This window comes from Camellia sinensis, chromosome 9 (genome assembly GCF_055761805.1).
Source record: "Camellia sinensis isolate YWXY chromosome 9, ASM5576180v1, whole genome shotgun sequence".
NCBI classification, from domain to species: domain Eukaryota; kingdom Viridiplantae; phylum Streptophyta; class Magnoliopsida; order Ericales; family Theaceae; genus Camellia; species Camellia sinensis.
The window spans coordinates 176,495,630-176,567,718 of record NC_138969.1 but is presented as its reverse complement, the minus strand read 5'-3'; the positions used below and the strand labels follow the sequence as shown (position 1 = coordinate 176,567,718).

At 36.2% G+C, this 72,089-nt stretch overlaps 2 protein-coding genes and 1 pseudogene across 2 annotated transcripts; 1 reads left to right on the top strand and 2 right to left on the bottom strand.

Annotated features, from left to right (window-relative positions):
* The first annotated feature begins 13,026 nt into the window (after positions 1-13,026).
* Positions 13,027-23,804, top strand: LOC114306361 (cysteine-rich receptor-like protein kinase 10; annotated as a pseudogene).
* A 3,610-nt stretch (positions 23,805-27,414) lies between these two features.
* Positions 27,415-28,048, bottom strand: LOC145799942 (uncharacterized). The gene is made up of 2 exons (XM_082889585.1): positions 27,649-28,048; positions 27,415-27,437 (listed from the first exon to the last, which is right to left on the bottom strand). Exons 1-2 carry the CDS (start codon positions 28,046-28,048, stop codon positions 27,415-27,417), a joined length of 423 nt encoding a protein of 140 aa, XP_082745711.1.
* A 35,173-nt stretch (positions 28,049-63,221) lies between these two features.
* LOC114306362 (uncharacterized) lies at positions 63,222-63,869 on the bottom strand. Its single transcript, XM_028251573.2, has one exon. The coding sequence runs from the start codon at positions 63,867-63,869 to the stop codon at positions 63,222-63,224; it is 648 nt and encodes a 215-aa protein (XP_028107374.2).
* Between the last annotated feature and the right edge of the window lie 8,220 nt (positions 63,870-72,089).

The window sequence follows — 72,089 nt, the reverse complement described above, 5'->3', positions numbered from 1 at the left end:
AAATGATTTGATCACGTAATTATCGATATCCGATCAACGTGATTTTTTACAGATATATAGGACTTGATGAGTTCTACATATTGAACGGTTTAGATTATTGAAATAGGACCCGTGGTGAACCTCTCACGGATCCAACAATACCCTCCAGTCCAAGAGGGAAGCCAGACCCTGCCTCTTAATATCTACAACATATCTGCGAGGATTCCCATTACACTTATGACGGGCCGAAATTGAGGCTCCTTTCATGTTTTGAATGCTAAAAATTATGTTTAACCTTAACAATAGACTATAAAGACTTGAACTTAAATTTTGAGTGAGAAATTTAAAACTCTAACCACTAAATCAATCCCAGATGATATCATAGATAATAATTCACAGAACATGTGGATAACACAACTTGCTAAATTTGATCGTTAATGTCTCATTTACTCCAGTGCCCTTCAGAAGGCGCCATATTGTTTATTTTCAACCAACCACATTTCCTCTTAATAACTGCTACAAACCAAGAAATCTATGTTGCTTCCTTGACTCGTCTCAATCTTAATAATAAGTCAGTCGGAGCTTTTTGCAACAACTTCCATCTTAACTACTCATTTTCTGGATGAAAAGTTCTATTTTTTTCCACGAAAAATTAATAAATAGACCTCAAATAATATATAGTATTATTTACCTTATACTTCTGATACTAGAAAAGAAAAATTAGAATATATTAGGTGAGTTTCCACTATCTCTTGTCTCCCAACTTTTTAATAAAGTTAGGTTACTATTGTTCTCGCTACGTAACACCTAATGCACTGTGGGTGTTTAGATTGGATTTTTTTATCATTTATTTATTTATTTATTTATTTTTAGTAGAAAGTTTTTAAAATTCTTTAAAAAAATTTACATTTTTAGATTTTACTCAATTAGAGGGACTGAAAAATTAAAAAAAAAAAAAATTAAAACAAACTCAAGAAAGGACCAAAAAAAAAGTAAATAGTAGTTCAGGTTTCTTTTTGGGTTTTAAATTTTTTTTTTTAAAAATTCTATAGATGCATTTATACAAGACCAACTTGAAAAGTTAAAAAAAGAAAAAGAAAAGAAAACAACATAATTTAAAACAAAAAATACTAATGGCAAAATACCAAACACTCCACAAGATGATTGAGGACTATTTAATAATTACTCTTTCTTCACACACCTAAAAAGTTATCTCGTCAAATGTGAAAACGAAAGGCTTTGGTTAAAATAGTGGTAATCCATTTAGGGATTTTGTTTGCTAAATCTGTTTTATTTTTCTATGTCAAAATATTCATAACGATTAAAGAATGTCATGAGATTTACGCATTTCAAAATTCTCATATAATTAAAAAATTGTGAATGTTTTACAATAGTAAAAGGAAGAAAAGAGATCCTTAACACATTTAAAAAGTAGGATCATCTTATTTTAATTAATAAGAGATGAGTGTTTAGCTTACTACGAACAAAATGGCCTTTCCTCACTATATCTGAAGTAATTATTTTGTCTTTTCAAAATTTCACGTCAATGGTGTATCAAACTAAAATTTCACGTTAACGGTATATTTAACCAATAACAGAGTGCTTAATAATTATTTGAAACAAAAATTTAAAAAATAATGAATAAATGACATGATACTATTTAATAGGCGCACTACCAAATAATCTTTCTAACTAATGGAATAATTTATGCTTGGGAGTTCTAATTGAACATTCCTAATTAATCTCAAATGATATGGAATGGATCTCATTCCTTACTTCTCATCATTCCTGTCTCTATCTCTCTCTATCCTTTCTCTCTTCCACCTAGAGATCAAAATCGGGGTGATATATTAGGGATTGTGGGGGCGTAATTATTGGACGACAGCACGTGGCCGAGGTGTCATTGGAGTGCTAGTCGGGGTGCCATGTGTCTTGGTCATGATGCCGAGGTGATCTCGGCTAGGCCGAGGTTATCTGTGAGAGTACCGGAATTCAGGATAAGCGGATAAGGGACAAGAGTCCTAGAATGAGAGAAGACTTCATTTTGGATAAAGATAAGACTCTTAGAGAGTTTATCCCAATCTTACTGGGAATCCAAGATTAGCAGTAATCCTAAGTCCATAGAAATTAGGCTTCCATTAGGATTGGGTTTGTGTTGGCTATAAAAGGGAGGCACCCCCATGAGTCTAAGGTACGCTTTTTATATTTTGAATAGTGAGTTAAGCACTTTTGTTATCTTTGAGAGATAACTGACTTGATCGTCGGAGTGCCCCCAGGTGGACGAACCACCACTAGAATCTCTTCTTTCTGTTGTAGGTCGTTCGGGCTTAATCTATTCTGTCGGTGTTCTCCAGTTGAGTACTTAGTTGGCAGTGTGGTCGGAAATTAACACACACAATTTGGCGTCATCTGTGGAAAAGAAAGAAGAATAGATGGCCAATAACGGACAAAAAGAGAAGGTTGGGAACGATATCTCTACGGGGAGTGAGAAACGCATTGACCTTGATATCGAAGGAGACAACTGCAATAAAGAAACTTGTGATAAGAATCACGGAAAAAAGAATGATGGCCAGGAGGGCGACACGTCAAAAAAATCTGACCGGAGCGGGTATTGCAACGAGGATGACCTCCAGGTGTAGAAGGATAGATGCCTGCGGAGGGACGACGAAGTAAAAGGAATGACAAACAAATTGGCGGACCTGCAAACGGTCGTCAATTTCATAATGTAGAGCAACGTCAGGTAGCCACCGTTCCCGCTACAAGACACGCTAAATCCAGTGGCCAAACAAGATGCCCAAAAAGGGGGGCAGAAAATGATTCTTGCAGTCCCCCAGCATGACAGGCTAAGGGACATTCTCACCGGCCTTCAAAGAAGGTCGGACATGGAGAATCAACGAGAAGAGAATCCCAGAAGACGCGCCGAACCAGAGAAGCCAGTACCAAAGAACATCGGGATGTTCAAGGGGAAGAACTCTTCTTGGACACGACCAATAGAGGGAAGCCCAAAAGGACTTACAATGACATTGGGAGCAGTGCACCAAAAGGCTGAAATCTGGAGATACCCGAGCTCCGGGACGGACAAAGGAAGATCTGAGGGATTACCTCCAAAGGAAGCGGAAAGATGCCGAGGTTAATTCTCCAGTTAAGCCAAGAACACCGTTCTCGGTCGAATTGGACAAGTTCGAGGCACCAAAGAGGTTCAGCATGTTGAGATTCTAGATATACGACGGTAAGTCGGACCCTAACTTTCACATCGGCTTGTACTTGAACTCGTTGGCATTGTATACTGGGAATGAGTCGTTGCTCTACAAGGTGTTCCCTTCGTCCTTTGGGGAGATTGCATTAGACTAGTTTCAAACCTGGGAGGGCCTGGCCGAGATGTTCATGGCCAGATTTATAACGAAAAAATTACAGCCGTTGAGGGTAGACTCCCTGATGGCTCTAAGAATCAATGAGGATAAAGGCCTTAGAGCCTACACTAAAAGGTATTATGAGGTGTTTAACCGAATACCCAAGTACAACCAAGAGGTGGCAGTCGTATCTTTCAAAAACGGCCTAAAAGATGATTGTCCACTACGAAAGTCATTGGCAAAGACATTGCCAAAAAGCATGGAGGAGCTCATGGCCAGAATTGATAAATATGCTAGAGCCGAGGAAAACAAGCCAGGGACAAAAGCGACAAAGCAAGAGAAAGGAAACGGCTTGCCGAAGCGAGGCCGAGGTAACAACGGATCTAACAAGCAAGAGATAGGACTGAGGGCTGCACAGGCAATCACAACTGTATTCTGAATCCTAGTTCACAAAGTCCTAGATAAAATCTGAAATCAGCCCTATTTCAGAGCACCAGCAAAGGTTCCGGGAGAGTTTATGGGAAGAAGCCTTGGTAAGCATGGTGCTTACCACAATGAAGATGGGCATCTGACTCAGGGTTGCAGAGCCCTAAAGGCACACCTAGAAGACCTGGTAAGGAAAGGCCATTTAAGGGACCTTGTAGATGAGGCCAGGACAAGGGAAGAGTAGGCAAGACTGCCTTAGGTACTAGCAGCTCCACCTCCCCCAGCCCAGTAACCGCAGGTAGGCAGACCTCAGGTAATTAATGTAATTCACTCGAAGGTCAACTAAAACGAAGTACGGGGGAAGACCCAGAAGGTAAAGCACTTGTAACATGTGTACCGGGTTCGGTAGAAAAGACCTCGGGCTGAGGAGTGCTAGGGACCAGTAGTGTCCTTTACTGAAACTGACCTTGAGATGGTGCAACATCCACACAACGGAGCCTTGGTAGTATCCCTCCAGATTGGGAAGTGTCAAGTGAAGCGAATCTTAATTGACTAGGGCAGCTCTTGTGACATCATGTATGTCAGGTGTTACAAGGAGCTTGGCCTTCATCAGGAGGACCTAGAGCAGTCCAATTTCCCAATGGTTGGGTTCAATGGAACACCAACATGGCCCTTGGGGGTAGCAAGTTTGGAGGTGCAAGCTGGCACCAAAAAGGTGAAAACAGAGTTCACCATAATCGACACCCCCTCCCCTTGCAATGTTATTCTGGGGAGGCCATAGCTGCATGTAATGGGGGCTGTTCCTTCAACATTACACCAGCTGTTGTGATTCCCAACAGAACATGGAATTGAAGAAGTCCGAGGGGATCAGGTGCAAGAAAAAAATTACTCCATGGTAGCAATGAAAACCACTTGCAACATACGAGAACCAGAAATAGCAGAGGTTGAGGAAGAGGACATGGAAGTCCTGGAGGACGCACTACAAGAAAAAACATTCTCCGCAACGAACATGTTTGGTCGCGAAAAGTACCATATTTGGTTGCTAAAACCTTTTCGCGACCAAAATATGTTGGTCGCGAGTTGGTCGTTAAAGCCTCGTGACAGATAGTTTTCTGCGACCAAAAAAGCCTTTGGTCGCTAAAAATGACCATTCACGATCAACTTTTTTGGTTGCGGAAAGTCCAATTCATATTAGCTAAAAGGGAACTTTTAGCGACCAAAAAAAGTGACCATTGGCGACCAACTTTTTTGGTCACGAGTCAATAGGGAACTTTTAGCGACCAAAGATAAGTTGGTCGCCAAAAGTCAACGCCTTGACCCAAAAAAATTAATTCTTTTGCACTGCTTGGGATTTGAACTCCAGACCAAGGAATCACAATGCACCCAATCCACTCTGCCAATAACATGCTTCTTGTTCATATTTGGCAGAAAAAATATATAACCCATAAAAATTGTGTTATATATTTTTTTATAAAACGTTTTTATGCCTAAACAGAAAAATAGCATGTAATTACAATAGTATCCGTTTTTTTAAAAAATTTATCCCGCCATAACTTTCCGCGACCAACTTTTTTTTTTGGTCGCCAAAGGGTAATCTTCCGCGACCTAAAAAGCGTTTGGTCACCAATAGTATACTTTCCGCGACCAACTTTTTTCTTTGGTCGCCAAAGGGTAATCTTCCGCGACCAAAAAAGCCTTTAGTCGCCAATAGGTACACTTTCCACGACCAACTTTTTTTTTTGTCGCCAAAGGATATACTTTCTGCGACCAACATTTTTTTGGTCACCAAAAGGTATACTTTCTGCGACCAACATTTTTCTGGTCGCCAAAAGGTGATCTTCCATGACCAAAAAAGCCTTTGGTCGCCAATAGGTATACTTTCTGCGACTAACTTTTTTTTTGGTCGCCAAAAGGTGATTTTCCATGACCAAAAAATTGTGGTCGCCAAAAGTTAGATTTTAGTCGCAGAAAGTGGACTATTTGCGACCAAAAAAAATAGGTGGTCGCCAAAAGTGTTTTTTCTTGTAGTGACGTCGTCAAAGAGCCAGCCGAGAAGAGTGAGGAGGCCCTGAAGAAAATCCTTGTCCAGTAGGGGGATGAGGAGCGCTTCTTTCTTCTCTGCTCAGGCTTGGCCGATAAGGAAGAGAAAAAGCTGGAGGTGTTCTTGAGAGCAAACCTTGAGGTGTTTGCCTGGACGCCATACGAGATGCCTGGCATTGATCCCGAGGTCACTTGCCACAGACTGAACGTGGACATGTTGGCTAAACCTGTCGTCTAGTGAGCAAGGAGGCCGACGTTAATGCACATCGAGGCAGTAGAGGAAGAAGTCGGCAAACTTCTAGAAGCAAGAGCCATTCGGGAAGTAAACTACCCAACCTGGTTATCAAACACGGTAGTTGTGAAGAAAAAGAATGGGAAGTGGAGGGTCTATGTGGACTTCATCAGCTTAAACAAGGCTTGTCCCAAAGACAGCTTCTCATTACCCAAGATAGACCAATTGGTAGATGCCACTTCAGGGCATGGAAGGATGAGCTTTCATGATACATACAGGGGGTACCACCAGATAGCCATGTACCCCTCCAGATGAAGAGAAGACCGCATTCATCACCCTAAAAGGGCTGTATTGCTATAGAGTAATGCCTTTTGGGTTAAAAAATGCAGGAGCAACTTACCAGAGATTAGTAACCAAAATGTTCAGGCATCTAATTGGCAAAATAGTAGAGGTGTACATAGATGACATGGTCGTGAAGACCAAGGAGCTTGAGGATCATCTAGACGACTTGAGAGCAGTTTTTGACATCCTTAGAACATATCAACTCTGACTCAATGTATCGAAGTGTGCATTCGGAGTTGGGTTTGGTAAGTTCTTAGGATATTTGGTCACCAGAAGGGGCATTGAGGCTAGCCTAGATCAGATTAAGGCCATCTTAGAGTTAAAAAGCCCAACATCGGCAAAGCAAGTGCAGATGTTGACTGGAAGGGTTGCAGCCCTGAATAGGTTCATAAGTCGAAGCTTTGACAAATGTAAACCCTTCTTTAGCTTAGTGAAGAAGGTCATAGATTTCTTATGGACTGAAGAGTGCGAAGTTGCCTTGGCTGACTTGAAGAAGTATTTGACCATGGCTCCAGTTCTCTCAAATCCAGAACCTGGAGAGGAGCTGTTCCTGTACTTAGCAGTTTCAGAACATTCAGTAAGTGCAGTGGTAATCCGAGAAGAAAAAGGGAAACAAAGGGCTGTTTACTATGTAAGCAAAACCCTGGCTGATGTAGAGACCAGGTATTTACCCTTGGAGAAGTTAACTCAGGCTTTAGTAATGGCTTCAAAGAAACTGAACCATTACTTTCAAGCCCACAAAATTGTGGTGCTAACTGAGCATCCTTTGAAGTCGCTGTTGCAGTAGGGAGATCTGACAAGCAGAATAGCCAAATGGGTAGTGGCCTTAGGCCAGTATGACCTGGAATTTAGACCCAGAATAGCACTCAAAGGCTAAGTTTTGGTCGATTTCGTGGCCGAGTTCACACCAGGAGCCATTGTACATCGGGCTCTATTAAGCTGAGGTGAACAATGTCTAAGTGAGCAAAGAGGAGCCCAGAAGAGGGCAACAGAACAAAGGAAGGAAGAAAAACTCAGGCCCTGCAGCATTTACATCAGCGACTCCTTTCGACTGTTTGTTGATGAGAGTTCAAATCGATAAGGAGCAAGGGAAGAAGTCGTACTGGTATCTCTAGATGGGCAGATACTGGAACAATCCATTCGTTTGGGGTTCAAAGCCTCAAACAATGAAGTAGAGTATGAAGCACTGATTGTAGGACTGAAACTGGCAGTAGCAGTAGAAGCAGATGTGGTGATAGTCTTCTGTGACTCTCAGCTTATAATCAACCAGGCAATAGGCGAATTCGCAGCCTGAGACGAAAGGATGTCGGCTTATGTAAAGGAGGTCGGCAGATTGGTGGCCTTGTTTTAGAATTGCCGACTACAACAGGTTAGCCGGGATGATAACAGTCATGCTGATGTCCTGGCCAACTTGGCTAGTGCAATAAAACCTGGAGAGGCAAGGATGATAATGGTTGACTATTTGTCGGGCCCGAACATCGAACCACCGAGCACAGAGCGTGAAGCAATGTGTGCGGACATGGGACCAAGCTGGATGGATGCGATAATAGCATTCCTGAAAGAAGGAAAACTGCCAGATGATCACAAGGAGGCACACAAGATCAGACTAAAGTCGACAAGATTCAGTTTGACAGCAGAGGGACATCTTTATAGAAGATCCTTCACTGGACCTCTTTTGAGGTGTGTACATCCTTCACAAGTTGAAGATCTTTTGTATGAAATACATGAAGGAGTATGTGGAAGCTACACTGGGGGGGAGATCAGTTGCTCATAAGGCCATTACTTAGGGGTATTGGTGGCCCTACATGCAGAAAGATGTAAAAGCCTATGTCAAGAAGTGTGAAAAGTGTCAGAGGTTTGCACCCTTGATACATCAACTAGCAGTCGACTTGAACCCAGTATCCAATCCTTGGCCATTTGCCCAGTGAGGCATGGATCTTGTCGGGCAACTGCCTCAAGCAACTGGACAAAGGAAGTATCTACTGGTAGCAACTGATTATTTCACCAAATGGGTAGAAGCTGAACCCCTTACAAAAATTCGAGACATTGATGTAAAGAACTTCATCTGGAAGAACATCATCACTAGGTTTGGGATCCCAAGAGCAATAGTAGCTGATATTGGTACACAGTTTGATAGTAAGCTAATCAAGAGCTTCTGTGCAAAATACAAAATCAAGAATTATTACTCTACCCCAAGCTTTCCCCAGAGTAATGGTCAGGCCGAAGCCTCCAATAAGGTTATATTAGATGGAATCAAGAAAAGGCTGGAAGCAGTAAAGGAAAAGTGGGTGGAAGAATTGCCCAATGTTCTTTGGACATATCGGACTACGCCGAGAAGATAAACTAGAGAGTCCCCATTCGCCATGGCATGTGACACAGAAGCAGTCATTCCACTGGAGGTCGGCATCCCAGGGATTAGAACCCAGGGAGTGGAAAATGGGACTAATGAGGCATTCTTAGCCTGAGATCTGGATCTTTAGGAAGAAAGAAGGGACAAAGCAGCAATTCAGCTGGGGGCATACCAGCAACAGATTGCTAGAGCTTACAATAAAAAGGTCAACCCAAGAGAGTTCCAAGTTGGGGACCTCGTCCTGAGAAAGGTCATTGGCAACAAGAAGGATCCCAGAGAAGGCAAGCTTGGCCCAAATTAGGAGGGACCATACAGAATTATCTCGGTATTGGGCAATGGGGCATATCAGCTTGAAGACAGTGAAAGCAAAGAGTTGCTAAGACCTTGGAATACTTTCAACCTGAAGTTCTTTTATCATTAGATTTTCTTGTTCTTTAAGTTTTTTGTTATTAGCCGAAGTAATTAATAAAATTTTAGCTCGATTGTTTGATTTTAAATCTGTGTAATACCGAGATAATATGGCGAATAACTTAGACTTATTATATGGCAGAGTTGAATTATACTTGCATATAATAGAGTTGAACTAAGTTAGATTAATATAGACTTAACATATCGGTAGAGTCAAGCACAGACTAGAACTCAGTACATGCTAGTAAGATTAACAAAGAGACCAAGGTTGACCACCTCAGCCAGACTTTGTTTGAATCTGACATCGGCAATAATTTCAAAAGCCACATACATAATGAGGACCGAAGTGGAACTTATGTCCACATTAGGGGGCAGAGAGTTGGAGAATGATGCTTGAGAATTGAAATTGAAACATGTTTAACACTTGTTAAAATTTGTGAAAAATTTACAAGTTGAAGTAAAACTGAGGTTATGTTTAACACTTGTTGAAATTTGTGAAAATTTTACAAGTTGAAGTTAAACTGAGGTCATGTTTAACACTTGTTGAAATTTGTGAAATATTTACAAGTTGAAATTTAACCGAGGTCATGTTTAACGCCTGTTGAAATTTAAATTTACAAGTTGAAGTTAAACCGAGGTTGTGTTAAAGGAAGATTGGTTTAAACACTTGTTGAAATTTGTCAAAAATTTACAAGTTAAACCAAGGCTGAAACGAGAGAAGTACTTGCGTACTTGCCAAGATAAAAGCGTCGGTTTGTATAACCGAGATATATTACCCCGAGAAGATTACACAGTCAAGGTGTACTTTGAAGACATGTAAAATATTCTAAGTATAAGAGTCATACAAGAGCCGAAAAAAGAAGACAAATATTCAAAGAAGAGATTAGAGAATGCATTCAGACAAGAAAGAAGGCACTTTGGCCTAACATTGAAAAGTAATTGTTCAGACTACAAAAATGGCACATCGGTCGACTTAAAGCTTACATTGTTCCAAAAAGAAGGAAAAAGTACAAGGTACAAGAAGTAAAGAAGGAAACTTCGAAGTAAAACTACTCGGCATCGGTGGTTGGTTGTGTCTCACCCCCATAAGATAGTTGGGAAGACTTCTCAGCCGCGAACTTGGCATCAATCTCCTAAAGAGTTTGATCGAGGCTCTTCTCGGCGATTGGCACCTCAGAGTTTGTCTTCTGAGAGGAGGCATCTTTAGAGACCTCGCCTCCTCATCTTGAGACAAGTCTACGACTTGCTCATTCAGAGTAGGGGACTTGGCTCTAGCAGTTTCCTTCGTTTTCCTCACCAAAGCTTCCTCTTCAGACTCAGAATTGTCTTCATATTGGCTTGGAGTAGGGGGGAATGGCAGGGCAACAACGTCGGCATTCTTGAGGGGGGAGTCCTCGGGGACGTCAAGCTTTTTGAGAGCAGCAATCCAACCAAGGGTGAAACCCTTGTTGCATGCCTGCTTCACCTGACCTTTGTAGTCTGTCGTGACATCGGCTACCCCCTCAGCATATGCCTTTTCATCTACGTCCTTGATCTTGGTATGTTTTGTGGCTAGGGCATCTTGCAGTTCTTTTTGGGTCTCGGCCATCTTTGCCTCAGACTTTTTCTTTTCAACCGTGAGGACCTTGGCGATAGCCCTGGCAGCGTCAGCTTTTTCCTCGACCTCGTCTTTAGCTTTAATGGCTGCCTCGGCCTGATCTGCCAAGGTCTTCATCTTGTCCTTGGCCTTAATAAGGGACTTCTGTAAAGCTAAGACCTCCCTGGTCTTGTCGGCTAACTCCTTCTTCATTTCAAAAGCTTGCATAGGGAAGGAGTGGGCGTGCTGAATCGCCTGAAAAGAAAATGAACAAAACAAAAGTTAGTAAAATTCTCTAAGTATGAAAGAATAGAGAAAGAAAAATACTAAGTGTGAAAGACTTACTTGAACAGAATATTGGAGCATCAGAGCGAAGTTTTCGTACTCCCTCATCTTTTCGTTTCGGTTAAGATCGTTTGGAAAGAGCAAAGCCATAGAGAGGGCGACGCCAATTTCAAGGTCAGTCGCGCTGTCGCCAGCTCTGATCAGCTTGTCCTCGATAGTAATCAGAGGGGCCCAGGGGGCGTCTAGTTTCATTGGCCCCAAGGTTGTGACCGACTCAGACCTTGGCCTTTTTGACCGAGTGGATTGGGATGGGCCTCTTTTCGGTGGTGGAGGGGGTATTTTCACTCTCAGCCAATTTTAAAATTGGTAAGGTGTCCTCAGTATCAATCTGAGTCACCGTTGCCTTTGGCTGAGCCTTCTTCAGCCTTTTTTGTTTCGGCTTCGGTTGAGGCTGAGGTGGTGCTGGTTGAGCGTTAACGGTGGTAGGGATGTCAGCCAAAAGATCCGCTGCGACTGCTTTTTTATGGCCTATCTTAACGGCGATTGCAGTTCGGCGTCTTCGTCGGCGTTGAGATGGAGGGATCAAATAAGGAGCCGAAGTTGATGGTAGCTTAGCTGGATCAGAGGTTGATCCTTGGTCTGGCCGAGACTATGCAGTTGTTGGAGATGTAGTGGCAGATGAAGGAGACGTGCTCTTCTTCTTCTTCGGAACGTCAGGAAGAACCGACTTGTAAGTCAGGATGAAGTTGAGCAGTAGAGAGGCTCTCCGCTTATAAACTGGCAGGTCCAGTAGCTTCTTCAAGTCCTTGCTGGGGAAGAAGGACTTGTGAAAGCCCTTTGGTGGCTGTGGAAGAGCTGCAAAAAAAAGAGCATAGATGTTAGAACAAAGTGTTGAAAACTTAAACAGGGAAGCAAATGAGAGGTGACGCTTGGCTCTTACCATCTCCTTCCCTGCAAACTGTTCGGCTTAGGGGATAAAGGTGGAGGTCATCGTTTGGTTGAAACTCCCAGTTGCCCGAGATGATGATGTAATCGTCTCCAGCACCCTTGTTTGAGTCTGGGAGGTCGGCAATGAGCTTGTACTCAGTGGACCTCGGCTTGAGGTAATAGATGTGGCCTTTTTCTAATTTCAGGCGACACATGGTGTAGCAATACTGGATGTCGGCAAGGATAACCCTAGCATTTTCTTTCTTGGCTAGGGCGATTATACCATTGATAACTCGGTAAGAGTTGATGGCAAGTTGCATTGGGTTCAATTTGTAGTAGTGGAGGACTTCTAGGAAAAGGATGTCAAGTGGAAACCTAAGTCTACACTCGACAAAGGCCACAACGGGGAAATGCATAAAATTTTCATCAGACATGATGGAGTCTTCCTCCCCAGCCAGCCTGAGATGAACATCGGCTGGGATAGAGAACTCCTGCCTAAAGTATTCTACCTTAGTTGGGGTATCTACCCTATATTTCCACATATCCATGATGTCAGCTTGGAAGGAAGGTGTTGGATTTTGGAAGAAAGTGTTTTGTAAGGGTTTAAGGGACTTTGGCTAACACCTAAGTTCGCGCTGGGGTAAGCATTTGTGTGGATCGAAGGGGAATTCATTTCAGTTTTCCCTAAGATTTGTGTGTTCTATGGCAAATCTCAAATCTAAGTCTAGGCAAGTGAAGATTAAAGGCAAGAATTTGGAAAAAACACAGAAAGAAGAAATAAAAACAAAAATTCAGAATCAAGAGTAATGATGCTCTATCAAAGAACACTGTGATAGAGTGTGTGCAAACGCGCATGGTCAAGAACAGTGGCAAGGCACGCAATATGTGTGTATAAACGTGCAAACCCAGAAACGGGGGAAGTAGAGTATGTTTTAAGCATACAGGGGATGAAATTTGAAGCACAGATATGAACAGGAGCATATGAGTATGTTCAAACGAGATTAATATACAGAGGCAATGGAAAGAGAAACAAGAAATTGAGACGGAGGAACAGAGAACTTACCAAGGAAAAGAAGGCCGGTGTAAAATACGTCGGTAACGGACGGTAGTAATGAACGAAGAAGTGCAGCAAAAAGCCTCGTTGGAAGGGGAAAGTAAAGGTGGTTGCAGAAAGCTTCACGAGAACAATGATGGCGGATTTGGAAGAGAGAAGTTAGAGAGAGAAGGAGTTGGGAGTTTGGGAGCAAGAATGCAAAAGTGAAGAGACGGGGAGAAAGAGAGATGATTCTTATCAAAACCATGAAATGGTGGCAAAATGGCAATTATGGTGCCTAGGACGACGTGCTTGTTAGACGGCGCATGCAGATGTGAGACGACTTAATGGCACGTATCAAACACGGCTCAGTAGGGGAAAGACGCGTGGCATAAACGGTTGAAATACTGTGCGTGCTAGCTCATACACGTGATGAAACTCTTGGAGTTCTTGATTAAATGAAGCAAATACCTTGGCTAGGAGGGCGGTTTTGGCTGAGAAACTTGAACGAACTTGGTTGTTGGTTCCAAGTATTGATAAAAGGAGACTATAGGTCTTGGTCGTATTGAGTCAACGAGTTCTCACTTCGGCAATAAATGATGAAGCGAGCTTAGCCGACGTGATAGATGGAAGAAATGAAATAGGTTCCATCACCTCAGGATGCCGAGGTAATAGAACCTAGGGGGCAGTTGTGGGAGCGTAATTATTGGACGAATGCACATGGCCGAGGTGTCACTGGAGTGCCAGCCGGGGTGCCATGTGTCCTGGTCATGACGCTGAAGTGATCTCGGCTAGGCCGAGGTTATCTATGAGAGTACCGGAATTCGGGATAAGTGGATAAGGGACAAGAGTCCTAGAATGGGAGAAGACTTCTTCTATTGGGACTGGGTTTGTGTTGGCTATAAAAGAGAGGCACCCCCATGGGTCTAAGGTACACTTTTTATATTCTGAATAGTAAGTTAAGCACTTTTGCTATCTTTGAGTGATAACTGATTTGATCGTCGGAGTGTCCCTAGGTGAACGAACCACCATAGGAATCTCTTCTTTCTGTTGCAGGTCGTTCGGGCTTAATCTATTCTGCCGGTGTTTTCCAGTTGAGTACCTAGTTGGCAGTGTGGTCAGAAATTAACACACGCAGGGGGATGTAGCATCACTCAATGAATTTTAAAAAATCAAAAAGTTTTATATTTTTAAATTCTATTCTTCTAGATAAATTACAAAAAATTTAAATTATGGAAAAAATTCCACTAAATACAAATAATAATAGGGTAAAGCACCAATAAATCTCAAATTTAATCTTATGAATAGTTTGATCATCTATTTTTTCTTATGGATCCAAAGGTCTCATTCTAGTGTGAATTACATAAATGACCAAGGACAAACGTGTGTGATATGTGTTGAGGGATAAATGCAAATTTTTTCATAATGTTGAAATTACTAAACATATACGTTTCCCAAATGTAACATGCTAACGTAACATACTAAAAAACATTTTAGTGTACATTTCTCAAACGTAATAACATAACATTCCAAAAAAACTCCTTAGTATACTTTTCTCAGACATGACATTTCAATCAATGTAACAAACAAAAACTCTTTAGTGTACCTTTTCCAAACATAACATTCTAATATAACATACTAAAAAACTCCTTAGTGTAATTTTCTCAAACGTAATGACGTAACATTCTAAAAAAATTCATTAATATATTTTTTTCAAATGTAACACTTCAATCAATGTAATGTACATAATATATAAAAATTCCTTAGTATACTTTTTCCAAACATAACACTCTAATATAACACTCTCATGTAACATGGAATAACACACTAATAGAAATGTAAATTTTTAAGCTCGACAACCAATATTTCAGCCACCAATCTCTCTAAAAAGAAACTTTTGCACCTCACATTTCCATTCTCATCCCAAAAATGAATCAAAAAATTAGAAAAATAAATCACAAAAGGGCATTCACTTAAACTCAAATGGCACCAAATCAAATAAATATAACTTTTCAAAATAAAATGGATTAATTAGTTCATAAGAAAACACTTAGGACTAAATAGATCGACATTTCTTTATATGAGATTCATGGATAAATTTTCCATAATAATAATATGAGACTTTTTATTTAACTCCCTAGAAAACATTTTTTATTAGTCTAAGGACAACTAAATTATATATGTGTTAGTTTAAGGATATTGACACTTTGTTTCTTTTTATTTATTATTATTTGTTTTTTAAGACAAAATTACTCTTACTATAGTTTCATTACTTTATTACCTCTAATTGTCATTGTCACTGCCACCTCTGATTGCCAATAGTCACCTTCGGTCACTGGTGACAACTTTCTAGTGACCACCGTTGGTACAGTTTTCCGGTGATAATTTTTCGGTAACTCTCCAGTAATGAAATTTCACTAACTTAGCACAGTGAAAATTCTCTATGTTAATTTTTGGTGACTCTCTTGTAAAGTGAAATTTCACTATGCCATGTGAGTGAAATTTATATATTTTCGAAAGCATAATATTTAGCACAATGAAATTTCTCTAAATTAGTGAAAGTCATAATCAAAGTTAATGAAATTTCACTAACAAATTCTAGCGAACATTTGAAATCAATGAACGTCAAAAGAAGAAACATACAGATCAAACAATATAACAAAATATCTATCAATTAATAACATATAAATCAACCAAATCTATTTAAAAATCAACATATAACACAAAAATAATGATATTGGGGGTAGAGAGAGAGAGAGAGAGAGAGAGAACAGTAAAATCAATCGGATCTGAAGACGACGGTGGATGGACAGTGTTAAAAAGAGAGAAAAATAACAAACGATGAGATTAACTAAATTTGGATAGGACATGTGCAAATAGTAGTGGATGCCAGTTGACGGTAGAAAAAGATGCAGTGAATGATAGTAAAACAGTATTGGTGGATATAGTGACGATAGTAGAAGTGGTGGCGGTGATGGTTGATATGGTAGGGGCAATGTTGTAGATAAATTGCAAATACACTCCTAAGATTTGCTTAAAATACGGATTGTGCCCTATGATTTTGGAAATTATAAATATTTCATTGTCAAAACTTTTTATTTAATAGAAGTAACAAAAAAAGTAAAATTTCTAATTACTTTTCCATACAACAATAGAATTATATGAATTATTAATTAAAATATATTTCTAACATCATTAAAATTATTAATTGATTTTATGATCTATTAATAAAAGGGAAAATTCCTTATGCGATTAGAAAACTTAAAAGGACAAAATGTAATTTGTAGAACCACTGAAGTAAAATAACAAGGTTTGGAGAAAAGAATAGGAATTTCTGACCATTTATATTGAAGTTTATCGTTATCCTCTTTGAATTTCACATTATAGGAATTTTAACTAGCAAGCCAATTGGGATGTATCCCTTCAAAATAAAACAATTGGCTTTTTTTTTGGGGAGACTTATGTATAGGTCATAAAAGGTGAATTTATTATTCAATATGTCTTATAATAATTAATGACATTTTTCATCAAATACTATTAAAAAATGCCACTGATTGTTAATTTTTAGTGATAATTTGAAAATTGTCACAAAAATATCACTAATTATAAGTTTTAGCGTTAGTTTATAAAACTTGTCATAAAAAAGAGTTACTAATTTTCAACTTTCAATGACAGTTTGACAAATTCATCACAGAAATACGTCACTAATCGTAAATTTTAGTTACAATTTATAAAAATCGTGGCAAAAAAAAGTCACTAATTGTCAATTTTTAGCGACATATGCAAAAAATAGTCACAAAAAATTATTTTTAGTGACGATTTTATTAGGACTTATTTTTAATAGGATTTGATGGGAATTAAGTCCAACTATTAGGACCCATTGGTAGTTTATCCTTCTTTTTATTATTTTTTGGATAAATTGCAAATGCACTCCTAAGATGTGCTTAAAATATGAATTGTCCCCCATGATAATATTTTATTTTATTTAATAGAAGTGACAAGAAAAGTGAAATTTCTAACTAATCTTTTACACAACAATAAAATTATATGAATTATTAATTAAAATATATTTATGATGCCATTAAAATTGTTTATTGACTTTATCATTTATTAATAAAATGGGTCATTTGTTATGCGCTTATAAACTTAAAGGGACGGAATGTAATTTGTAGAATCACGAGGGTAATTCATATTTTAAATAAATCTCAAGATGTGTATTTGTAATTTACTTTTTTTTAATACTTTTTTTTTTGTATTTAATGATTTTTTATTATTTTTTAGTAAATCGGGACAATTACAAGTCAATGAAATTGATAAAAAAAAATTTACACAGACATGGAGGGTACAATTCAGACTTACAACCCCATGTTTTACAATTTTTTTTTTTTAAAGTTTTGTAGCCTGCATTGTTATTTCCCTTTATAAATTTGGTGAACTTGGAACTTAGAAAAAAATTGACACAAATTAAAAATGAAAAAACACAACACAAAACACAAAATTATCGACAAAAAATGTCTCTTTTAGCTTGATCTCAAATTCATTTTTTTGCAGATTTTAGGTAACCGAACCTTTCCATCTTAACTACTTGTTCATCAATCAATTGAAACCCAAAAATATGCGGAGGAAGAGTTTGATCACCATGATGATCCCTTTAACACCCCACAACCCTTTTTGTTCTTTCCTTTGTTTTCTTTCTCATCCTCAGCACCACAACTTACACTCCCAACAGCACATACCAAACCAACCTCAACACCCTCTTATCTGTTCTCTCCTCTAATTCCATCACCACCACCAATGGCTTCTCCAACTTCACCGCAGGCCTCAAGCCCCCCGACATAGCCTACGGCCTCTTCCTCTTCCGTGGTGATGTTTCCACCGCCGTCTGTCAAGCCTGCGTCTCTACTGCTACTAAAGAAGTAGTCCAAAAGTGTCCCAATTCGAAGGTTGCCACGATTTGGTACGAAGATGCATATTGCGATGCTTGAACCAATCTATCTTCTCCTATGTGGATCAGACAATTGCACTTAGTTTGGTTAATGTGCAAATGTTACAGAATTAAACCGATTTGTAGAAGTCTTGGAAAGTGTAATGGATGATATAGTTACTTGGGCTTCCTCTTGTTCTTCGGATAGTCAGTATGGAAAGAAGTTTGCAACTAAAGAAGCTAAATTTACACCGCTTCAAACAGTGTATGGGCTCGTACAGTGCACGCCGGACCTATCTAGTTCTGATTGCAATAATTGCCTTAGATATGGTATCTCAAATTTGGCTAGTTGTTGTATGGGAAAGCAAGGTTTAAGATTTTGGTATCCAAGTTGTGTTGTCTGGTATGAGTTGCGCCCCTTCTATAATGCCACCACCACCGCCACTGCACCACCGCTACCGGTTCTTCCTCCTCCTCCTCTAGGTCCTCCAATAAGCAATTTAGGTAAAATTAAACCCTATATGTTATTGGGCATCATTAGTGATCAAAATTATTTATTTTGTAAGATTATTGAGTAGATTACATGAATATTAAATTATTCATTAAATATCAATAATTAGATAATTGAAATGAGATTTGATTTAAATAATGGAAGCTACTTTGTCTCCGATCCACCAAAAAGAGCCAACGCAGGGACGGTCCCACCCTTAGGGGGCCTAAGCATAGTTTTAAATCGCGGTATTGGGTAATGTAATGGTATCGGTCGCGGAGTATCGGTATCAGTAGTATCGACCGGTACGTATCGGGAATCAGGTGTCGAGACCGTGAAATTTTAAAAATCATTAACAATCCCTCTAAAACTCAATTTTATGCTTGTTTTGACTCTTTCAGACTTAATTTATCATATTTTATCAAAATTTTGATATGTAGGAGCACTTTTAGCCTTGATTTTGATTTCAATATTTATTTTTCTTGTCTTTTTTCCCTTGCTCAACTAAGAAAAATATATATATATATATATTAATACAAACAGAGGTATAGGTGTATAAATAAATAAATAAAAAATAAATAAAACCAAACAATGGCTTAAAAAGGTATAGAATAGTGGCTTAAAAAGTAGGCTTAAAAAAAACCTATCCTCTCTCTCTCTCCCTCTCTCTTTATCTCTAAAAAATGCAGAACGGTGGCTTCCAAAGGCAATTACGAAACAGAAAAAAAAAAAAAATTTGAAATGCAAAACACAAACAGAGCATAGAAAGAAGCTTTCACATTGCATAAGTTCTGTGGTTGCCCACTTTTGTTAAAGCTCCACCCAAGAATATAGTGGTTGGTTACGAGTAAATAGTCCAGTAGAAGAAGAGAAACCAGCATACAAAGAATCCAAAAGAATTGAAGAAATATTGATGTGTGTTGACAAGAGAGGTTGGTCTGATTTTGGACTTCTAATAGGAGCCAACAACTCAAGGCGAACAACAGAACAACAACAACAAACAGAACCAGAAACAACAAAACAGAAACAGTGCATAAAACAGAGCACAATTTCATCCGTACCGGCTGTATCGAAACTGTATCGCTCCATGTATCGGATTCAGGCCGATACGTATCGGGAATCGGACAATACGGCTGTGAATTTTATTCCCACCGGTATACCGGTCCATATCCGAATCGACGGTCCAATTTTTCGGTACGAATCGGCCGGTACGTACCGTACCGGCCGATATTTAGAACTATGGGCCTAAGGTAAAATCTTAAATTGAGGCCTTTTACTACTTTGTCTCAAATTTCTTGTTTAAGTTTTATAGAACGGCTATTAGACCAGCTATGTTGTATGGGACAGAGTGTTGGGCAACCAAGAAATAACATATAGATAAGATGAGTGTAGCTAAGATGAGGATGCTAAGGTGGATGTGTGGTAAGACTAGACAAGACAGGATTATGAATGAGTGTATTCAGGAATTGGTAGGAGTAGCACCGATAGAAGATAAGTTGAGAGAGAATCGTTTGAGATAGTTTGGTCATATTCAACGGAGACCAACGGAGGCAGTAGTGAAGAGATGCGATACTGTAACGGTAGATGGAAGTGTTAGGGGACGGGGTAGGCCTAGATTAACGTTGACTAGCGTTTTAAATAGAGATATGAATCTACTTAATTTGACTAATGAAATAGCCTTTGATAGGGCCACGTGGAGAAGAAGGTTTCATGTAGCCGACCCCATTTGATGGGACTTAAGGCTTGGCTTGGTTTGGTTTGGTTCAAACTTACACTCAATTGAAGAAATAATTAGATCTATTATATATATATATATGTGAATAATTAATTTTAAAAGAGTTTTCAGTAGATTGCATTGTTTTGTCATTAATAATTTTCATCAAACTGTATTTTTTTTATACAAATTATATATATTTTAATATAAGAAGATAAATGACTAGAACGGGAGACATTTATAGAGTATTCCAACAATTTTTTTATTTTATTTTATGTACTTCCGATATGTAATTTTTTAGATTCTTACAAAACTCTTGCGTTATGTTTGAATTATAAATTTGAATAAAAATTTGAAAAAAAAAAAGAGAAAAACATTATCTTATATTTTATTCATATAGAACTTATTTTTTTCTTTTCTTTTTTAAATCCTTACTGAAATTTATGATGCAAACATAATCTTAAAATTTCTTGTGAGTCCCTTATTCACACTAAATTAAAAATCAATAAAACTGAACCATAGCATGTAATTTTTTTTGGTTCCTTAATTAATAAAATTGAAGAGTTCAGTTTAATGATAAATTTTCTTTTAGCTCTAGTTGAACCAAACCAAACCTGCTTATTTCCTTAATAGAGACTGAAACATAGAAGATTGAAAGAATTATGCTGGGGCTTATATATAAAAGCAATAAGGACTTTTATTAATTACCACATATAAGGCTTTTGTATACCTGAAGTCTGTAATACACACATAAATTATGGGGCCTCTCATAAGGGTGTGGCCTAAGGCAGCTGCCTATATGGCCTAAGGGTAAGGCCGGCCTTGACCGAACGTTCCACTTTGGTCCACAGACCCAATACAAGTCCTATTTATATGATTTGATATGTTAATATATCAAATCTTTTTACATTGTTCATCAAAAACATAATTGCAAGATCATTTGTTTTGGGTACGTAGATCATTTGTTTATTCCAAGTTTGTCTTCCAATCATGTTCTTGACTTTGAATTTCAAATTTATAGTTTTTCGTACTTGATTTTTAACTATAAACTGCTACATCGACCATAATTTTCACATGTGAGCTATTCTTTACTTGTGAACACTTTCAACAAAAACATTTTTATTTTTCTTGTTGATGCAGGAAAAGGTGGAATCTCATCACAAGTACTCATTGCCATCATTGTCCCAATTGGAGTCTCTGTTTTGCTTTTCGTTGTATGCTCTCCTTCCAAAGTAATAAAACAAAGAAGAAATATGGTCCCAGTGCAGAGGATAGTGGTAAAGAAAAAAAAAAAATCATCTTTTGTTTTAACCATTTATTCTTCTAATAATAAATCCATAAATCCTTTACATTTACCTTTTGATTTGTCCAGTTGGGACTGAAATTACAACAGTACAATCCTTGCAATATGATTTGGGTACAGTTCAAGTTGCCACAAACAACTTTTCTGACAAAAACAAAATTGGTCAAGGTGGATTTGGACATGTCTGCAAGGTTAGATGTCATTTGTAATTGTACATGATTTCAACGACGTAAAATACAGTAATATTATTCTACACAAACGAATTTTTTACTCGGTTTGCTTACAGTAGATGCAAAGTAATAGGTTCCACAACTATTTCTTACCATAAACCAATAAACCTCACTAGTTTTATGTCTAGTGGTAAAAATTCATTTGTGTAAAACATTTTCTAAAGTAAAAAAAAAAAAAATGAAAATTAGAAGTTTTAAAATTTTGGATCCAAAATTTAGTAAATGTCATATATTCTCAGGGCATACTTCCTAACGGATCAGAGATAGCAGTGAAGAGGTTATCTCAAAACTTGGGGCAAGGTGCAGTAGAATTCAAGAATGAAGTTGTATTGGTAGCCAAGCTTCAACATAGAAATCTAATGAGGCTACTGGGATTTTGTTTAGAAGGAGAAGAAAAGATACTCATTTATGAATTTGTCCCCAACAAAAGCTTGGACTACTTACTATTCGGTTTGGCTCATTCAAACAACTCTAGTTCTTCATAATATTTTTTTTATTTTATTTCACAGTAAAACAATGTCAATGAATATACATTCTTTGTACTCGAATTTATTAAGAAACTAACCTAGTAGGCTAGTATTGCAATGCATGCTAAGAAAAGAAACCCATTTACACTCTATTTAGATTATAGATTTGGATTGGAAATTGGAAAGAAAAAGGGAAATGGAAAAAAAAAAAAAGCTTATATTTTATTCATATTTTTTCTTTTTCTTTTTTAAATCTCTATCCAGATTTATGATCGAAACATAACCTTATTGTATTCCTCTCCTATTGTTTCCATCTCATCTTGAATAGCATTGACACATATCATACCCATGTCTAATTCCTCACGGCTAAATTGAGCATATATTCTGATCAATGTACAGATCCACAACATGAAAAGTTGAATTGGTCAAAACGTTACAAGATTATAGGAGAAATAGCTTGAGGGATGCTTTATCTTCATGAAGATTCCAGACTTAGAATTATACATCGTGATCTCAAAGTTAGCAATATTCTATTAGATGAGGATATGAATGTGAAAATTTCAGATTTGGGAATGGCTAGGATCTTCGGTGTGGATCAAACTCAAGGAAATACAAGTCGAATTGTTGGGACATAGTAAGTTTTGTGTCACCTAATCCCATTAATTGCACTTGCTATATTTTGGATTAGTTAATTCTTTATGCAATCTCAAGTAAAAGCATCATTCTTTTTCTTCAAATACTCCCCCTTGGACGGGAATAAAATACAAGTGGGTTTATTGCACTTTTACATTAATCTCTATAGTTTTTATTTAAACAAATACAAATGGATTAATTACACTTTTACATTGATCTCTATACTTGTAATTTAAGTAATTTGATCCCTACATTTTAATATTGTAGTTATATTACGTTTGTTGTGGTAGAATGCATACGGTATATACTTTTTAAAATACACACACTATAACAACTCCCATCTATTTAGCTCCTTATGAAAGTAATCTTTGTTGGCACAATATATATATATATATTATAGTAAATCTTGACGCATTATGTCCTCAGTGGTTTAATATATGTGATTTTGTCCACTAAAAATTTGTTTTAAGTAGAGTTTCTTGTAATATTCTGATTCTTTTGCTAAACTAGGGGTTAATGGTTTGCAGAGGTTACATGTCTCAAGAGTATGTAATGCATGGACAGTTCTCTGCAAAGTCCGATGTATTTAGTTTCGGTGTCTTAATTTTGGAGATCGTAAGTGGCAAGAAGAACAATAGTTTTTACCAATCAAATTGTGTTGAAGACTTGCTAAGCTACGTGAGTGATTACATACTTTCTAACTAATATTTTTCTGCTTAGGGATAATATCATCACATCTACATGTTACATGTTATGAATTATTGCAGGCTTGGAAACCATGGAGAGATGTAACACATCTGAAATTGATGGATCCAAATTTGGAAGTCTTACTCAAGAGATAAGGTCACTAGATGCACCCATATAGGATTGTTGTGTGTCCAAGAAAACATTAATGCTAGGCCTTCCATGGCAACGATAGTTTTGATGCTTAGTAGTTACTCCATTACCCTATCAGTTCCTCAGGAACCAACATTCTTTGCTCATAGAGTAATGGGGTCAAATACACTAAAACACCTAGACTCATATCAGTCTACGAGCAAGTCATTGCCATGTTCTTTGAATGAAGTATCGATCACTGAACTAGACCCTCGATAATGTGAGAAATCAAGGCAATATCAAGGTTCAAAGATAGCTCAATGGCATGAGATGAAAATCAGTAAACTCAAAGTTGGACTAAAAGACAGATTTCAACATTTGAAACATTCAAAATAAAATATAGGGTTCAGGTTCTCTCTAGTGCCCTAACCTCGATCCAAAATTCAGATGGGGTCTTTTTTTTTTTGGAGAATTATTTGTTTTAGTTCTTTCTCTGCTTTTGTTTTCTTCATAAGCTTTATTATTGAGAAAATTGTAGCTACACAAACTTTGATTGATGGGTATAAATCTCTTGCACAAGGTGGGATTATCAATTAACTATGAGTCTAACTTCATTCACGGAAATTGTATATGATTTTATTATTGAATGTAGTGTTGGGAAAATGGTTTGGAAACCATTAATAGGTGAATGAAAAATTGACTCCAAAGTGCACCATTTGAGTATAGTTTTAAGATGAAATTTATTTAATTTAAAATTAAATTTATTTGTTATATTTTTGGGTCAAAATTGAACCAGATTAAATTCAAAATTCAAATCTATTTGAAAGATCAATCATATTTGTTTTTTGTACCTATTCCATGGAAGAGTTGTGTTTTTTCATAGAAAAGAGATGCGTTTTTTCATTAAAAAGTCACCATGACCTTTCGAAGAGCCACCAATTCACCTATATAAATTGACCCCCATTGCATTCATTAAATATGTAATTCATCTTGTGTTTCTTTCCTTTTGTACTCTGTCTTTTCTGTAAGAGAATTCTGCATAGTAAAAGTGTACCAGACTTGCTGTTGTAGTTATGCTTCTACAAGGTTCGATCGTTGTATCATGGAAGACGAATGTCTGATAAAAACTCGTGAGCACCATAGCGGAGGATGAATTTGTCTTAAGGAAATTGTGTTCAACACAAGCCTCGATAACATTTGGTTTTGTTTCTAGATTTTACAATCTGTTTGTAAGTTTTCTTCATCTGTAAGTATTTCTGGTTCTTTGTATATAGTTTAGTTTGGTTTTACCCAAATAATTGACATTATGTTCAACTTATTTTTCTGAAATATAATTTGGTAATATATTTGATGCAATGATGACGTGTTTCACATCGTACACATAAGCGATAATTCCAACTATCTTAACAAGACAAATTCCGTATTAATTTTGTTTTATCTAGAATTATTTTGCTATCTTTTTCCCTATTCTAGTTAAATATAAATTTTATATTTTGTATTTTGATTTATTTTTGTGTACTGTTATTTTACTGTGTATATGATTAATCTACTGTGTACGGGTTTAGAATTTTTTGTATCACAACCAAAACTCGCCCCTACAGGTTAAGCATCATAATCGGCCAATAATCCTCGGATTACTGAAGGCCTCCGACTTGAATAATAAAATAAAAAGGGGCTAGCAGAAGAAAATATAGAAACATCTGTAGTCCATTGAGCCGTGTAGACATACGTGGAATATAAATTTCAAAAACTTTATCTACATAGGCGTGGCATCATAATTATAGTATTCCACGCCACATTCATTACAGATATAACAAAAGAGAACTAACCTAATATACACATAAACAGAAAACTTGTTCATATTCCAAAAGAGCTCAAAGACTCAAACATGTGTGTATCACAAAAGGGAACCTTCTCGGGAGACACAATAGCTGGCTGACATAACTGAGACTCCAGGTCATCAACTCTGAGCCTGGTCACGCACCTGTCACCTACATGTATAAATAATAGAGTGAGCTGGAGCCCAGTGAATAATAACAAAGTAAGGGTTTTAACTGAATGATGTCCATAACAGATATAGATTTCAATTCTCTTATCGAAACAGAACATAAGCATATTTGTATCAGAAACAGAGTCATTTTCACATTCATAACATGCGTGGTACATCCATTAGCATTAAAATATCTCTATGGTTAAGCATATCAAGTTCCATAATGGAACCTCCTATACCAGGTAACATATCTTATAAATGGCCACGGTATTATTTCCCCCGGGTGTACGCCTAGGCCACGGTATTGTTTTCCTTGGGCGAGGGCCTGATGACCATAAGGCATAGTATTATGTCCATTGGGCGATGGCCTCTGTTAAGGATACCACGTAGACATTTCAAAGAATTGGATCATCATTCATGTAATCACAAAAATAACCTTTTGTATCATTTGGAAACAGTTCATATCATATAATGTTCAGAAAGAACTACATATCAAATATAACTTTACTAAGTTATTACTCACAGATAATTGCACAGATAGCTTTGATAGCAAACAATGGATCAACAGCTCATGACGCATGACCTACACAAGCATAGCATATGCACATATTGAAACACACGCTCGAGTCGTACTTAATTTATTGCATTTTGTTCTTAGTGTGTTTCTAGCCCTTATTCTCATTATTAGGTCTTAATTAGGGCTTAGGGATGCATAGGATGCAATGGGGAAGGCAAAATGCACTTTGAAACACTTAGCAAAATTTGTTGAAAACAGGGCCTTTGCTCAAACGTAACTTCATTCGCTTGAGCGGAGATTCAAAAATGTGAGAGGTCACTTGAGTGGTATGTAAACTCTGGAGAAATATTAGTTTCTTGATTTTTCCATTCGACGTACGCTTGACGGTCGCTAGAGCATGAGACTGAGGTTTTCGCTCGAGCACAACTCTAGTTGCTCGAGTGGTTTGCAAAACATGAAAACTTTTGGAAGCATGCATTTTACGCTCGAGCCAACTTTTGGTTGCTCGAGCGAAGGTGCAAAACCAAGAGTGCTCGCTTGAGTGCATAATCTATCGCTCGAGCAGTGAGTGCAGATTCTGGAATTTCCATATTGCACTCCCAAGTCCAAAACTTAAATTAAAAGATACAATTCACATCCTTTTGGGCCCAAAACTTGAGGAAACTTGTATAAACTTGGCAAATTTCATGAATTCAAAATCATTTCGCTAAAAAAGCCCAAAAGCATGCCAATTGTGTGAAATCAAACTCAAACTTCAAAGTATAACATATATGCAATGGATTGAGTTCAAAGCTTCCAAATCATAATCAAATAAGGTCAATTGGTGGAGGACATGGTAAACTCTCAAACCTAAGGTAGAATTGGCACATGCATGTGAAAATTACTTCAAATTCAAACTCAAAAAATATGATGAAAGTGCATGCATGCATGAATGGCTCAATTCTCTTCATTTTTAACTTAATTTCATTACTCAACTTAATTCTCTTGAATTCATGGTCTACACATCATAATTCATAAGCCAAGGGTTGAATCCTTACCCCAACTTCTTAATTAGGTTCTAGATGGTGAATTCATTAAGGTGCCAAGCCAATTCCCTTGAATTTTCTGGCAATTCCTCAATTTCTTCTTCTTGCATTCACTCTCTCCCTAAGCTCTCACTCTCCCTCATGTTTGGAGCTTTAGGAGTATGAAATAAAGGTGCAAAACGAATTAGTGGGGTCAAATTTGCCTTATATAGGCTCATCTAAGGATGATTAATTAACCTGAATTAAAAATAACTAAATGAGGTCAGTTTATTCTAATTTTTTGGTTCCGAATCGAATTTTAATCAAACCTACCAAAAAATTCTAAAAATTCAAAATAACACATAAATTAAATCACTTTCATGATCGGATGCCGATAAGGCCTTCAATTCGCAAAACCAAACAAAAACACAAACAGATACTTCAACGATAGACAGATATAAATGCAAATAACATATAATTCATGCATTTGACACATGATTTCCTCGTAATTATGTATTAAGCATTTTTAATCATGGATTAGTAGTTAATCACGAGTCGGGGTTGTTACAGTCTTCCTCCCTTAAAGAGTTTGGTCCTCCAAACTCAAATTACCTTCGTTTTGGAATAATATCGGATCCAACGGGAACAAGTCAGGGTATCTTTTCATCATATCTTCTTCAGTCTCCCAAGTTGCATAGGTCCCTCCGTGGCTTTGCCAATTAACCTTTACCAGCGGGATTTCCTTGTTTCTCAGTTTTTTAATTTGGCGGTTCACAATTTGAATTGGCCATTCTTCATATGTGTAGTCATCTTTCAAAAGCACATATACCGGCTCAATAACATGGTACGGATCCCGTAAATATTCCCGAAGCATTGAGACATGGAAAACATTGTGCATATGTTTCATAACCGGCGGTAAGACTACCTGATACGTCACCGGATCAATCTTCTCAAGAATTTCATATGGCCCAACATATCTCGGTGCTAGCTTTCCTTTTACACCAAACCGCATTTGTCCTTTCATAGGAGTCACTTTGATGGGCACATGATCCCTGACTTCATGTTCTCGATCTCTTCTTCGGACATTTGCATAGCTCTTTTGGCGACTTTGTGCAGTTTTCAGTCTTTGTTGAATCAATTTCACGTTTTCTGTCGTTTCTTGCACAAGTTCCGGTCACAATAAGGGTCTGTCACCTACCTCGGTCTAACAAATCGGAGAGTGACATATTCTACCATACAAAGCTTCATAAGGAGCCATATTGATACTCAAATGATAGCTATTGTTATACACAAACTCAGCTAATGGTAAATAGGTCTCCCAATTGCCTTGAAAGTCCAACACACACATCCGTAACATGTCTTCCAATGTTTGAATGGTTCATTCAGATTGACCGTCTGTCTGTGGATGATAAGCACTACTTAGTCTCAGTTCAGTCCCCAAAGCCTATTGTAAACTCTGCCAGAATCTCGAAGTAAACTTGGGATCTCTATTAGATACTATGGAAAATGGAACTCCATGCAATTTCACAATCTCAATGACATACAAATTAGCCAACTTATTCGCATTATATAAATATTTAATAGACAAAAAGTGGGCAGATTTAGTTAAACAATCAGAAATGACTCAAATAGAATCCATACCTCCGGAGGAGCGAGGCAGTCCAACAATGAAGTCTATCATGATGTGCTCCAATTTCCATTCCAGTATTGAAAGCGGTTAAAGTAATCCAGCGGGTCGTTGATGTTCAGCTTCAACTTGTTGGAAATGCAAGTATCTAGCCACAAAATCAGTAATGCTTTTCTTCACTCCCGGCGATCAGAAATTTTGTTTCAAGTTATGCTACATCTTTGTATTTCTTGGATGCATAGCAAATTTAGAATTGTGAGCTTCAATCATAACTCGTTTTCTTAAGTCAGAACAATCCAGTACACAAAATCTATTCTAGAATTTCAACACACCCTTTTCAATCATAAATCCCAGCTTCGGTTTCAAGTCAATTTCATCCACAATCTTTTTCAGAAATTTATCTTGCAGTTGTTTCTCTCTAATTGCCTCAATAATTGCAGGTTGAGCGTAAATGGCAGCTAAGACTCCACCTTGTTTACGTAACACAATTTTGATTTCATCTTTTTCCAAGTCACATAATAGTTCTTTCTGACTAGTGAGCAAACATGACAAATTGCTAATGGATTTTCAGCTCAAAGCATCTGCAACTGTATTTGCCTTTCCTAGATGATACAAAATATGCAAATCATAATCTTGTATTAACTCAAGCCACTTTTGTCTCATGTTCAATTGTTTCTAAGTAAAGAAATATTTCAACCTTTTATGGTCAGTATACACCTCACAAGTCACACCGTACAAATAGTGTCGCCAAATTTTTAGAGCAAACACCATAGCTGCTAATTCTAGGTCATGAGTTTGATAGTTGTTTTCATATGGTTGGAGTTGTCAAGAAGCATACGCAATTACTTTCCCATTCTGCATTAACACACACCCCAAGCCTTTATAGGAAGCATCACTGTAAATCTAAAACCCATTGGTTTCGTTAGGCAATGTCAGGATAGGTGCAGTTACTAATCTGGTCTTTAATTCTTGGAAGGCTGATTTTCGCCGTTCAGTCCAATCAAATGATACATTTTTCTGAGTTAACTGTGTCAATGGCATGACAAGTTTTGAGAAGTCTTTTACAAATCGGCGGTAATAGCCAATAAGCCCCAGAAAACTTCTAACTTCGGATACATTAGTTGGTCTTGGCTAGTTCACAATAGCTTCAATTTTCTACAGGTCAACTAATATGCTATTTTTATTGATTACATGCCCCGAAAATGTTATGCTGTCAAGCTAGAATTCACATTTGGAAAGTTTTGCATATAACTTCTTTTCTCTCAAAATCTGTAAAGCAAATCTAAAATGATTTCCATGTTCTTCCATGTTTCTAGAGTAAATCAGTATATCATCAATAAATACAATGATAAATTCATCCATAACTTGTTTGAACACCCTATTCATTAGGTCCATAAATGTTGCAGATGCATTAGTTATCCCGAATGGCATTACCAAAAACTTGTAGTGTCCATATCTAGTTCTTAATGCAATTTTCTCTATGTCTTCTGCTTTAACTTTTAGCTGGTGATACCCAGATCTAAGGTCTATCTTAGAGAGCACTTGTGCTCCCTGAAGTTGGTCAAACAGATCATCTATTCGAGGCAACGGGTATTTATTCTTAATGGTTACTTTGTTCAGTTCTTTGTAATCTATACACAGTCTTCACGATCCATCATTCTTCTTTACAAATAAGATCGGAGCACCCCAAGGTGAAGTGCTCGGGCGGATGAATTTCTTGTCTAAGAGGTCTTGGAGTTGAACTTTTAACTCTTTTAACTCAGAAGTTGACATCCGGTATGGGGTTTTAGAAATCGGTTGTGTTCCTGGTATTACATCAATGGTGAATTCAATTTTTCTATCAATTAAGTCCCAGGCAATTCATTTGGAAATACATCAAGAAATTCACAAGCAACAGGAATAGTTTCCACATTAGGACCAGCAGAAGTCTCAATCAAAACACAACACATATAACCCTTACATCCCTTCCTAAGTAGTTTAACGACTTTCATGGCAGAAATAAAATATGGGGGAGGAACTACCCCATCTCCAACAAACACAAACTCAGGTAGACCAGGTGGACGAAACACAACAGTTTTACTCACACATTCAATAGTTGCACAACACTTTGTTAATCAATCCATACCCAATATGCAATCAAAATGATCAACCCCTAAAGGCAATAAATCAACATATAATGTCACATTACCAATCACAATATCACATGCTGGATAAATATAAGCACATACCATAGAACCCCTAGATGGCATAGATACATACAGTAAATAATTCATGGGTTCTAAGGGTGTCTAGTTAATTTTCGAGAAAAGGCATGCAACACAAAATAATGCGTAGAACTAGAATCTATCAACACATAGGTATGTTGAGCACAAATGGAGATCATGCCTGGCACCATGGACTCAGTGTTCTGTACATCCCCAGGTACTAATGCAAACACTTGTCCTTGCCTTAGGGTCTGTTTCCCAATATTAGTTCTCATATTTGTTTTTGGTACAAGAGCGGATCCGGCTAAAGTTGCCGTTGGGTGATTGGCATTCTCAGACCCAAGTGGACAATCTTTCATTATGTGGCCAACTTTGCCACACCAGTAACAAGCACCAGACACATGGTAACACACACCCCTCTGACTTGAGCTACTTGATGACCCTGTGTTTTGCTTCTTACTTCCAAAGGAGTTACCCTTTCTAAACTTGTTTCTCGACCTCTTACCTCTCCATTCTGTTGTTGTTGGGGCTTTAGCTTGTTTCTTTGCTACCAGAATAGTTTCTTCCATCAATGCTCTATCAAGTACCTCTACATATGTATGCAACTTCAGAATGCTTACTCAATCAAACACTCCCAAATCTAATCATATAAGGAGCAAATCGAGCTAATTCCATGAATTTAGCCTCATACTCAGCTACAGACATGTTGCCTTGCTTGAGTTCTTGAAATTCAGAAACCTTACGATCCCAGAAGCACTGAGGAAAGTACTTATTGTAGAAAATCTCCTTGAATTGTGCCCACATCATGTTCCTATTATTATTTCGGATTAGCAACCACCATTTGCAGACTTTATCTTTTAGAGTATAGGTGGCCAATAGAATCTTTTGTATCTTAGAGCAAGGAAATACTTCAAATAGTTTTTCCATTTCAAGTAACCATGTCTCTGCCTTTAAGGGTTCAATACCACCCAAGAAAGTTGGCGGTTTCATCTTCATGAACTTTTGAGTTAGATTTATAATATCATTGTTATCCGGTTCAACTTGGACCAGAGGAGGCGGAGGAGGAAGATGTTGTTGTCTTTGCTGTTGTATCATTGCTTCAGTTAGGGCTGGGAGCATTTGTTCCATCTGACTCATTCAGGCGTCGGAAGATTCACTTGTATCATTACTTCTTGCATTTTCCACGTTGCTATAGGTAAACAAAGCAAAAATAAACATAGGCAAGTGATTTCTTTCACAATGTTCGGAGTATTCGGGTTTAGTTCATGCTTTTCAATTTTATATATTCATAGTCGGATTCAGTTTTCACATTACGGATGTTAACACATACACTCATTCATGTAGATGAAATGTTCCTAATTCTTTTCTAGAACATCTTATAGCTCATCTGGACTTGTGTGTGCGGTATAAAACGTGCTCTGATACCACTCTATCATAACCCAAACCCATCCCTACAAGTTAAGCATTGTAACCGACCAGCAATCCTCAGATTACTGAAGGCCTCTGACTTGAATAACAAAATAAAAAGGGGCTAGCGGAAGAAAATATAGAAACATATACAGTCCATTGAGTTGTGTAGACATACATGGAACATAAATTTCAAAAACTTTATCTACATAGTGGCGTCATAATTACAGTATTCCACGTCACATTCATTATAGATATAACAAAAGAGAACTAGCTTAATATACACATAAACAGAAAACATGTTTATATTCCAAAAGAGCTCAAAGACTCAAGCATGTGTGTGTCACAAAAGGGAACCTCCTCGAGAGGCACAACAGCTGGCTGACACGACTAAGACTCCAGGTCATCAACTTTGAGCCTGGTCACGTGCCTGGTCACCTACATACATAAATAATAGAGTGAGCTGGAGCCCAATGAATAACAATAAAGTAAAGGTTTCAACTAAATGATGTCCCTAACAAATATAGATTTTGATTCTCTTATCGAAACAAAACATAAGCATATCCGTATCAAAAGCAAAGTCATTTTCATATTCATATTATGCGTGGTACATCCATTAACATTAACATATCTCTATGGTCAAAGCATATCAAGTTCCATAATGGAACTTCTAGTACTGGGTAACATATATCATACATGGGCCATGGTATTGTTTCCCCCCGGGCCAGGGCCTAGGCCACTGTATTGTTTCTCCTCGAGCGAGGGCCTGGGCCATGGTATTGTTTCCCCCAAGCAAGGGCCTCATGACCATAAGCCACTGTATTATGTCCCATAGGTGAAGGCCTCTGCTAAGGATACCACATAGACATTTCAAAGAATTGGATCATCATTTATGTAATCACAAAAATAACCTTTTGTATCATTTGAAAATAGTTCATATCATATAATGTTCAAAAAGTACTACATATCGAACATAGCTTTACTAAGTTATTATTCACAGATAATTGCATATATAGCTTTGATAGTAACAAAGGGATCAACAACTCACAGCGCGTGACCTACACAAACATAGCAGATACACACATTGAAACACACGCTCGGGTCGTACTTAACTTATTGCATTTCGTTCTTAGTGTGTTTCTAGCCCTTATTCTCATTATTAGGTCTTAATTAGGGCTTAGGGATGCCTAGGATGCAATGAGAATGCCAAAATGCACTTTGAAACACTTAGTAAAATTTGTTGAAAACAGGGCCTTCGCTCGAACGCAACTTCGTTCACTCGAGCGGAGGTTTAAAATGTGAGAGGTCGCTCGAGCGTAACATCCTTCGCTCGAACGGTTTGTAAACTTTGAAAAAGTATTGGTTGTTGATTTTTCCGCTCGATGCACACTCGATGGTCGCTCGAGCGTGAGACTGAGGTCTTCGTTGGAGCGCAATCTAGTCACTTGAGCGGCCTACAAAATATGAAAACTTCTGGGAGCATGCATTTTACACTCGAGCCAACTTTTAGTCGCTTGAGCGGAGGTGCAAAACTAAGAGCGGTTGCTCGAGTGCAAAATCTGTCGTTCGAGTGGTGAGTGTAGATTCTGGAATTTTCAGATTGCGCTCCCAAGTCCAAAACTCAAATTGAAAGCTACAATTCACATCATTTTGGGCCCAAAACTTGAGGAAACTTGTATAAACTTGGAAAACTTCATGAATTCGAAATCATTTTGCAAAATCAAGGCACAAAAGCATGCCAATTGTGTGAAATCAAACTTAAAACTTGAAAGTTTAACATATATGCAATGGATTGAGTTCAAAGCTTCCAAATCATAATCAAATAAGGTCAATTGATGGAAAACATGGTAAACTCTCAAACCTAAGGTACAATTGGCACATGCATGTGAAAATTACTTGAAATTCAAACTCAAAAATGTGATAAAAGTGCATGCATGCATGAATGGCTCAATTCTCGTCATTTCTAGCTTAATTCTTTCATTACCCAACTTAATTCTCTTGAATTCATGGTCTAGACACCAAAATTCATAAGCTAAGGGTTTAATATTTACCTTAACTTCTCAATTAGGCTCTAGATGGTGAATTCATTAAGGTGCTAAGCCAATTCCCTTGAATTTTCTAGTAATTCCTCTCTTTTTTCTTCTTGAATTCACTCTCTCCCTAAGCTCTCACTCTCCCTCTCCCTCACATTTGGATCTTTAGGAGTATGAAATGAAGGTGCAAAATGAACTAGTGGGGTCAAATTAGCCTTATATAGGCTCATCTAAGGATGCTTAATTAACTTGAATTAAGAATAACTAATTAAGGTTAGTTTGTTCTAATTATTTGGTTCCGAATCGAATTTTAATCAAACCTACCAAAAAATTCCAAAAATTCAAAATAACACATAACTTAAGTCACTTTTATGATCAGATGCCGATAAGGCCTCTAATTCGTAGAACCAAACAGAAACACAAATAGATACTTCTACGATAGACAGATATAAATGCAAATAACATATAATTCATGTAGTTGACACATGATTTCCTCTTAATTACGTATTAAGCATTTTTAATCATGGATTAATAGTTAATCACGGGTCAGGGTTGTTACATTTTGCATATGTTCTACTGCACAATGTGTTCTCTATTTCTAGTAAACCTCCTAGTTTTGTTTACTGTTTTTCCACTAGTAATCGAATTCATAAATAATATTGGTGGCTTTTACTCGGAATTATGTTTATGTAGAATTCTGTTACTTCTTTATCTTTTGCACTACATTGGTTTTACAATAATTGTTGGAAGTGTTCGGGTATTTACTCTATGGAGTTATATTATATTGTTTTCTTTTTATTAAATTAAAGATTTTTTTTTTGAATCTATTAAGTCAGATTTAAGTATTTTATCAAACCGTGTACCTATATTTTAATTGGATGTATTTTTTTCTTCTTTTTTTTTTTTTTTGTTGCATATAGTATGTTCATATCAATTTCTTGATGGCATTTTTGGAAACTTGACTTTGGTTGAATAGATGCAACTCTTCATTAACTTTTTAACTTACGAAAAATATCTAACCATTTATAGTAATTAGTTTCTTAGGCCAAACAAACAATTCTGCTCTGGTCAACTATGACGGTGTCAATGAAGAAAATTGTCTACAAATTTAATTTGGTTAATACATAATTTATTTCAGGTCTCATCTATATAAATTTATTATATAGAAGAAAAGTTTGTTCTCTATGATATTCATATATATTCAAATACGTGGAGTACAGAGTTTGATTTTTTTGGTTTACAAAGTATATGTCAATTTGTGTACTTTCTTTGTTTGATATTTGTTAACAGTTTAGAATACTGTCTAATGCGCTTTAATTTGTATTGTTCATACTATGAATCTATAGCGATCCTGAAGGATATATTTCGATGCAATATTGTCATTACTATAAAATACAAAATTGTTTATTCATATATAGTATGTTGTTGACTCGATTTCAGATTGCATTAAATTATTTTGTTGTGAATATTCTCTGGAAATTAAGGGTTTGGGTTTAACGAACAATTGTTCAAAGGCTTTCATTTTTCGAAGAGTGTGACTATATGGGAACCATTTCAAATTCGTGTATTTTGATTATTATTCGAACAGAACCATTTTCTATACTTGTCTCCACCATTTCATGTCCTTTCCAATTCAGACAGAATCGGTTTCTAATTTTTGTGACTAGTTATGATACTACCTTTCCTTTTTATAAACTCTTTCAGTTTATAGATATTAAAACTTAATGATGTCTTCTCTATGTATGTATAGATGTCACTTCATGATATTATTAATTTACATAATTCATATTGTTAGAAATGACAAACATTATGTTGTCTCTATTAATATTTATTTATCATATTATTGATATGGTTTACATGAGCATATTAATTTTAGTATTTTCAATTAATTTGGAATGAGTTTTTATGATATCATGTTGTCATAGATTTTTATGAAATATTGGGTGGTGATATGTGTTATTTTCTGACTAGTTTAAATCCAGTGTCGGGTCTAGATTTTAAATAAAGTTTATTTTAAATGTTGTGAACTTTTAAATATTTATATTTATATTTTTATTGGTTATATATTAGAAATAATTGCTTCTGAAACTTGAAGTACTAGTTCTGGTACTGCGGCTATTGTTTCTGCTTCGACTCCTATTCATGCAATAGTTAATTCGTAAAGATGCTCTCATTTTAAATAAAAATGAGGCTGATCAGCAAATGATTGCTATAGTGGAAGCATGGAAGCATGTTGATTTCCTGTGTAGGAACTATATCCTTAATGGGCTAGATAACACTTTGTATAATGTGAATAGTCCATTGAAGACAGCAAAAGAATTATGAGAATCTTTGGGCAAAAAGCATAAGACAGAAGATGCCGGCATAAAGAAATTTATTGTCCATAAATTTCTTGAATACTTAATGGTAGATTCTAAAACCGTCATCAGTCAAGTATAAGAACTTCAAGTGATATTTCGTGACATTTATGCTGAATGAATGATTCTAAATGAGTCTTTCTAGGTGGCTGCTATCATTGAGAAGCTACCACCTTCGTGGAAAGATTTCAAAAATTATTTGAAACATAAATGCAAAGAAATGTCACTTGAAGACTTGATTATAAGGTTAAGGATAGAAGAAGACAATCAGGCTTTTTGAGAAGAAAGTAGGGGATTATCCTATGGAGGCTAGGGCTAATGTGGTTGAACAATCACAGAGAAGCAAGAAAAGAAAGTTTATTGGAAATGGACCTAATGGTGGTGACAATAAAAGGTTCAATGGAAAATGCTACAATTGGGGTATACAAGGGCATTGTGCTAAGGATTGTCACTGACCGCATAAGGACAATGAGAACTCCAGTAAAAGGTCTTTTCAGGCCATCTTTCTGATGAAGTCTTTGAATTAAATCTATGTTGTTAAGCAAAATTGATTTTAATCTATTTTTGACAATGAATAGATACTCTACATATAGTTTGTACTTGAGTTATTGGTTTTTAATAATATCATTCTCTTTATTCATATTTTGGGATATGAAATGATATGATTGTCATGTTATCACATAATTCCGACTTATGTAGTCATAATTATTCTAAATTTTCTATTTCATAAATTTGATTTGGAATTTATGATTCAAGCACACCATAATCAATAAATGATGGATATTATGTATTGATTTATATTAGAATTGTGGGGGTGTATTGATATTTTCGTGTGGTAATATCTTAATAAGAAAATTAATTTTTCTTAGAGTACTTAAAATGTGGCGGTGCTTGGAGGATTTTACTAAAGTAACGGTTCCGATAGTAGATCCACGAAAAATTTCAATTCTTTCTATAGGACAAAATTGGAGTAGAAGCAAAAATGGTTTCATTAACTCCTAAGGAACACCTATATCATTTGATTTGAAAATGGGAGTGACATAGAGTAACGGTAAGTCTCGATGTAATCAATGACTTAATGTCGTGGACATTTGCTTTCAGTTGTGGATATTGTCTAAGGATAATATAGTGGATCTACTAACTACTTAATGATATATAATTGAGAAGGTCAAATGAAAAATAGTGACCGTTAAACAAAATGTTTGACCAAAGAGCAAATGAGGAAAAGTTCATCGAGGGGAATGCGATTAGAGCTTATTAATTTCAAGTCACCCAACCTAGTTGACTAGAGATCCCAATATATAGGTTCAAAGGGACAACCAAAGTGTGGATGACTTACCAGAAATCACTAAGAGAGTCTATTTCCTATCCATTCCTATGATGAGAGTGATATTTGCAACATGTGTTATATGTAGGGGACTTAGGATAAGCTATGTTTTTAATGATCACTTATATCTTGAAAAACCTAGAGGGGTATCTTTCAAGAGGAGTATTTAAGAGACTTAAAATAAGAATCACCTATATGATTGTGAAGAGGCCATTTCTATGAGAATTAATAAGGCTAACATCTCTAAAGCACTCGTAAAATACTAGGACATGCCCAAGGCCAAAACAGGGCACAACTGTGAGAATTAAGCTGTGTCTGAAGATATTCTGTGCGAATTCTATTGTCTTCGCTTACACAAACAGCTAAATAGTTTAAGACATCACATCCACTGATTAGCTAGAAAGTCCGATAGTCTTTCACTAAGGAAGGTTTAAAGCCAAAAGTTATCTACTCCCATTCAGAATATTTCCAATTGAATTCTCTTTAAGTGTGCATTGAGTCTTGCATACTTTTCGTCATTTCTTTCATGCAGGGGATTGTTGAAAAAATGGTTTGGGAACCATTAATAGTTGAATGAGAAATTGACTCCAAAGTACACCACTTGAGTATGGTTTTAAGACAAAATTTATTTTATTTAATTTAAAATTAAATTTATTTGTTATATTTTTTGGGTCAAAATTGAACTAGATTAGATTCAAAATTTGAATTTGTTTGAAAGAACAATCATATTTGTTCTTTGTATCTATTCCATGGAAGAGTTATGTTTCTTCATAGAAAAGAAATGTGTCTTTTCATTGAAAAGTCACCATGACCTTTCGAATGTTAGGGAAAATATATGATTTCCCACAAGTAAATCAATCAATGGGAATTAAAACTAATGCGAAAAAATTAAATCAATAGTGACACACGAATTTTTACGTGGTTCCCTCAATGTGAGATATGTCCATGGGATCAAAATCCAATTCACTATCAACCAAAAAGTTTACAAACGATTACAAACTAGACAAGAATGGTCTCACAAAATCACCCTTAGATGAATTCCAAATAATCACAAATAAACAAGAGGAAAGACCTCACCAAATAGACGAACAAAAATCTTCGAAGCAGAGTGCAGTAGTAGCTAATGGTTCATATGTGAGACAATGCTTGGTGTTGGGTGGTTTTTCCAATTTGGTGGCTTTGTCTTGTAGTACAATCTGTTTCGGTTTAAGCTTTGAAGGATTACTTTGGACTATTTTGGTAGTTACTATGTGGGATGATTTAGGTTGTTATTTTGGACCTTCTACAATCTATTTTGAAGATTTTTATTCGTCTATTTGGTGAGGTATTTCCTCTTGTTTATTTTTGATTATTTGGAATTCACCTAAGGGTGGTTTGGTGGGACCATTCGTGTCTCATTTGTAATCATTTGAAAACTTTTTGGTTGATAGTGGAATCAGATTTTGATCCCATAGAAGTACCTCACATTGAGGGAACCACGTAAAAATTCGTGTGTCACTGTTGATTTAATTTTTTTGCATTAGTTTTTATTCCCATTGATTGATTTACTTGTGAAAAATCATATATTTTCCATAACAACTGGTTTCAAAGCTTACGGTTTATTTGGGTTTATTTATTTGTGTAAATCGAAGGAAATATGGGTCGTATGTCTAGCTTCAATGGAAACAATTGGGTAACTTGGAAAACTAAAATGAAGGACCTATTACTTTGTAAAGATTTGTATGGACCTATTGAGGGTGATAGTGGCAAACCTGATGATATAAAAGATGATGAATAGAAGAGGCTTAATCAAAAAGCCGTAGGTGTTATCCGTCAATAGATTGCTGACAGTATGTTTCATCATGTTGCTACTGACACTTCGACACATGATTTATGGAAAAGATTAGAAGGCCTTTATGACAGAAATCAGCCACAAATAAAGCTTTTCTGTTTCGTAAGTTGGCTAATTTAAAATATAAAGATGACAGCCCCATTCCGGAACATTTGAATGAAATAAAGAGTATTGTTAACCAACTTGCTTCTATGAAAATTATTTTTGATGATGAGTTGCAGGCTTTGATGCTACTTAGTTCTTTGCCCAAAAGTTGAGAGATTTTGGTTGTGACAGTTAGTAATTCGGCACCCGATGGAATTGTCACAATGAGCCAAGTCACTAATAGCTTGTTGAATGAAGAAATTAGAAGAAAATTAGCGAGTTCCTCTTATTCAAAGGCATTTGTTATGAGAGACCGAAGCAAAACAAGGGGGAGGAGTAAAACTCCTCATGGTTGTGATCAAAGCCGTGACAAATCAAGAGATGGTTCTTTTTCAAAGAAAGACATTGAGTGCCATTATTGCCATGAGAAAGGGCACATGAAGCAGGAATGCCGAAAGCTCAAGAATAAGGAGAAAATGCGTGACAAAAGTGTGGATAAGAAGCAAGAAGACACAACGACAGTTACTACCGATGATCTCATGGTCGTTTGTGAAGATGATTATATCAATTTTGTGGGCTAAGTGAGCAATTGGGTGATTGATTCAGGTGCTTCTTTTCATGTGACTTCTTAAGTTGATTTCTTCACTACCTACACTAAAGGAGATTATGGTTGTGTTCAAATGGGTAATGAAGGTTTGTCCAAGATTATTGGCATGGGTGATGTTTGCTTGGAAACAAATTTGGGCTGCAAGTTGTTGCTTAAAAATATGAGGCATGTTCCTGACATTCGCCTCAATTTGATCTCTACCGGGAAGCTAGATGATGAAGACTTCAACAACAAATTTGGTGATGGAATATGAAAGCTCACAAAGGGTTCTTTGGTGGTGGTTAAGTGCAAGAAGACTCATATACTTTATTCGATGCAAGGAAAAATTTGTAAAGGTGTTATTAATGCACTTGAAGATGATACTTCTACCGAATTGTGGCAGAAGTGGCTTGGCCATATGAGTGAAAAGGGGCTACAAGTTTTGTTCAAGAAAGAGCTTTTATCCGGTTTGAAAGGTACACATCTTAAAACTTGTGCTCATTGTTTGGAGGGTAAACAACATAGAGTTTCTTTTCATAAAAATGTTGCTTCTAGAAAAGAAAATGTTTTGGAGTTGATTCATTTGGATGTTTGTGGTCCTTTAAAAGTTAGAACACATAGTGGTGAACTTATTTTGTTACTTTCATTGATGATTATTTAAGGAAAGTTTGGGCTTTTGTACCAAAAACTAAAGATCAAGTTCTAGATGTATTTAAGCATTTTCAGGCCATGGTTGAAAGAGAAACAGGGCAGAAATTGAAGTGCATCCAAACAGACAATGATGGTGAATACATTGGGTCATTTGATGAGTATTGTCGCAACCAAGGTATTTGGCACCAAAAGACAGTTAAAAAGACTCCTCAACAAAATGGCGTTGTCGAGAGGATGAACCGAACCATTGTGGAAAGAACAAGGTGTCTTCTTTTACATGCTAAATTGCCAAGATCCTTTTGGGGTGAGACAATGAGAACAACGGTTGACGAGATCAATTTGTCTACTTCCTATCCTTTGAATGGTGATATTCTTGAAAGAGTTTGAACTTGTAAAGATGTGTCTTATGAACACTTAAGAGTGTTTAGTTGCCGAGCCTTTGTTCATATTCCAAAAGATGAGAGGTTGAAGTTTAATGGCAAGTCAAGACAATGTATTTTTCTTGGCTATGGGCGTGATGAATTTGGTTATAGATTGTGGGATCCGGTCGACAAGAAAGTCATTCGAATCTATGATGTTGTGTTTCTTGAAGACCAAACAATTGCAGACTTTGGCAAAGGTGATCAACCTGAGCCAAAAAGTAGTGATCTCATTGACATGGATCCATCTCCTTCATCTTCGGTAGATGATGAAAATGGGAGAGATGTGCAGCCACCTACTAAAGATGTAGAGGATGATACTAATTCTAATGAAATTGAGCCAGAAATTGAGGAAAAGTATCCTACTCAAGAACTGCCACCACAACTTGAGTTGAGAAAATCTACAAGGGATCGACAACCTTCAAGAAAGTATCCTCCCAATGAATTTGTGTTGATTTTCGATCAAGGGAAGGCAGAGAGCTACCAAGAAGAAATTAAGCATGCAAAGAAAGATAATTGGAAAAAAGCCATGGAAGAGGAGATGAATCCTTACTTGAAAATCACACTTATGATTTAGTGAAGTTGCCTAAGGGGAGGAAAATTCTAAAAAATAAGTGGGTTTTCAAATTGAAGAATGATAGCAAGAATCTAAGGTACAAAGCATGTCTTGTTGTGAAAAGCTTTGGGCAAAAGAAAGGTATTGACTTTGATGAAATTTTCTCACTAGTTATGAAGATGTCTTCTATTCAGGTTGTACTTGGCATGGCCGCAAGTATGAACTTTGAAGTTGAACAACCTAATGTGAAGACCACATTTCTTCATGGTGACCTTGAAGAAGAAATTTACACGGAGCAACTAGAGGGTTTTGTGGAGAAAGGGAAAGTGAAATTTGTTTGCAAATTGAAGAAAAGTTTGTATGGCCTTAAGCAAGCCCTGCGGCAATGGTACAAAAAATTTGACTCTTTCATGATGAATAATGATTTTTCTAAAACCACTTCGGACCATTGTGTGTTTGTGAAAAAAATTTCGGATGGCAAATTTATTATTCTTTTGCTTTATGTTGATGACATGTTAATTGTGGGTGAAGATTATGCTATGATTAACAAGTTGAAGTTAGACTTGAGCAAGTCGTTTGCTACGAAAGATTTGAGGCTGGCAAAGTAAATACTTGGTATGAAAATTGTTAGTGATCACAAAAAGGGACTGATTTGGTTGTCTCAAGAAAGTTACATTGAAAAAGTTCTTGAGAGGTTCAACATGGATAAAGCAAAGTCGGTTGGTTGTCCACTTGCGGGTCACTTCAAACTTAGTTCGAATCAATATCCTACAAGTGAGAAAAACAAGGAAGAGATGCTGAAAATTCCTTATGCTTCATCGGTTGGTTCTTTGATGCACGCCATGGTTTGTACAAGGTCGGATATTGCTCACGCTGTTGGTGTGGTGAGTCAGTTTCTCTCTAATCCGGATAAAAAACATTGGGCAACGGTAAAATAGATTCTAAGATATCTTCGAGGTACATCGAAGGCATGTTTGTGTTTTGGGGATGGCAAGCCGATACTTGATAGGTTCACGGATTCTGACATGGCCAGAGATATTGATTCTAGAAAATCTATTTCGGGATATTTGATGACTTTTGCAGGGGGAGTTGTGGCATGGCAATCTAAATTACAAAAATGTGTTGCTCTTTCAACTATCGAAGTTGAATTTATTGCCATTACGGAAGCTTGCAAAGAAGAGTTATGGTTTAAGAAATTTTTGCAAGAGTTGAGTTTGAAGCAAGAAAGGTATGTGCTTTATTATGATAGTCAAAGTGCTATTTAATTGAGTAAAAATTCTACTTTTCATTCGAGATCGAATCATATTGATGTGAGATACCATTGGATTCGTGATGTGTTAGATTCGAAATTATTACAACTCGAAAAGGTTCACACAGATGATAATATTTCAGATATGTCGATAAAGACTTTGTCGAGGGACAAATATTTGAAGTGTCAAACTTTGGCGGGTATGGTTGATGTCTCCACCTAAGTCGGCAGGGGGAGAATTCTTGGGTATACCTCTTTATTGGAGTATGGGACCCAATTAGTTTATTAAAAAAAAATTAATTTGGTTTGGTTTGGTGGGGTATACATTCTTATTGGAGTATGGGATCCAATTAAATTTAAATTCTTTTAATAAACTAATTGGATCCCATACTCCAATATGGAGGTATACCCAACATCGAAAAGCCACCAATTCACCTATATAAATAGACCCCCCATTGCATTCATTAAACATATAATTCATCTTGTGTTTCTTTTCTTCTGCACTCTGTCATTTCTGTAAGAGAATTCTACACAGTAAAGGTTCGCCAGACTTGTCGTAGTAGTGCTGCTTCTGCAAGGTTTGATCGTTGTATCCTGGGAGAAGAACGTCCGATAAAAACTCATGAGCACCCTAGCGGGGGACGAATTTGTCTAAAGGAAATTGTGTCCAATACAAACCTCGATAACATTTGGTTTTGTTTCCAGATTTTACAATCTGTTTGTAAGTTTTCTACATCTGTAAATATTTTTGGTTCTCTGTGTATAGTTTGGTTTGGTTTTGTTTTACCCAAATAATTGACATTATGTTTAACTTATTTATATATATATATGTATATAATTTGGTAATATATTTGATGCAATAATTGCACGTTTCACACTGTACACATAAGAGATTATTCCAACATATAGTACATATATAAGAACGGTTTATTGAGGTTGATTGGGATGCTAATAGTGTCTCATTTCCCCTCAAACTCAAGGATGGATTTAGGTGGGAAGGGGCAACCGCACTCCTAAAAGAATTGAAAAATATAATATATTATATTAAAAAATTTAAAATAATTTAAAACTATAAGAGTTTGTACCCTCAAATATTCTTTTACACTCCCACAATGATAATTCTAAATCTGTCCCGCTCAAACTTGGAAGCATGGACTTCTTACCATGGCAGCAGCTCCAATTATAATTATAGCAATAATGGAGGAAGAACATGGCTAACTAGCAGAGAAAGAACTTGGCTCCTTTTTTAAAAATAAAATTGGAATAATACAAAATTTCACTTAAATCAGGTAATAATGGTGTGTTTTAAATGAAAAAAAAAAAATGATTTACAAACAGCATATTCATTCTTGAAACTCAATAATGTGACGATGAAAATATTTTAAAATTATAAGTCACAATGATAGAGAAAAAAAATTTAATTAGAGATAACAGATCACATCAAACTACATCATTTTATATGTTTATTTTAGGAAAATTCTATTTATGTATCAATATTGTATTTGAAAATATAAGTGTCGATCACCTTGTCTGGTTTAGGCCTTTTTTTTTTTTTTTTCTTTTTTAAAAAAATTTTAAATTCAGTTTTTTTTAATATTTTTTTCAATGATTTTTTTAAAATATTTTAAGATTTTTATTTTTTTTTTACTTTTTAGATATACCTAACTTAGATGCATTTAAAAAGTAATTATTTGTATAAAACAAATTCAATAAATAACAAGAATACCAAAATATACTGAATTTTTATATTTTTTTGTATGCTTGTATATTTATTGATTTTTTTAATATATTTTTTCCACAAATATTTTACTTTTTAAGTGCATAACCAAAGATTTTTTCAGTCATAACTGAAATAATAAGTCACAACTAAACATCATTTATGACATAACCAAAAACTTCTTCAGTGGTAACCAAAATAATAATTACAATAATTAATATCACAATGAGTCATAACCAAATCATAATTAAGAATAATTACCAAACATCATGTGAGATATAACCAAAGATCTCTCTGTCATAACCAAAAAATAAAAATCATAATGAGTCATAAAGAAATTATAATTAACACTATAATGGATTGTTACCAAAGATGATAACTGGACATATGATACACATCCCAAAGAAGGGCGTGGATTATTGAAAAGCAAAAAATGTTATGTGTCATGAATTTGTGTCTCAATTTCTATACCAAAAACAACGTGGATGGTGTAGATTATAATTGCCCAGATATAAATCGAATAACTGTGGTTCATTGAATATTTTTTCTAAGTATCTAGATTGAAAAGCAGCCAAGTCCCTTTTAAAACGGAGGAAATTATAAATCAATGATGCAGTGAAAAAATAATCACACTAGATGGAATGTAACTCTGACATACAAAAATAATTTACACCAAGCACAAGAAAAATTTACACCATATACACAAGAAATTTACGTCACCATAAAAATGTAAATAATATTTTCACTGTCCACTTATAAACTGTGGTATAGTAGAAAAATAATTGTATTATATATAGAATGCAACTCTGACATATAAATGAGTTACACCAAGTACCAAATTTTTTTTTAAAAAAAAGAGATTTATACCTTACACACACAATTTATACCGCCATAAGGGCATCCACAATGGGATAATCAAAATTGTTTGTTAAAGTGTGTTATATTATAAAAAGTGATAAAAGTGGGGCCTAAAAATATTTGTTAAGATGTGTTAAGAGTTTGTTAATTTTAGAGAGTGAGTGGTGGTGCAATAGATGTGTTAAGGGGTGTGTTAAGGTGTGTGTTAAATATATATATATATATATATATGTGTGTATATAATAAATAAAATAAATAAATAATTTAGTTTAATAAAAAATTTCAAGCCCAAAATTAAATTTCAAGTCCAAAAAAAAAAATCCCAACAAGTATAAAAAAAAAAAAAAAAAATTCCGTTGACCGGGTCAACCGGCCGGTCAACCCAGAAGACAACAAAACGCGTCCCTTTGCTAGCTAAAACGCTAGCCTCAGTTAAGAAATAACTTAACAATTGACGTTTTCAAAACTCACTAACACACACTAACACACACTAACACCTCCATTGTAGCCCCAAACACACATCACTGCTAGCCAAAACTTGGCAACTGACACTAAAAAACATGTTAGTGTGTCTATTGTGGATGCTCTAAGAATTTAAGTAATTCTGACATACATGAATGACTTACAACAAGGACACACACATAATAATAATAATCATAAAATAAAAATACAAAACTTGCACTAAGAATTCAAGAAATTTACTTACACCATCATAAAAATCTATTGGTGGAACACAACTTTGACATACAAAACTTACACCATAATTACACAAAATTTATGCCGTTATAAAAATAAAATAAAAATTTTTACTGTCCTATTCATTTGTAATTTTCCCCTCACGAAGACAAACAAGTTTAGAAGCAAGTGAATTTTGACTCTACTTTTTGAAAAATTATTAATTGATCTAGGACATAACGTGACTATATCCTGATCAATTACAAATCTTATGCTCTTTTTTTTTTTCTCCCTCTAATTACTCAACTTAAAATCATAAACTCTATCTTTTCTATCAATCACTACAAGAATCTACACTTTTAGCGATCACTTTCTGCGACTAATATAAAAGTTGATAGCTAAAAATTACCTTTTGGCGACCAAATATTTATTAGTCGCGAATGATCATTATTTTTGGCGAGAGCAAAGTGTAATTTGAGATTGAATTTTTAGTGATTGTTTTTGTCAAATCACAGATTGTACGTACTATTGCTCTTGTATACATGTTAAATTCTCAAGTTTTCTTCTTAGTTAAATTCTTTGGCTGTGTTGAATGAATTTTGTTACTTAATTGTGGTACCGAAACTGTGAGCAATTTTTAATTTTTTAAATGTTATTGTTCCTTAATTGTGGTTGGGTTGAATGAATTTTGTTCGATATTTGATTGAATGTTTTAAAAAAAAAATAAAAATAGAGAGATTTAGCGACTAAAAAATTGGTCGGCAAATTCTACACTTTTGCGACTAAAATCATTGGTCGGGAATTCCTTACCTTTTGGCGACTAAATTGTTAGTCGGTGATTCCTTGACTTTTGGCAACTAATCTGTTTGGTCGTGTGGAATGTGACAATTGGTGACTAAGATATTTGGTCGGAAAAATATCACTTTTCGCGACCAAAGTGTTTCACCGACAAAATGGATTAGTCGTAGTAATGATATATTTAGCGACTAAAAATTTAGTCTGCAAATCCAACTTTTCCTGACCAAAAAAAATTTTGGTCGCAAATTACTTTTGCCGACCCTCAATTGGCGACAAAGTAGCGACCAAAAAAATTGGTCGCGGATAATTTTTACTGACTAAAAATGGGCTTTTAGCGACCAATTTTTTTGGTCGGCAAAAGTGTTATTTCTGTTGGAAAATGGTTTAGAAATTCTGGGCTATAATAGAATTTTTTTCTAAGTTTGGTCTATTTTTTAGGTGGGCCTCGTGCGTCGTTTGTCGTGGGTCAAAGTGATAACGCGTTCTATGCCACGTGGTGATTCACGTGGTATATTTGGTTGCTCAAAACCATTACCAAGTGAATGGGAAATTGAAGCCAAAGTATGCTCCATAGAAATAGAGTTTTGGTGAAAAATCCTTAAAGGTTTGAATAAGGCTTGTCCCCCATTGATTTGGTGGGAAGTTTTGAATGGGTTTATAAGGCATGGGATTGGAACTTGGGGTGTGCCCCAAGGGGTACCCAAGTGTTTTAGAGAGAGAGGTTATGGCAAAATGGGCTAGACCCATTGGACCCAAAAATCACCACACGCGCGCCGCCGCCGCCGTCCGTCTGGCAGGGCCTGGGCTTGGGCGCTGGTGCGTGGTGTGAGGTTGGGTTTGTCCGGCTAAAAACATTTGAATTTAATTTTATTTTTTGGTAAAATAAAATCCAGAATTCAAATTAAAGCGGAAATAAAATGGTCCAGTTTTTTTTGTACACCCAAACAGGTCCCTTCCGTTTTTTGAACCCAATAGATTTAAATCTGTTTAAATTCAAAACCGAACAGTTTCCAACCTGTCCAAATAGTGCCTACCTGTTTAAATTGAATAGATTTTGCACCTGTTTAATTCAAAACAAGCAGCCACAATTTTGCCTATAAATAGACTAGCCCCCATTTGGATTTCAACTCCAATTTTTGTACTCCATCTTCTGTTATAAATCTTTGCATTTTGCTGCATTTAATTTCTAAAGGAAAGAGTGTAAACACTTAGTGTGTTCGTTAGGCAAACAACTTGTAGTGCTGCTATTGTTTGTAGTTGATCATTTTATCCTGGGAGATAGACGTCCACAATCTGAAAGCACCGTGGAGAGGACGAATCTGTCTTAAGGACACAGTGTCAAACACTGAACTTGATCAGATATTTATTAGAAGAAATTAATTAAGTAAGTTGTTTAATTTATTATTTTGTTTAATTTGTTTATTAAATCAGATTTTAATTTTGCTTTTGTAACAAAATAAAATCTATTTTTATTTATTTATTTATTTCTAGTTTGATTTTTGTAATAAAACAAATTCTCTCATTTCCTTTATTTCTTTATATTCTTGTTGTTGTTTAGTACACAACATAATGTTATCTATTTAAATACAGTGAAGATTGTCCTACAATCTTAAGACAGAGTATTTTTGGTATCATCATTGTATTTAATTTTCTGTGATTTCATAAGACATATTCTGGTTGGGAAAATAAATAGTGGTTTATTCTATTTGACAGATAGTAGTAATATGCTGTCTCTTTTCTTTGACAACTAGTAGTAATATACTGGTGTCATTAACAATTGCCGAATATTAATTTGTGTTACAGAAAATTATTGTGATATTTTATTTTTCTAGTTTTAGTAACAAGGAAAATAAAATTATTTGGTGTTATAATTTATTTTCTGGTTTTAGTAACTAGAAAATTAATTTGTGTTTTAATTTTTTTTTCTTATTTTTGTAATCAGAGATTATGGCTACTGCTACTGAAACTGCAACTGGAAGTGGTACACCGATTGTTACACCAACACCGGTTCCTATCCAGAACCATGTTCATGTACCAATAAATCATGGAAAAAAATCGAAAAAATTTAATGGTACTGAGTTTAAGAGATGGTAGCAGAAGATACTGTTCTATCTTACAACTCTAAATTTGGCCCGGTTTCTCCATGAAGAGGCTCCAGCACTTAAAGAGGGTAAAAGAGATCGGCAAGTTGTTTCCGCTGTAGATGCTTGGAAACATTCAGATTTTCTGTGCAGAAACTACATCCTCAATGGCCTTGATAACATGCTGTATAATGTACGCAGTCCTCTGAAAATAGCAAAAGAATTGTGGGATTCTTTGGAGAAGAAATACAAGACAGGATGCCAGCACGAAGAAATTTGTCGTCGGTAAATTTCTGGACTTCGTTATGGTTGACACCCAAACGGTAATTTCTCAAGTTCAAAGTTTTCAATTAATTTCACATGATATTCATTCTGAGGGTATGTCTCTAAGCGAGTCTTTCCAAGTCGTTGCTTTAGTGGAAAAGTTACCACCGGCTTGCAAAGATTTCGAAAATTATTTAAAACATAAACGCAAAGAGATGACCATGGATGAACTTATTGTAAGACTGAGAATTGAGGAAGATAACCGTAAGGCTAAAAAGAGGAATGGGAAAAATCCCATTGAGTCCAAGGCTAATGTGGTTGAACAAGTTCATAAACCATATAACAAAAAGAAGAAGTTTACTAGAGATGGTCCTAAACAAGGCGATAGCAACAACAAGTTCAACGGAAAATGCTATAACTGTGGCAAGACTAGACATCGAGCTTCTGACTGCCGCCGCCCTAAGAAGGATCATGGAAGTACAAGTAAGAAGACTACTAATCAGGCCAATGTAACTGAATTAGATTACATCTCTGACGGAGTGAATGACATCAACCTCTTTGCTGTGGTGTCTGAGGCTAATCTGGTTGGAAATCCCAAGGAATGGTGGGTTGACACAGGAGCAACTCGTCACATATGTGCGGACAAGAAGATGTTCACTACCTACATTGAGGCTGCAAATGATGAACAAATTTTCATGGGAAATTCTTCTACTTTTACTGTGGCTGGACAAGGGAAAGTGATCTTGAAGATGGCATCAGGGAAAGATCTGACCCTCAACAACGTACTGCATGTACCTGACATCCGGAAGAATTTAGTTTCTAGTTCTTTGTTAAGTAAAAATTGCTTAAGGTTTGTCTTTGAGTCTGATAAATTTGTATTAACAAAGAGTGGTATGTATGTTGGTAAGGGATACGTGAGTGATGGTCTCTTTAAATTGAATGTAATGACAGTTGTACCGAAAGTTGCTATGAATAAGAATGACACATCTTTTGCCTATATTCTTGAGTCGAATTTATGGCATGGTAGATTAGGACATGTGAATTTTGATGCTTTGCATAGATTAATTGGTTTAGATTATATACCAAAGTTTGAAATTAATCTTAATCATAAATGTGAAATTTGTGTAGAAGTGAAACTAACTAAGGCTCCATTTAAATTGGTTAAAAGGAATACCAAACCTCTAGAATTAATTCATACTGATGTATGTGATCTAAAATTTGTTTAAACTAGAAGAGGCAAAAAGTATTTCATAACATTTATTGATGATTGCACAAGATATTGTTATGTTTATTTACTTAAAAGTAAAGATGAAGCCTTAGAAATGTTTAAACTCTACAAAGCAGAAGTTGAAAATCAACTTAGTAAAACCATTAAAATGGTTAGAAGTGATAGGGGTGGTGAATATGATGCACCATTAAATGAATTTTGTGCACAACACGACATTATTCACCAAATTACAGCACCCTATTCTCCTCAGCAAAATGGAATTGCTAAAAGGAAGAATAGAACCCTAAATGAAATGATGAATGCCATGTTACTAAGTTCAGGCTTACCACAGAACTTGTGGGGGGAAGCAATACTGTCTGCTAATTATGTTCTTAACAGAATACCACACAAGAAAACCAACAACATTCCTTATGAATTGTGGAAAGGTCGATTACCTTTTTACAAATACTTAAAAATGTGGGGGTGTTTGGCAAAAGTTGAAGTTCCTATTCCTAAAAAAACAAAGATTGGACCAAAAATAGTAGATTGTGTGTTTATTGGTTATGCTCAGAATAGTAGTGCATATCGGTTTCTGACTTATAAATCAGAAATACCTTATATAAATGTGAACACTATTATAGAGTCAAGGAATGCTGTGTTTTTTGAACATGTCTTTCCTTACAAGAAAGGACATGAATTAAGTTCACAGAAAAGAATTTATGATTGTACACAAAGTCAAGAGACTAATGACAATGAAACACAAGAGAATAGTAATGGTCTCGACCAACAGGATTTAACTGATGATGAACCAAGACGAAGTAAGAGAGCAAAAACATCAAAATCCGTTGGTCTAGATTTTCTAACATACCTGTTAGAAAATGAACCTCAAAGCTTTAAGGCAGCAACGACAGGTCCTGAAGCACCTTTGTGAAAAGAGGCTGTTAATAATGAAATTGAATCCATTATGCAAAACCATACTTGGGAATTGGTGAATCTTCCACCAGGTTCTAAACCTCTTGGATATAAGTGGATATTCAAGAGAAAAATGAAGGCAGATGGTTCAATAGACAAGTATAAAGCAAGACTTGTAGTAAAAGGTTACAGACAAAAGGAAGGTCTGGACTATTTTGACACATATTATCCTGTGACAAGAATAACATCCATTCGCATGCTTATTTCTATAGCAACGTTGTTTAATTTAGAAATACATCAAATGGATGTTAAGACAGCTTTCTTAAACGGTGATCTAAATGAAGAGATCTATATGGAGTAACCCGAAGGGTTTGTAGTGTCGGGGCAAGAAAAGAAAGTTTGTCGGCTTGTAAAATCTCTTTATGGATTAAAACAAACACCTAAGCAATGGCATGAAAAATTTGATCATGCAATGCTTACTAATGAGTTTAAGATAAACGAATGTGACAAATGCGTCTGTGTTAAAAACACTGACCAAGGATATGTCATAGTTTGTCTTTATGTGAATGACATGCTTATCATTGGAAGCAGTCAAAACATGATCAAATCAACTAAGCAAATGCTTAACAAAAGATTTGATATGAAAGATATGAGGATCGCAGATGTTATATTAGGAATGAAAATTACTAAAATATCTGACGGATATGCATTATCTCAATCACATTATATTGAGAAAATTCTTGATAAATTTATCAAGGATGATATGAATTTAGCTAGAACACCTGTAGACGTCAATCTTTATTTATCAAAAAATAAAGGTAATGCGGTGTCTCAGTTAAAATACTCCCGAATCATTGGAAGCCTAATGTATCTAATGAATTGTACTCGTCCTAATATAGCTTATGCTATCAGTAAATTGAGTAGGTACACTAGTAACCCTGGAGAAGACCATTGGAAAGCGATCATTCGGGTTCTTAGATATCTAAGATTTACTTGTGATCATGGTTTGAACTTTACTCAATATCCAGCAGTACTTGAAGGTTATTGTGATGCCAATTGGATATCGGATACTAAAGATTCAAAATCCACTAGTGGATATGTCTTTACTCTAGGAGACACTGCTGTTTCTTGGAAATCCACGAAACAAACTTGTATTGCACGATCCACAATGGAATCCAAGTTCATTGCTTTAGACAAAGCAGGAGAAGAAGCAGAATGGCTTCGTCACTTTTTAGAAGACATTCCAATTTGGCCAAAACCTGTGCCAGCTATTTGCATTCATTGTGATAGTCAATCTGCAATAGGCAGGGCACAGAATCATATGTATAACGGTAAGTCACGACATATTCGTCGTCGACATAATACCGTAAGGCAATTGTTATCAAATGGAATAATCTCAATAGATTATATAAAATCTAAAGAGAATATTGCTGATCCGTTAACAAAAGGTTTGACAAAAGAGCTACTGTATAGTTCATCGAAGGGGATGGGATTAAAACCTATTATATAAGAGTCGTCATAATGGTAACCCTACTTATATGACTGGAGATCCCAATAACTAAGTTCAAAGGGACAACTAAGTTATGTATGGCTCGCCAGAAGTCACCAAGAGATTAAAATTTCCTACCCATTCCTATGGCGAGAGTGATATCTACAACATATGTTGTCTGCAGGGGTATAAGGATAAGCTTTGCTTTTAATGATTACTTATATCTTGATTAAGGCATAAAATCAAGACGAGTATAAGGAGATAATCACAATAAGAGTCACCTATATGAGTGTCGAACTGGGGCCGGTTCTATAAGAATGAAGAGGCTAAATTCTCTAGAAACACTCATGAAAACCAAGAGCGTTTAAGGCTAAAATGAACACAACAGTGAGAACCACGATGTGTTAGAAGATATTTTGTGTGAAATCTATTGTCTTGGCTTACAGAAACGGCTGAACAATTCAAGGCATCGCGTCCATTGGTTAGCCAGTAAGTCCGATAGGTTATCATTAGGGAAGGTTCAAGATCGAAAGTTACCTATCCTAATCCAAGATATTTTCGACTTATACTCTTTCGATAAAGTTGGCATATTGTTGCATTTCCGTTATCATCAAATTCCATTCATGTGGGGGATTGTTGGAAATGGTTTAGAAATTCTGGGTTGTAACAGAATTTTTTCCTAAGTTTAGTCTATTTTTTAGGTGGGCCCCGTGCGTCATTTGTCGCGGGTCAAAGTGGTAACGCGTTCTATGCCGCGTTGTGATTCACGTGGTATATTTGGTTGCTCAAAACCATTACCAAGTGAATGGGAAATTGAAGTCAAAGTATGCTCCATAGAAATGAAGTTTTGGTGAAAAATCCTTGAAGATTTGAATAAGGCTTGTCCCACATTGATTTGGTGGGAAGTTTTGAATGGGTTTATAAGGCATGAGATTGGAACTTGGGGTGTGCCCCAAGGGGTACCCAAGTGTTTTAGAGAGGGAGATTATGGGCAAAATGGGCTAGACCCATTGGACCCAAAAATCACCACACGTGCACCGTCGCCGTCGCCGTCTTTCCGGTCTGGCGGGCTGGGCTGGGCCTGGGCTTGGGCGTAGATGCGTGGTGTGAGGTTGGGTTGGGCTTGTCCAGCCTAATACCTATCTTTTTGGGCAAAAAATATTTGAATTTAATTTTATTTTTTGGTAAAATAAAATCCAGAATTCAAATTAAATCGGAAATAAACTGGTCCGGTTTTTTCTGTACACCCAAACAGGTCCCTTCCGTTTTTTGAACCCAACAGATTTAAATCTGTTTAAATTCAAAACCAAACAGTTTCCAACCTGTCCAAACAGTGCCTATCTATTTAAATTGAACAGGTTTTGCACCTATTTAATTCAAAACTAACAGCCACAATTTTGTCTATAAGTAGACTAGCCCCCCATTTCGATTTTAACTCCAATTTTCGTACTCCATCTTCTGCTATAAATCTCTACATTTTGCTGCATTTAATTTCTAAAAGAAATAGTGTAAACACTTAGTGTGTTCGTTAGACAAACAATTTGTAGTGCTGCTATTGTTTGTAGTTGATCATTTCATCTTGAGAGATAGACGTCCACAATCTGAAAGCACCGTGGAGAGGACGAATCTGTCTTAAGGACACAGTGTCAAACACTGGATTTGATCAGATATTTATTAGAAGAAATTAATCAAGTAAATTATTTAATTTATTATTCTGTTTTATTTGTTTATTAAATCATATTTTAATTTTATTTTTGTAACAAAATAAAATATGTTTTTATTTATTTATTTTTTTATTTCTAGTTTGATTTTTTTAATAAAACAAATTCTCTCTTTTTCTTTATTTCTTTATATTCTTATTATTATTTAATACATAACAAAATTTAATCAATTTAAATATAATAAAAATTGTCCTACAATTTCTTGTACTGAATCAAAACCCCTATAAAAAAAATCAATTGGACGTGGCAGGACCAACCCATAAATTCTCCTACTACTTTTTCTGCAATGTACAATACTGACTCGGTTTGTTTTGCCAATGCAAGGAAACTTCCAAACTACCATGATTCATGCCACCATTCCACTCCAGTCCCGTCAAAAGCCTTTCTCATACTCTCTAAGTTATTGTTTGGAGATAAATTATTTTAATAATTTTTAATTTTTTTGATTAAAATATAAAATAAAAAAATTAATATATTTGAAATAATTTTTTAATTTTTTTTATAAAAAAATGTGTAAAAAGTAGAAAGAAAGATGAATTTTTGACTTTTTGGTATAAGTTGTTGGTTTTTTGATTTTTTTAGTGACTTTTTGACTTTTAAACTAAAAAGTGATGTTGTCAAACGAGACCTAATATTCTATTTATTTTATTTTTTTAAGCTAGGATAGCGGCTAAGAGCATTCCTAATAGAGTTGTTAAAGAAGTTACTTAAAGTTATAATTTGGCAAGAGTGATAAAAAAAAAAAAAAAAAAAAATTCTTCAATGGCTTGCTATTCTTCTTATCAAAGACACTAGATGTCATTTTTGTTCTCAAATTTGATAGGTTGAATAGTAGGTGCCAAATATGCCATATCAACAAATATTAATAAATTTTTGGCTCCAAATTCAATTGAAAAAACAAAATTCATTCAGTAAAAAACCTCCCAAATTTCATAATCAAATCCAAAGTTCAAAAGAGTTGTGAAATTCACAAATTTTAGAAATAACAGAAAAAATTTAGAACAAATCACACAAATTTCAGAATCAATTTAGAACAAATCAAACCCAAAAAATTAGTGAAGAATCAATTTTCAATTTTAGAATCAATTCCAGAATTCCAGAATCACACAAACAAATCACACAAATTTCAATTTCAGAATTAATTTCAAAACCACAAATTTCAAAATTGATTTTACAAATTTATATAAATTTCATAAATGAATTTAGATGATAAATGCCTGGATTGACCTCTAAGGCTTCTTCTTCATCAACTTGTAGGGCTCGTTTTCAAACCAATTGAGCTCCATCGAAATCCAAGTAGTAGTGTTTAGCCAAACACTGGAGTTCAATTGAAACAGAGAGAGAGAGAGAGAGAGAGAAGATTGGTTTTGGAGATCGAAGATCGGTGATCGGTTTGAGGACAGAGAGAGGAAGATGCTCTTGAGATCAAAGACAGAGATAGAGATAGAGATAGAGAGAGAGAGAGAACACACCATCTCACCAGATTAGTTTAAGGACAGAGAGAAAGAGAAGACTGGTTTTGGAGATCGGTGATCGGTGATCGGTTTGAAGACAGAGAGAGAGAAAGATTCTCTTGAGATCAAACAGAGAAAGAGAGAGAGAGAGAGACCATCTCAGCCGACTGGTGTAGACGTCCCCGAACGCCCCGGGAGGGCGAGTCCCCCCCGTTCGTTCATATTGGGCTCACTACAGTTCAGGACTCTCAAATTGTCACGGTTCTAAATCTGAACCAAAGAGTCCAAATTCGGCAAATCGTTTTGAGAAAACAGATTTTGAAAGAAGTGCCAAATATGGACTGCATTGCCAGATACAGAGTCGCCACCTAAATGTTTCATTTTGGGAAAATTTAGGAAACCCTGACTCGTTGCCTAAGGCCACGTGTCCGTCATCACCAAAGTTGTCTCGGGTCGGGAACTTGGGTACGATTGGGGAAGGTCACTTCGTGAGCACCCCCGCTCGCCCGATCAAAGATCGGCCTCTACTAACCATGATATCTAGTTTTGAAAACTTTATGAGTTCTTATTCCGGTTATTAGCCTAGATTTACTATGTGATGCGCACAGCATACAAGTATAGACTGGATCGCCTGAATTGGAACAAAACGTTTCATGTTTGTTTATTTTGAAAATGGTTTGATGGTGCTACCCGCAAGTAGGCTAAGACGTGGATTTGCTACCCTCGGGTGGGATTAGAAAACATGATTTTGCCACTATCTGGTGGGCTTTAAAACTCACAATTAATGAATTGTTCTAATCCAAATAATCCAACCTTCACCCACAGGCATTCAGGCAGTTATATCACATAAGCAATTAGCCTCGTGGTAAGCATGCTGTCATGGCAGTCACTCACACGCATGCAAAGATGCTAAAGCATAAAACTTACCGAGTACTACAAGCCAAAACAGAAGCTAATTAGAAATCCATGCATGATCCTAATTATACAGAAATGCCTAATGCAACACATGCAAAAGTGCAACTATAGCAGGCTCGGCTATTCTAAACATGACATATGAAATGCTACAGCTAACATGTATTCAATTTGGAATTGAAAATACAATGCAGTTAGTATGATGCGCCGAGCCCGGTACATGCAAGACAGATGGATGAATGCAAACATGCTATCATACTGTATGCTAATTGAAACATGCCCTAATCTAACAATCATAAGCAGGTAAATAAAAGGGAGAAAGACGTGGGGTTGGAAGACATACATCACACACACGCACACTTATTACAGTTGTGCCCTCGCGCAGAGGGTCTGAATAAATAATACAGTCCCAAATGAATAAATAATGCAGTCCCGAATAAATACAGAATCCTAATTAATTAACAAATTAATCTAGGAAACCGATAAACTAGCATACAAGCCATGGACTGCCTCGGCTCTGTTCCGAATGATGAATGATGCATGCTCCGGTTGCCTTTGTCGGAAAATCCCTTGTGATGCCCCGGTTTGCCTCTGTTTGCAATTGTTCTTGGAATGCGTGCCAAGCTTCGGAAGGCTGCCGATTTCTGATTTGCTGCAACAGAGAGCAACAAAGGGGCATGGCAAAGTATTTTCACATATGTATGCATGACTACTCTTCGGGGAGTGTAGTCCCTGATCCTCGTGTCACCAATCACGCATATCGATGCATGATGGCCGAGGAGTCGAATTGCATGACTCAATATGAAATGAATGCACATATAAACACAACAAGACCTAAACTCCATCATGGATAATCCGGAGTGTCGGTGACTGGGAATTGAGACACGTTCCGTCACTCGGAGTACGAAGCGTCCCTCGTTTCCCGTGCTCGGGCTAACTCCTATCCCAAGCACAATGCAATATGCATGACATGCATGAATGCAACTAATATACAATCTAGCATGCACAATGCTATGAGATGGCATACACAATGCACGATGTAACAAGGCATACACAATGCTCTAACATACAACCTAGCATACGCAATGCTATGAAATGAAATGGCATACACAATGCACAATGGACTTACACCAACATGAGTGGACCTCAGCCACACTCACATCAGTAGCCATTAGGTGAAAATGAGACTCTCGAAATGCATGCACACATGCACGCAAACCGAGGACCAAGCCTAAGGCATCAAATGCCACTCTACCCAAAGCATGGCAAGGCATGGAACATGATATGCAAACATGCGAATTTCAGCGCTGAAATATGATACAAAATAGCCCCGAAACATGGAAACATGGCACCCGATGCATGGAATGAACCCTGAAACTCGAAACTAGGCACATGGAATGACTTACAGCTATACAAAGCATGCATTATTTGATCATGAAGAGTGAAGAAAGAGGCAATAAATTCCCAAAAAATGCATATTTCTAGTTTATAACAAGTCTCAAAAATGAACACAAATAGAGCTAATTTATCATACAAAAATGGCCCTAAAAGAGAGATTAAACACAAAGGACAGAAGCTGACCCCAAATGGAAAATATCTCTTCAACAAAGTTGAAGAGGGGCTCAAAACAAGTGACTTTATAGTTTACATCAAGCCACAAAAATAATCACAAATAAGGCCAAACTATCATGCAAGAAAAGGCCTAAAAGAGGGGTAAAGAGACAAGTGGTAGCTTTTGTTCTCAAACATAAGAGATCCCTTCAACAAAGTTGAATAGGGGCTCAAAAAAAGATATTTCACAGTTTATGGTTAAGTCCAAAACAGCTCACAAATAAGCCTAAAATACTATGCAAAAATTGGCCTAAAAGAGAGATAAAGAGGCAAGTGATAGTATGAGACCTCAAACAGAGGAGAGCCCTTCAACAATGTTCAAGAGGGGATCAAAAAAAGTTATTTTACAGTTTATGATCAAGTCCAAAACAACTCACAAATAAGCCTAAAATACTATGCAAAAAATGGCCTAAAAGAGAGATAAAGAGGCAAGTGATAGTAGGAGACCTCAAACAGTAGGAGGTCCTTGATCAAACATGAAAAGGGGCTCAAAATACGACTATTTACAGTTTGGGTCAGAGCCCAAAAAAGCTTGCAAGTATGGCTTAGATAGCATGCAAAAGGGACTCACCCTTGTAGCCTAGGTCTTCAACAGCTTTTGGTCCAAGAAATGATGCTCCTAGACTCTGGAGATAGCCTTCAAGTTTTCAGAATGGAGGTGGAGGGGTGGTGCTATGGATTGGTGTAGAAATGGCCAAGAACCAATGGTGTTTTGAGGGTTGGAATAGAGAGAGAGGGAGATTTAATGCAAGAGCTCCAAACAAATTTTTGTAACCCTCAAACAAGGAGCTGAGGGGCTGGTTTTATAGAGGAGAGGAGTGGAGAAAAGCGGGGAAATTCAAATTCAAATTTCCCCCCCAAAAGACCCCCCCTCGGATATAGGATCTGAGGGGAAACAGAGGGTACAGCTGTAAGGAACCAGGTGAGAGGGTCATGGCCGGCCAGGTTCAGAAGGTTCAGGGGGCCGGCCGGCCAAGGGTCAAAAGGGTCAATGAAGATTGCTGGCCGGCCACCTCAAAAAGGTGGCCTCCCATGTGTGCACAACACAACTATGTAGTCAAAAACCCAGAAAAGTGAACCAGGAGAGAGAAAAGCCAACTTCTTAGAGGGGTTCAAAAGGGTCAAGGACAATTATTGGCCAGCCTATACATATTGGTGGCCTCCTAGGTGTGTACAACACAAATATAGGGTTTAGGGCTAAAGAAAGTGGCCCTGGGGTGGTCAATATTAGCTTTCATGTGAGGAAAACGAGCGACAGAGAGTGATGAAGAAATAAAGCTGGCTTTTCAGAACAATTGCTGGCCTCCCACCCTCCTACAAGCTTCCTAACTATGAAAATAAGGTCTCCACCAAAAATGAACCAAAACGGATGCAAAGCGGAGGTTTGGGGGACCGAAACGCGCGGCCTGAGGCCCCGAAAATGGGCTGTTAAGCACCGGAGGTGGCGTTCGACCACGAAGTTGGTCTCTCGGGCCACAGTGTTCCTCAAAAGGGAGGAAATAAGGTGTATACCAAAAACCAGAGCAAACAGAGGTGGTTAGGTGGTCCCGAACCGAGGCACACGGCCGTCGGCTCCAAAAAATCGAAAAATCGAAAACCAGGCTCCAAACGGAAAAAATGGCCTACGACCACGAAACGTAGCCTACGGCCACTGAGAGGTGGTCTACGAGACCTCTCCCTCCCTTCGGGAAGAGAAAATAGAGAAAACAGAGCCTGGTTCGCAAACCGAGGCAAGGCACGAAAGAGTCCGGAAGTCCAGAGGCAAGGCTTGCAGCCGGGACTCTGAAACTTCTGAACGAGCACAATATGCAATATCACCGAGCGCTCAATCAGTGACGTCTGAGTCTTAAGGTCGGTCAAAAATGGGGTGTCTACAACTGGTTTGAAGACAAAAAGAGAGACAAAGAGATAGTATACTAGTTTTGGAGATTAGAGAAAATTGTTCGATGTTCAGTGATCGATTTGAGAGCAGAGAGAGAGACGCTCTTGAGCGCAAAGATGGAGACAAAAAGAGAAAGACGACACCATCTCTCAGCCGACTGGTTTGAGGAGAGAGAGAGAGAGAGAGGGAGAGAGAGAGAAGGGGCTTCTGTCTTGAAAATAACAAACGATCATTCTAGAGGATGATCTCAATCATTGGATTGTTATGTAATCAATAGCTGAAATCTTGTTCAGTAATCAACACCCAAGATCAGTCCAAGTGTGCTATTTTGTTCAGTAAAAAAATAAAAAATAAATAAAAACACAAGTGAAACAGAACCACAACGGCTATAAGTAAACGGTCAAATTTTTGAAAATTCTCAACGACTACATTTAAGGGGAAAAAAAGAAAAGAAAAAAAAGGTCATATTTTATAATTCTATAAATACAAACCCTTTTTTTTTCTCAATTTAATTTCACAACAAACCTCCCAAATTACATTTTTATTTATAGTTTTTTTACATAATCACTGTGAAAGGTTCATCAAAAACAAAGAAAAGAAAATCATTCACCATTGATGAAGATGTGGCACTTTGTGAAGCTTGGTGTCACATTTCTGAAGATCCAATTGTTGGCAATTTGCAATCTTATGCTCACTTTAGAGGGAGAATTTATGAAAATTATTGCTCACTTCAAAATGATTAGTCAAGAACATAAGTGTTTATCCAATATTAATAGGGTATAATCATGAAAGTTCTAACAAATTCCGTGGGTGTTTAGCACAAGTCGAAGATCTACATCCAAGTGGGATGTCTCAAAGTTGATATAGTTAGATTTCATCTTCATTTATTATGTTAGTTTATATATATATATATATATTGTCTCATATAAAAATTAACTAATTAATTAATTAAATATTTTATTGATACAGATGCTTCAAGCAAAATTTTTATATTATCAAGATGAAAAAAAAAAACATTTTGCGTTTGAATATTGTTAGCCAATCTTGCAGAATAATATTAGGTGGCAAGATGTAGCTCCTACGAACACAGTGAAGTCAAGGATACATACACCATTTTCTCTTAATTCAGCCCCCGAATCCTCTATAGATAACTGCATTTCTCTTGAAAACGATAACAATCCAAGTGTTGGTAATAATTCAATTGGCGAGGGTAGTGTCTCTACAAGGGGTAAAAGGCACATGGGTAGGAAATCTGCAAAAGAATTGCTTCAGGCTGAAGTCCACAAATATAACAATTTGTTGGAGACATTTAACCAACACCTTGCTGAGAAAGAAATGAAAAAAGCTGAAGGAGAAGAAAAAATGATTCAAGTGATAGAGGAGATGAAAGAACTGGAGATCAAAAAAGAAGAACATTTGCAGGAGCTGAGAGAACTTGAGATCAAGAAGGAAGGACGTTTGATAATGGCTACGAACATTTCTCATTTGGATCCTCAAACGAAAGCGTATTACATAATGTGCAAAAATGAGATTTTAGTCAAGTGGTCCGTACATGTCAGCAATCCCAATTACTTTTTTCCCCTGCCTTCATGATGAATAATTACGAGAAAATGTATTTTTTTATTATTTTGCAATGTCATTTATTTGTCTTTTATTTGTCAATGTAATTTTGAGTATTTTTAATGTTTCAATATAATTTTCTTTTTGCAATTTATTGTTGACTATTTTTAGTATAATTTAAAATTTTCAATGTTATTATGAACAAATAAATATATTATTGAACTGAAGGCAATAAAGTTACAAATGAAGAAAATTTTATTAAAATAAAAAGACATTACATGACAATAAGTGTCATTAAAAAGATAAAATAAAACTTAATGTTACTTTCTAGATCGGGACCACAAGTATTCAATTAGATCATTACGAATTGCATTATGGGCTTCAGTAATTCTAATCCTTTGGTGATTCAACATAAATTCAGCATACTCCTGATTTGGATCGTGTGACACTTGACATGGGGTATTAGTAATATCAGTTTCCAGTAGTACTGCACTGTGTTTGTTTTCTGGAATATTACGTTCGTCTTCAATGATCATATTGTGCAAAATAATGCATGTTTTCATGATATAGTATAGATCTTCATCACTCCAACCTCTTGCCGGAACTCTAACAATATTAAAACGTGCTTGAAGCACTCCAAATGCCCTTTCGACATCTTTCTGACATGCCTTTTTTGTATCCTTGCAAATAGTTGTCTCTTTAAACTATTGAGGTTAAGATATTGTTTTCACAATCATTGCCCAACAAGGATAGATACCATCAGCAAGATAATATGTCACGGTGTATGCGTGATTATTGATGTAGTTGGTAGTAGGGGCACGTCCTCTAGTTAATTCAGAAAATAAAGGCAATATGTCAAGAACAGTAATATCATTCAGAGAGTTAGGCATGCCAAAGAAAGCATGCCAAATCCACAAGTTGTAGGAAGCGACTGCCTCGAGTATAACTATTGGTTTGTGGTAGTGGCTAGTGTAAGCACTTGCTTGGGCGGTTAGACATTTATCCCAATGCCAGTGCGTACAATCTAAACTCCCTAACATTTCAAGAAACCCACGTTGCTCTTCTACTTGTAATAATCTGGCGACATTTGACTCATTTGGGGATCTTAAGTAAACGCCTTCATAGATAGCAACAATCATTTTGGTAAAGAAATTCAAAGCGACAATTGCAGTAGTTTCGCCGATTCTAATGTACTCGTCTACAACATCAGCAAGTACACTGTATTGTAGAATCTGAAGTGCAGCAGTCATCTTTTGTACACTGGATAATCCAAGAGCACTAGTGGCATCATGGGTTTGGATGAGGTACTCATTGACTTGTTGAATATCATGTAAGATACTAAGAAATAATGATTGCCTCATTCAAAAACGTTTTCGGAAGTCTTCTTCTAGGTAGACAAGATTATTTGCAAAGTAATCTCTATAAATTTGTTCGTTGCCTTTGACCCTCTAATGATTAATGTATCGACGGCCTCTTCTGGAACCAATATGTCCTCTTGGTTGGTTTAGGGTTATTGCTTGTATTCTTTGTTGTTGCGCTGTTAACAGTTGCATCGTCATTATATCATCAGATGATGATGAAGATTCATAAAAATCTCCATTAAAGAGGCTTTAATGAAATTGTTCATTGTGGGTAGGTGAATATGAAAATTATAGAAAATTTTGTGGGTGGGTATAGAGAGTTTAGAAGATATAAAATTTGTGGATAGGTAAATATGAAAATTGTTGAAAACCTTGTGTTATAATTTATATAGAAAATTGTGGGCGGGTGAATGATGAGTAGTTGTTGGTAAGTGAATGGTGGTTGAATAATGGATGGTTGTTGGGTAAGTGGTTGTTAATGAATGAATATTGAATGAATGATGGATGATTATTGGTGGGTGGTTGTTGGTGAATGAATACTGGGTGAATAATGGACGGTTGTTGGTGGGTAGTTGGTGATTATTTATTTTTTAATATAGTTGATAATTTTTTTTTTAGTGGTTTGTTTTTTGGTGGGGTGAATTATATTTAAACTCTTTTTTGGGAATTTTTTTTTCATCTTTTATATTTGTCTAGTCAGGTATAATGTAAATATATAATTATTATTATTTTTTTATTTTTTTTTACGAACAACTGAAAAAAGGATACAAAAGACAAAATAAACAAGAAAAAAAAAATACTAAAAAACCTATATCCAAACAATACCTACACACTTGAAGGGAAAGTTGGTTGAGATTTGTCAAAATAGCATGTAACCATTGGAGTACCATTGCTATAATTTGGCAAAATAGCACTATTCATTGCCAAATTATAACAATGGCAATGCTATTTTAGCAAACACCATTGGAGATGCTCTATAAAAAAGGCGTTCCAATGATAAATTCACTTTTTCAGCCATTCAAATACTTTGTTCATAAGAACAAGTGTTTCACAAACCTCTCTCTCTCTTTTTCTTTGTTATTGCCCCTTGGTCTCTCTCATCTTCTCTGTCACCGTCTCATCATCATCAACATAATCATTATCAGAAGCCAGATCTTCCCTATACTAGTTTAGTTGTGCTGTTGAACGATGTTGGTCCAACGCCGACTTGTGACGATTATTGTTGGTGGTGCTCCGCCCTCTTTTCGATCGACTTCGGTATGAATCTCTGTAGGTCCTTATGCTCCTTTCTTGAACCATCCGATGAAGATTGACCTAGCTATTCTGACTGTCGCCACCGCCGCCAACACAGATCTTGTGAGGCCCCTAACCTTTGTAAAATCTATTAAGTCCTTGACTTTTGAATTCTTTTAATAAAGACCCTCACATCCTTATTTGTCTTCAATTTTAGTTATAGTGCCGAACATGTATACCAACCGAAAACTCGAAAGCCATGATTGAACCCAGAGCTCAAGAATCATTTCCAAAACCCTAATAATAATTAAATTAATTTTCTAATTATATTTTATACAAAAAATCCTAGGTTTTCAATTCTCAGTATGATTCACCGTTTAATCCGAAATAAAGAAATTTTAATCGAATTGAATTTTTAAATCCTAATTAAATTAAATACTACACTTAATTAAATGTTCAAATTCATAAACTAAGATTTTAGCCCTCATATTTTTCTTGAATCACATTTTAATCCCAAACTAGTACCATTATATACCTATTTATACCTTAGATTTATTTTGTACACAAATATCTTCCAATTAGATACCATTTGTACACAAAAACAAACGAAAAAATCCCCTCAAATCCATCCAACATGGGCCGGCCACCCCATTGAATATACATATATGTACTTTGGAGACAAATTGCTTGATTTTAGGAAGAATATTTGACCAAAGTACAAATGCATTATGTATTTGTCTTGTACTTGTAACCAAGTTAGTTTACTTAAGCCCTAACCCTAGCTAGATCATGTTTTGGTACACAATTAGGTTTCATAGTCATCCTATATTCCATTGAATTCAAACTAAATCCAAAATATCCAATCTATTTCCAACCAAAGGGCACTTTGGACTTTTCACACCAATTTTGCTATAAATACACCAATTCTCTCTACACTTGTGAGCAGAAAATACACTCATCCACTTACATATTTAACTGAGAGGAAAGAGAGGGCAAGAGAGTAAGTTGGTGAAAGAAATGAGAGAAAGAGAAGGTTTTGTTAGCAATTCAACCAAGACTCAAGTAAGCAACATTACCATCTCTCCTTCTATTTTCTTTTTCAAATACATGTTATTCGAGGTTTAAAATCATATTTTTAGATGTGTTGTAATGGTGTTCATGTGTACAAAGTTGATGAGTTGGGTTTTGATCCTTCTTCTACTCATATTTTCTCTTAATAGATGCAAAACTACCTATTTCTTCCCATGTCTCACATTATTTCCAAAGGCACACCATCTCTCTAAAAAAATGAGTTATTGAGACATTATTTAGTATGTTTTCATCACAAAAGAAGTGAAAAATTTCCCTCAGTTGGCCTCTTTTCTCACCTATCTTCTTATTTTGAGTATTATGTATGGAAAACCAATTTTTATAGCCAAATTTCAAAAATTCTAGAAACATGTAGAAAAATCTCCTAAACCTAAGTTTTTTGTCAAAAACTTCTTTAAAGAGTCAGCTTTCAAAGAAAATTAGTTTCATTAAAAAATAGGGAGCGGTTTGCAAGAAATTTCGATTTTTGAAACGGTCGACGAATCTGGACAGCGCTGGAGTGTTTCTTAAATAACTAAAAATCTAGAAAAGATATTCCATTTCTAAAAAATGTTGTGAAAACTACATAAAATTCTCTACAAACCATAGGAAGTCTAGGCTTGGAAAAAATCTGAAATGGTCTTTTTGAGTTTAATCTTTAAATGGTACTGAATCTGAAAAGTTAGTTTTGCATTGGTATTCTAAGCTCTTGTCTTCAGTATATGATCATGTCTTGGTATGATATTGCTTGTGTTATGGTTATGTTCTTTATCTTCTTCATTTGATGACACTCATGTTTATGTGGATATTACGATCTTGTTAAGTTGTTCTAACTTTAATTTAAGACGTCTAACTTAACGGAAACCTTAATTGGAATGGTATTGGATTTTCGATCACTTGAATAATGAAGAGATGATAATGTGTTATGTATGGATTGATCAGATGTGCTCCCTAATTAAAGGTTAAGTATTGCGCAAGCAGTTATCTCATAAATCCTAGAATGGAATGGACATATTTGAACTCTTTGCGGTGATTTGATTTGGTGAGATAAGGTTGGGTCTAGATGAGACATTTAGGAGGATAAACTTTTTTTTTTGGAAGGATAAGGTTGGATTCATGATGATAAAACTTTTTTTTCTATTTGCCGTCTCTTTTGAGGTCCACTGATGGCACTACGTGGTATGTAATCGTTGCAGGCATCCGTGATAAGTTCTGCAAAGAAGCAAAAGGGGGAGTTCCAAATAGTCCGATGTCTAATTCTTGCGGTTGGGGGGATGAAATCTCTTTGGGGGATTTCTAGATTAATAACATTTAACCTTGTTATCTTTTATTATTAAATGATTATCATGCTTCATTACTTGCTTGTTATAATTGTGATGGTATATTGAATTGGGAAAAATGGATGGGGTGTGTGTGCTTTATTGGGCATTCAAAACTTATGGCGTTTCATGCTAGTTATTGAGGACTATTAGATTGATTGAAGGCAAAGCTGAAGTATTTGAAGACGTATGGCCACCCTATGAGAGTTAGAAACCAGTTTGTAAACACATTTTGAGTTTGTAAGTGATTAATCGCTTGTTGTATTTAAGACATGATTTTGTAATTACTATATATATATCATTTGTAACCTATCATTATACTTCGTCAACTCATGTAGACCTTGTGTTAATACTCTGTCAAGATCTATCAAAAAAGGTAGTTTTGCTATCTAAAGTGGTCGGACTTAGAACGGAGGCTATATTGACTTGTCCGACCTTCCTGGGATCTTACTTGGTTATTAACCAAATGACACATTAGTGAAGCTTTCTTACTCTTGTAACCTTAGATAAACCCTGTATTTATTTATTAATATATTCTCTGATGTTCCTGATTTTTAGGGCATCACAGATCTAAGATTGTTGACCACACAAATCTCAGATCTAAGCGTGGAGTATGGTTTTCCTAGTGCGAAAAATTTGAGATCGTCGACCACACAGATCTCATATCTGAGCGTAGAGTATAGTTTTCCTGGTGAGAAAATCTTATATCTAATATCTGAAACTCACCGACACGTACACACACACACACACACACATGTACATAGATGTCATTGCTCTCTCTCTCTTTTCATCATCAATATCTAATCTTCCAGTTAATCATTCTTGGACATCATTAAAGAAATTGTCTTTATTTCAAGTATGGTTACTTACGGATTTTATGTACAATCTTGATTTCTTATTTTGAAGTTTTGAGTTCGATTTTTTTTTAAGTTTCTGATTCATTTGTGTTGAAATAAAGCTAGGATTCACAAGATGTCGCCGATCTGTTGAAACCCGTCTGTTCAACAGATAGTGGTGAATGAAAAAAAATAAAAAAAAAATTTGACCTCAGATCTTTTGCTTTTTTTTTTTAAATTCTTTATTATCAGATCTCAGATCATTGTTGAAAATATGACACTAATATTTCAACAGATAGATCTAGATCTGTTGTTGATTATTGTTGATATTGATGATGATGATGATGATGATGATGATATAGATGTACTTATGATTGTTGTTGATGATGATTAACATGTAGAAAAAACATATAAGATTTGTGTGTATATTTAAATAGATTTGTGCATTGAATTTCAACAGGTACGAAAATTAGAACTAGAATTTCAAATGAATAGGAAAATATGACAATAATTTCAACATATAGAGTTTCAAAATTTCAACAGATAGAAAAAGTTAGAGCAAGAATTTTAATTAGAACAAGAATTTTAACAAAGATTGAGTAGATAAAAAAATCAACAACTACAATTCAGAGAAAAAATTGAACATATAAAAAAATTGGATAAATAGATTTAAATAGACAAGTGAAAAAATTGAACAAATAATAAAATTTGGACAGATATTTGAATCCACACTATAGAAAATTGCATTTTTGCCGACAAAAAATTTAGTCGACAACAGTTTTCTGCGACCAAATTTTTTGGTCACCACTTTGGTTGCCAATGGTGGGTCGGGAAAAATAATTAGCGACTAAAAATTTTTTTAGTCGGGAAAAAGGTTCTACTTGCCGACTAAATTTTTGGTTGCTAAATATATATTTATTGCGACTAAACCATTTTGTAGCTAAAATAGTTTAGTAGCCAAAATTGATATTTTCCTGACCAAATATGTTAGTCGCCAATTGTCACATTCCACAACGAAACATGTTAGTCGCCAAAAGTAATATTTGCACAACTTTAGTCAGCAATAGACCTATTAGCGACCAAACCCTTTGGTAGCTATATGCTAAATCAATGCCAACCAATACATTTTTAGCGACCAAATTCCTTTTAGTCATCAAATTTGGTCACTAAAAATGTAAATTGTTGTAGTGAGATCAAGGGAAAAAAAATTGAACAAATAGATATAAATTTGAACATATAGTCAATGAGAAATCAACAGATAAGAAAAATTTAGCAGATAATTTAAGGGGTAAAATTAATAACCAAATATCCTTCTAAAACAACAAATGATTTTTATCAAACTATTTCATAAAGGGTGGACCTCTCACCAATAAAAAAATATCCACTGGACTTAATGCCTTATATCCTCATTAGATTGGATTTAGGGGGACTTACTTGTAGGTCCTAATAAGAGGACTTATTGTCCGATAGGTTCTATAATAATTAATGACATTTTTTATTAAACACTATTAAAAAACTGTCACTAATTGTTAATTTTTGGTGACAATTTGAAAAAGTTATCACAAAAAATGTTACTAATTATAAGTTTTAGCGACAATTTAAAAAATGGTCACAAAAAAATATCACTAATTTTCAACTTTTAACGACAATTTAAAAAATTCGTCACAGAAAAATGTCACTAATTGCAAGTTTTAGCGATAATTTATAAAACCATGACAAAAAAAAAAAAAAAACTCACTAATAGTCAATTTTTAGCAATATATGGAAAAAATCGTCACAAAAAATTATTTTTAGTGACGATTTTACTATGATTTATTTTTAATAGGACTTGATAGAATTAAATCAAACTATTAGGAACTATTGATAATTTACCCATAGATTTATCACCAATTTGCCCAATAATCTTTTTTTTTTTTTAAACTGAATATAAAAAAATTATTTCAGACCTTCAAAAAACTCTTACAATTGTATACACAGTGATGTGGCATGATATGTGTCAATTTTTAATTTGTTACACCCTCAATAATATGGGGTCCAACTCTCTTATCACATCATTGTGGGTGGATTTGTGAATCTAAAAGTGTGGGCCTTTAACATTACTCATTCATGTATTAGCAATTAAATTACAATGCATGTTAACGTCTCTCTATAAACTCAAACTTGTAATTTCACTCACCTTAACACATAAATCCTATCTCCACGGTCACTTGGACAATTGTCCGAGATACTCTCTCTCTTTATTTGTGATGGGCACAACCCATAGGACCTAGACATTTGTTTAACAGGCCCATACGATACTGATGGGCCTCAAGAGGACCCAGATAACAAAGCCCAATATCCTTGAGAAACCAATATTAAACTAGGACTAATAACATTTAAACACTTGTCATGAAGAAAAGTAGTCACGTCAACAGACAAAGATCTTACAAAGTTATTGCATCGACACATCAGCCGTTAATAAGGCCCTCATAGCATTAAATGCAGCAATCTCTCCGCGCCGGAGGATACAGACTCACCATGAACGACTAGTTCCCCTCTAACTAACTCTTCCTCATTTTTAACATCAAGGCCTTTAATGATCATAGTTTCTTTTATTTTGACTTCCTTCAATAAGGCGACATAGCACTCTCGAGCTACCATCTGTTCATTCCTCACAGTGTCGACCCCCTGGTCAGTGGGGAACTTCATGGCCAAATGGTACATGGAGGTTATGGCTTGGAGGACATTAAGGGCTATGCGCCCTAATACGATGTTATAAGCAGAAGGACAATCAACGACGAGGAAAGTAAGTAGTTTGGTGGACTGCCATGGATATTCTTCGATGGTGATGGGGAGGTCGATGGAACCCATAGATGTTACCCGATCGGTGGTGAAACCAACCAGAGAGGTTCTTAGAGGTGACAACTGCTCTTCCCCAACCTTGAGTTGGCGGTAGGCGTTGAGGAAGATGATGTCTGAGGAGCTGCCATTGTCGATAAGAACACTCATGACTTTGTAGTTTGATAAGAGAGCAAAGATGACCAGGGGGTCGTCATGACGATAGCGAACGCCTATGTAGTCTGCCACTATAAAGGTAACTAGCTCAGGCCATTTCTTGGATTGCTTGTAGGGTCGGTCCACTGTGGCTACTTCCTTGTTAGACCCTTGTCTAATTTTTCGGAGCTCAGTTCGCTGTGTCGACCGCGATGGTCTACTGCACGCGAGGCCACCGGTAATGATCCTTATTTCGCCTAGCCGGGAGGGGGGGAGGGGAGGGGAGGATCACTGTGAGCTCGGGGTTGGTGTTGAAGCCAGTCATCATTTCGCTTGGGTTGTGCTGGTCATCGGGGGGGAGTGCGTTGGCGGTTATGGTTTGAGGGGGTCAGTTCTAGGCCTCTGTGGTGGACGGGCTGCTGTGAATCGCCTGAGACGTCCCTGGCGGATCAGATCCTTGACCTGGTCTTTGAGGTTGACACATTCTTTAGTGTTATGGTCGTGATCTTGATGGTAACAGTAGTACTTGGATTGATCCTATCAGTTAGAGGGAGATTTGGATGGTTGAGGCGATTTCAGATTATAGTCTCGTTGAATTTGGTTCAAAACTTGCTCAATGGGTGAATTGAAGGAGGTGTACCATTCAAACTGACTAAGCAGGCGAGTTGGGGTAGGTCGGTCCAAGTGTGCAGGTCAATCTAGATACGATGGGGGTCGGTACGTATATTGCGAAGATCAGGGCCAGGCTTTTTTCTTTTGTCCTTGGAGGGTGGGGCTTTGGATATGGAGTC

Bases quoted from the DNA above. Each gene is read 5' to 3' on its own strand.
- LOC145799942 (XM_082889585.1), bottom strand. From the start codon at position 28,048: ATGCGGTTTGGTGTAAAAGGAAAGCTAGCACCGAGATATGTTGGGCCA. The intron at 27,438-27,648 runs GTAATTTGAGTT...TGCGAATTGAAG, and splicing joins GATATTATTCCAAAACGAAG to GCCTTATCGGCATCCGATCA.
- LOC114306362 (XM_028251573.2), bottom strand. From the start codon at position 63,869: ATGAGGCAATCATTATTTCTTAGTATCTTACATGATATTCAACAAGTC.